Source organism: Lepidothrix coronata, unplaced genomic scaffold (genome assembly GCF_001604755.1).
Source record: "Lepidothrix coronata isolate B3197 unplaced genomic scaffold, Lepidothrix_coronata-1.0 Scaffold21, whole genome shotgun sequence".
Taxonomy (NCBI): Eukaryota; Metazoa; Chordata; class Aves; order Passeriformes; family Pipridae; genus Lepidothrix; species Lepidothrix coronata.
The window spans coordinates 5,419,123-5,491,211 of NW_016690201.1; the positions used below are offsets into that span (position 1 = coordinate 5,419,123).

At 38.6% G+C, this 72,089-nt stretch overlaps 1 protein-coding gene and 2 long non-coding RNA genes across 4 annotated transcripts in view; all 3 read right to left on the reverse strand.

Annotated features, from left to right (window-relative positions):
• Positions 1-42,397: 42,397 nt before the first annotated feature.
• Positions 42,398-56,959, reverse strand: LOC108493990. The gene is made up of 5 exons (XR_001873695.1): positions 55,854-56,959; positions 45,709-45,828; positions 45,504-45,620; positions 44,726-44,889; positions 42,398-42,946 (listed from the first exon to the last, which is right to left on the reverse strand). It is a non-coding gene; the product is annotated as an uncharacterized LOC108493990 (long non-coding RNA).
• Positions 56,960-57,446: 487 nt separating this feature from the next.
• LOC108493989 lies at positions 57,447-59,266 on the reverse strand. 2 transcript variants are annotated; one of them, XM_017808043.1, is made up of 3 exons: positions 58,309-59,266; positions 57,998-58,197; positions 57,447-57,676 (listed from the first exon to the last, which is right to left on the reverse strand). In XM_017808043.1, the coding sequence occupies exons 1-2, from the start codon at positions 58,642-58,644 to the stop codon at positions 58,024-58,026; spliced, it is 510 nt and encodes a 169-aa protein (XP_017663532.1). In that variant the 5' UTR covers positions 58,645-59,266; the 3' UTR covers positions 57,447-57,676; positions 57,998-58,023. The 2 variants fall into 2 exon arrangements, with proteins under 2 accessions (XP_017663532.1, XP_017663531.1); XM_017808042.1 differs by having other exon boundaries at positions 57,998-59,266.
• A 9,237-nt stretch (positions 59,267-68,503) lies between these two features.
• LOC108493991 overlaps positions 68,504-72,089 on the reverse strand; it is a 112,568-nt gene continuing 108,982 nt past the window's right edge. Inside the window, exons 5-6 of the long non-coding RNA XR_001873696.1 lie at positions 69,845-69,951; positions 68,504-68,776 (exon numbers count right to left, since the gene is read on the reverse strand). This is a non-coding gene — a long non-coding RNA (uncharacterized LOC108493991). The remainder of the gene's footprint in view (positions 68,777-69,844; positions 69,952-72,089) is intronic.

The window sequence follows — 72,089 nt, forward strand, 5'->3', positions numbered from 1 at the left end:
TCTCAGTTGCCTTCAAGTATTTCCAAATTCATCAGCTAAGCTAATTAATGAAATAAAGCTCCAAATTCATTTAAATGAAGACAATGAGGGTATGTTCTAACACATAAACTACACACTGTCCACTACACTGAGATATACCTCTGTTAACATCAATATTCCCTGTTTTGGAATAAAAATCTGAATAAAGTCTGAGCATCGTGGAAGTAAGAATATATGTCATATTGTTATACTATCTCCAAATCTTGGATGTCTTCTAGTGTATCTTCTTTTAATGTTATACTGAAACTAACTTTGCTTGTCATCTAGTTTAAGCCATCTTGTCCACAGAAGAAAACAACATACAAAGCCTTTCTTCAGCAACAGAGTTGTATCAGCAGGAGGTTTTAAAGCTTTTTAACTAATAAAAAAAAAATCAGAGATTTTAAAAGCAATAACTTAGTAACTAATATATATATATATATATATATATGTATGTGTATATATGTATATATTTTCCAGATACCTGAAAGTGATTCTTCTGACTCAATACTGAAATACACCATGGAAGTTCAAGGAATGAGGGACAAAAACATTTTGCCTAAATACATTGTCCAACGCATTCAGAAAGAGACAAGAACAGTGCCTTTCTAAAGTATAATGAGTTGGATAAAAAGAAGTAGTGTATGTAGAACTCTTAACACCGACTGAAAAACAACCTGACCTACAATTAAAGGATATTAGAGAGTGCAGCTTGTGGAATCACAAAAGTAAGAGTGTTGAAAATAAGGAGTATTACACCAAGGTTAAAAAGTGGAGCGATAATTATATAAAATTATATTTCCTTTTTTGTTTGGTTTTTACTTTTTAAGTCTTTCCTGACAACTAAAACCTACAGCAGAAACAGGGGTTTTTTTCTTTAATCTATATCACAAAACCTAATGCAGTATTTTGGTGTGCTTGGGCTCACAGTTTTGGAAGACAAGGCACACTATCACACACCAAAATATACACAAGGCATCTACTGAGCAAGTTTCCCTCTGCTACTCCCCTTTGGCATAGCTTTGCTGGCTACCCTGGAATGAATCACTTGGCCAAGGCAGCACATAATTCACAGATATCTCTTTCCATTTTACCAGCCACATTTGGAGTTGTCACTGACATTTATAAAACATTCAGTGAATTAGAACTTACCACAGGCTGCAGGGGAATTTCCACTCTGGCTCATGGAGCACCTCTTCTCCCCCGTTCTTCTCCAATCCAACCTTGTGGTCTGCAGAGTGGTTTCTCTCACATATTTTCACTCCTCTTGCTGGCTGCTGTGCCACCAGAGTTTTCCCTCCTTCCTAAATCTGTTATTCCAGAGGTGCTACCACCACCTCTGATGGGCTCAGCTTTGGCCAGCAGCAGGTCCATCTTGGACACAGTGGAATTGGCTCTGTTGGACACAGGGGAAGCTTCTGGCAGCTTCTCACAGAAACCATCCCTGTAGCCCTGCCACCAACCAAACCTTTGCCTTGCAAACACATACAGTTGTTAGAACCATATAAATTTTGCACTCCTTGACAGCCGTGGCACATTTTGGTCACTTGGGCTCTGCATTTTAATAAAGTAACATTTAATTAATGTTGTCTGTAGTTAAAATACATGACAAGACCTTAGTCTCACAACCATGTTCTGAAATAAATATTTTTCCCTTGAGATTTATGATGGGAACAGTATTTTCATTTAATTGAAGGGAGAAGTGAAACATCCCAAAGGTATACACATTTTACTGGAGAAGGGAATTTTCTTTTTCTTTTCAGTGTGCATATGCTGTTTTCATCCCAATCATCTTCAAAACAGAGGAATGAGGCATTGACCATGAGAGGAGCAAACAAGTTAGTGAATTTTGTCTATTTTAGAAGTTTCATGAAATAAGGATTAATTAAAACTCCTCTGAAGAGCTATGTCTGCCAGAACATAAAAGGTATCTTGAAATTATGAATATTAAAAATTTTAAGTACTTTCAATCATATACTAAAAGCCAGAAGAATTCAAAAAACAAAGGCAAGTAGATGTGCTCCTCACTGCAGGAAAGTCCAGAGTAACTATAATGTAATAAAAATCATTTAACCCCCACTAGATGAATTTTATCGAGTACTGATGATTTTCCTCTCATTTTCACTTGAAGATAATTTACTGTATCAACTTGTAAGATGAAAAAGAAAATTGAAGTTGGCAACCGAAAATTTTCAGATTGTTATGAGAAAATTATTTTTGCACATACCACCCCTTATTTCAAAGAAATTTCTCTTTTTTTTTTTTTTTTACATCAGCAGAATTCAAACGTCTTACGGAAATTAAATGTCTCCAAAAATAACCATAAGTTATTTTCTGAGCAAGCATTTACCAAGCTTTAATATTTCGTTAGGTTAACAAGTACGGACTCACCACTTTGACAGCTCACTCACATATTTGCAGATATGTGTGTAAAAGATACAGAAGATGCTCAGAGTGTCTCAGAGTAAAAGCCAATACACAGCACTGAAAAAGAAACGTAAATAGCAAGGAGAAAATTAAAAGGACAAGTTTAGTCCCTTGCTGCTGCAAGTGAATAAAATAAACATTTGCATACACTTTCCAGCCATTCTTCGCACAGATTTTGCTGTTGTGTCATTCTACTTAGTTATCTACTGCTCAGAATATTAAAAAAAAAATCCCAAACCAACCAACCCACAGCCAAATTTCACACGTTCTGCGTTTTAATCAGAATTTTAGGATTCTTACATACATAACTGTAGACATGTCACGTTCTGAATTCAATGAGCTTTCTTACAAAGTATCGTTTTTCTAAACATATTTTGAGTCAAACGGTCAGAAGTCAAGCAAGGTCATTCCCAGCAAATCACATGGCGATTGATCCCCCCAAAAAATCCCACTTCAGTGAAAACTATTACATATGTATNTAAAAGACAGAAAAAATAAAAAAATTAAGAGTACAAATCAGAGGGAAATTTTAATCTTTTGGGAGAATGGTGGGTCTGTAACCTCCAAATGGATAATTTCTTCGGGTTTATTTTGTTGGTGGTTTTTGGTTTGTTTTTTTTTCAGAAGGTATAGTGTAAGTAATAAATATGGTGATAGCTCTAGAAATAGAATGTAGATAATAAAATGGTTTGAAGCCAGAATGCATTTAGGTGGCTAGCTAAAAGAAGAGAAATTCTCTGCTTCCAACATCCTGGCTGATATTGAATTGGTTTATTCGATTTTTTTATGTAACGCCATGGGGGAAAAAAAAAGTGTATGCAGTTTTTCTAGTTGATCATGGTAGACTAAAAACATCCATGTCTTAAAAGCTTCTGTCAGCAGCCTTTGATACAGTAATGCACTTAATATTTGTACTCTGACCCCTTAAATTTCAGAATAGGAATGCTATATGTTGTAGAAAAGAAACCATTATTGACCTTTTAATAAAAGCTTTTGATATTCATTTTTAGTATTTCACATTGAAAGTTCACCTTTCCGAAAGGCTATGAAAAGGTGAAGAACACAGCACAAGACTAATTCTCATTTAAAAATATTTTTTTTGTGTCTTTCTTCAACACTGATAAAGATAGTACTGGCATTAGTGTAGAGTAATTTTTGCAGATTGCTTAGCACTTATGTGCCATAAAAATAAGTTTACTGGATCACCCATCATGCCGTGACAAAATGGTTCTATTTGCATGGATAACATATCTCAGTGTATTTTTCATCTCACTTGAAATCTATGCCTAAGGAAGTTGATGATCACTGTACAAACTCCATTTTCAAACAGTTAGCTCTGGTAATAGAGTTCACTACTCAGTTGAATTACTGCTGATATGTGTGGAAGCTCCCTTTGATTCACACCACTGCTCCTGGCTGGTACTTTGCTGGACAGAATTCCTGGTAGTGCTCTATCATTGGTGGCACTGGTTCTCCAAGGCACATACTTAAGTGTAACTCTGGACAAAATTAATGTATGAACAAAGGAAAAGGCATTTTTCCAACTATTTTTATATTTAGAATCCAAATCAGTACCAGTCAAAGAATAACCACAGCACCAACTTATTTAAATACTATTCTCTGATAAATTTTGGAGGCCTAAAAGCAGCAGGCACAAGCCATGAAGCAGAAGCTGAAGCAAGCGAGAAAGTAAAGTACCTTCTTGGCATACTGAAAATACTGTAATAAGACATGCTGGAGCAGACAAAGGGATAACTCTTCCAATGTACATCAAAAGCTTCCAAATGTCATTTCTGGGGCCGACAACATAAGAAGAACGTGGCTCTGTTGGGGCAAGTCCAGAGGAAAGCCATGGAGTTGATCAGAGAGCTCCAACACCTCTCTCTGATGCCAGGCTGAGAGAGTTGGGTTTGTTCAGCTTGGAGAAGAGAAGGCTCTGGGAAGACCTTATAGCAGCCTTCCAGTATCTAAATAGGGCTTGCAAGAAAGCTGGGGAGGGACTTTTTACAAGGACATGTAGTGATAGGACAAGAGGAAATGGCTTTGAACTGAAAGAGGGTAGATTTAGATTAGGTACTAGGAAGAAATCCTTCACTGTGAGAGTGATGAGGCACTGGAACAGGTTTCCCAAACCAAACCATTCTGTCATTTTATGATTCTGCAGCCAACAGAACAGTAAATGTAACTCTATTTGCTATTTTCTTCATGAAAATCAAGATTAACTACATAAAATGATATTGAAAAATATTTAAGGAATAAGGTATATTTAGACAGAAGTTTAGCATAAGATAAGCTAAGGCTAATATTTTCTTCACAAACTTAAAAGTATATCAAATCAGATCAAAATCCAAAACAAAATCAAGATCTCTCTAAATAGTAGAAAACATTAATTACAAGGACAGGTTAAAATGAGAAAGAAAGTTAGGATGTACAGGGGGATGCAGGGTACCTTAAAGTCTTAAAAATATTAACTAATGTTAAAAATTAGCAAAAAAATATTCATTTTTATGAAAGCGTATAAACCATAACCTTCAGATTTCCATAACAAAAAGAAATTTGAATTAGTTTAAAATGGAAACCAACACATTCCAATGAAAGGTCAAAGGGAAATAAAAATTGCTTCATTTTACAAAGTCTTGTTTGTTGGTACAAGAGCCCCTGAAATAAATGACATGAGGAAGCTGTAAGGAAGAACACCTACATAAACACCACAAATAGGAAACTTTAATCCAGCACAGAGAGCTGTTAGTAGGGCCTGTTTGCTTCACCAAATAATTTTTAAAGCAGATTAAACTGTAGTATGAATGTGTGACAGACACATTTCCATTGCATTTATCTGCTGAAATCAGCCCAGTTGGAATCATTGGAAAAGGATGTGGGACTGCTGGTTAACGGCCACATGAATATGAGCCAGCAGCGTACCCAGGTGGCCAAGCAGGCCAGTGGCATCCTGGCCCGTGTCAGCAACAGTGTGGCCAGCAGGACCAGGACAGTGACTGTCTCCCTGTACTCAGCACTGGTGAGACCACACCTTGAATCCTGGGTTCAGTTTTGGGCCCCTCACGACATGAAAGACATTGAGGGGCTGGAGCAGGTCCAGAGAAGGGCAACAGAGCTGGGAAAGAGTCTGGAGCACAAGTCCTATGAGGAGCAGCTGAGGGAGCTGGGGATGTTTAGCCTGGCAAAAAGGAGGCTCAGGGGAGACCTCATCACTCTCTACAACTACCTGAAAGGAGGCTGTAGACAGGTGGGGGTCGGCCTCTTCTCCCAGGTAACCAGTACAAAGATGAGAGGAAATGGCCTGAAGTTACGCCAGGGAGGTTCAGATTGGATATCTGGAAAAATTTCTTCACCAAAATGGCTATCAAGCTTTGGAACAGGCTGCACAGCGAAGCGGTTGGATCATGATCCCTGGAAGCAATTAAAAGGCATGTGGACTTAAGGACACGGTTTAGAGGTGGACTTGGCAGTGATGGGTTAATGGTTGGACCCAATGGTCTTAAGGGTCTTTACCAACCTAAATGATTCCATGTTTCTATGATCCTATGATTCTAAGCCACAGCCTTTTGAGGATTCAACAAAATGGAAGCTAAACCCAAAAATCCACAAAATATGCTACGTATTCTCCATCCTCTTTACCTGCAAAAGTAACATCAGGCCCTTAAGACCTTATTACACACTCTTTTCACAGAGTGTTTGAAAGAGTGAGACAACAAAGTACCACCAAGATTTTCTACAAACAGACACATCTCACCCTCGCTAAAACAAACTAATTTCTAACACTGTCTGGTTCCTTTTGCACTTCAGCACTTTGATGAGGAACCAGACCTGATATAGAATCTGCTTTCCGCAGAGCATCACTAAATTCAGCCATAGGAGCACCTTCACAGTCCGATTTCTAGCCAAAGTGCTGGTAAGAGAGAAGGGACAGCGTGGAATGAATCCACCTTGCTTACCAGCTCACCCATTCCAAATTAGCTACGGACAGGCTAAGTACTACAAGGCTTCCCATCCTCCTTGTGTTAGTTTTTTCCCCAGGGAAAGAATGATTGCTGCTGCTACTGCAACTTTATAACCCTTGCAATTGCTATTATTATTTCTATGGCAGAAAATGACAAAACATTAGTTATTCCAGATACAAAGGGGATACACACCTTGAAGGTCAAAGGAAGTCTCTACTCTCAGTTTGAAGCCATTCCCCCTTGTCCTGTCACTCCAGGCCCTTGTAAATAGTCTCTCCCCATCTTTCCTGTAGGCTCCCTTCAGGTACTGGGAGGCCACAATTAGGTCACACTGAAGCCTTTTCTTTCCCAGGCTGAACAATCCCAATTCTCTCAGCCTTTCCTCACAGGAGAGGTGCTCCATCCCTCTGATCAAATCATTACCTTGTTCAGACAAAGTTTTCAATATAACACAAACTGCAGCTGAGACTCCTACCCAGAGCAGGAACCTCCCAGGAATTTGTATAAAGTTGTTCACTTCACCCACCAAAATTACTTTTTTAGTGCAGTAATTGTCAAAAGAGAATAATACAAGTTCACTACTGTGACTAATGGCAACAGACACCGGTAGAAATTCTCAAGATGTCACTTTAATCTATTTGAAAAAGAGTTGGTTGACCAGTGGGCTTCTCTAAATAGCTTCCTAACGTAGGGCAAAATATGGTCATCGCAGTACGTGTTGTAGTCCAGCTGCATGTTGTCATGTTCACTTTTGCTCAGGAACAGTGAATCTTTAAGTATTTTACATCAAGCCACCTCTACAGAAAAACAGAGATTCAAATCCACTATAGATACCCAAATGAAAACCTTTTAGGTAACCAACAGGAACAAAATGTGGATCTTTCATGACCAGGGCTACACGGTAACCACAAATAATTTAGGAAAATGCTCTGGTATGCACAGTAGGGAGTTCCTCCAGCATGTCAGTAATTTTCAGTATCAATCAAAACACACAAAGCAACATGCAGAAATGCTGGAACAGCTTTCATGTCAGGTAATCCTGGAATGCAAAAGCAGTATAGTGCCCTTGCTGCCCACCTCAGCTGTACTTTTCATCTCCCAGGAAAGCCAGCCGTGCACTCATTTGCAATACAACCTTCCATGCTCATTAGAAGATTTTCTTTAAGCTCATAATTTTGAATCGCTTTTTGCTCCTAGTCAGCTTTACAAAACATCCTTCAACTGATTTCATTATAAATATATATATATATATATAATAAATTAATATAAATGTGTGCATATACACACAATTTTTACTAAACAGGACTTTTGCTGCCTTGGATGACCTGCTAGGACATTTAGAGACATGCTGCCTGTGATTGATGTGTAAAACTGGAGCATATTTCTGAGATTAAATCAGCATGGAAGGTTAAAAGGTCATTTATCTTCTTCCACAAATTTATCATTGCTATTATGAAAACCTCATATTTGGATTTCATTATCCTTCAGTCCTATCTTGATTTTCTGCTATTCTTGCACCCTTAGAAACAGGTTTAGGTATTCCTCATGAATTGCTATAAGAGTTCCATCTGAGTAGAATTTTTTTTTTTCACTGAAAATGGAGTTACCAATAATCAGGGGAAAAAAACCCAAACTATTAGTGATACCACAGAATGCCATGTACTTAGGAATTCCTTCCTTTTTTCATTCTTGATTACTGTGTCCCCCTCCCTACCCTTATTATGCTTCTAAAACATAGATTAGATATTAAAAAAAATTATTCTCAGGTTCATTCTTAAATCTCTGTGTGAAATATGTGTGGATATATAGCTTCAGAATAAAACTAAAATATATTTGAAATTCTTCTGAGTACTATTTTTTGCTCAGTGTTCTGCATCCACATTGTATCTCCTATTTAGACATGGTCTCCAAAACAGAGATCAAGCATGATAATGCAGATACAGGAGAATTTCATTACCGGCTTGTTTAAAGAAATATTATAATAGGATTTGGACCATCATTTGCCAGTTGTTGACTCAAACCCATCTCAGAAGTTAATTTCAATCATTGCAAGCTCCCATTTTTCTGATCCAGGCACAAAAAAGTTGCTGCTGTCAGCCCAGCGTTTAGCGGGCAGGTGTCCACATCATAAAATTTACATTGTATAATATATTATAACTTAAACTAGTTATTGATGTACTCGAAGTGTTTATGTACATTGATGAGGCACAGTAGGAAGTGTACTTAAGTGATGCTCGTGCTGTACTCGGCTGACTAATTTTGATAACAGCTCCTCATAGCAACAGCTGGAAAAAGCACAGAGAGTAAGAAAGAGAAAAGGATGATGACAACTTCAGATTCAAGAGTCTATCAATGTAAGAATTTTCATAAATACCTGAACTGAAAAAATAATCCATAACCATTCTGACTATTGGAATATTTATTATAAATTCTTATACCTTGAGGCTCTAAGAACAGGAGTAGCACAATAAAAGGACTTTGACCGTCATATTTTGGAATAAGAAATGTGCTCTAGTCTGAAAGAAGAAAGAGCAAAAAATTTAAAGAGCTTGTTCCAGGTGGATAGAGGCAGGCTGGTGCTCCCATCCCTCATCCTCTCCCAAACACCATCCACTCTTCAGCACTAAACTTTTGGTAGTCAGCGCCTGACAAAATGCAAATGCAGATGTAGAGATGTAGAGAGTTGATAAACTTCAAATAAGAAAAAAAAAAAAAGAGAAAATTGAAGTGATCAAGACATCACAGTGGCTGCTGACCTTCCTCCTCATCTGTAAAACAGATGCACAGATGGAGGTTAAAATCATTTTCCAGACAGAACATTCTTCTAAATAAGAATTTATAAAATTTTAAATCAGTTACTAGAGTGAATACATAGGGAAGTATATCCATAAATCCTACAAAGAATAACATTTTTTTAAAAATCCAACATACAAAAAAGGCAAGCTAAATATTTAGTACAGAACTTGATGATTCATAAATTACAATGAGCTTGGAATGAAACCTTGAATTTTACTGTTTCCTCTCTTCCATCTAAATAATTACTTTGGAAAAATCACAGGAAGGTAGAAAAAACCTGTATTACAGACACGTTTATCCAGCTAGTCCTTCAAATTCATCTCATTTAGTTACTAATTAGTTGTAAACGTTATCCTTATTATCAGCATAAAACCTCACCTTGGGGAAGCTCAAGCCCTCTCTTTTTTCATCTTCAATAGCATAACACGATAAAACTGTGAGCTCCAGTAGCATGGCACTGTGCAGGAACCATACATAATGGGAATCCCCTGCCAAGAGCAAACCAGGAACTTTTTCAGACATCTCAGATGGTTTTCTTCCAGATGTACACCATGTTTTACAGTAACAATATTGGAACTACTACTCATAGAAATGAAATAATGATTTCTATTTCTCACTGCGCTATAACAACTTTTTTTTTCTGCTTTTCTGACAATGACTTTTTCTTGTTTAATTTACTGATGTGTGTAAAATTTGCCTTTTTTTTTCCTGATTATTCCCTTCATCTCCTCTACAGAGATAGCCACTTAAAAATCCTCACTATACTAGGTACTGACTCAAGTTTTCAATTCTTTATTAGTCACAAAGGATGCAGGTATGACTTTCTTTGGTTCTATGCCTTTTCAGTCTCCCTTTTGTGCAACAACAAAAAACTCTAGTAAAATATGGATTTCATCATTTTCAATACTGCCTGTGGACTTTCTCATTTGTCAGTCCTAAATCTCCCAGTTCACCTCTTCTTTTTTATTTTTTTTCCAAGCCAATTGCATTTTGCTTCATTAGTTATAGCTGTCCAGAATTCTTTGCTAACTACATTCTTTATTCATCATCTTTACACTTTTAAGCATTGGATAACAAATAACTTTTTAGGTTCAGATACAAGAATTTGTTTTGAATTTTAAAGAGCTATTAATTTTCTACTTTCAAAGAAAAGCACATTCATTTCTCCAGAAAGGTTATTCTTCTTTCCCAATAAAGCCAAGGAGTGCCATTAACAAGACCACAAAACTGCCCATTGAATAGAAGTTTGATTTGTTTCCTTGCTCACTCTCACTCTTCATATTTGATGATGCATGCTTTTGACTTCTCGACTGTATTTAATTCCTCCTCATTAATGACACACTTGTCTCTTATCCCTCTTTGCAAAGATCAATTACTGATCTGCATTAATGTAACTGATGTATCTCTCCCCCATCTATTAGCCATGTGTTTTCAAGCATGTAATTTAACTGAATTCTTTCCTCCTGTTACAGTTTCTCTGTCATCCATTTCTGACAAGCACTGTACTTGCTTTTATTCCTGTTCTTTGTGCTTCATTTTATCAAAAAACCCCAAACCAACCAAACTCTGTGCTCATTTTATAATAGTCATTGCTATTAACTGTAGTAATAATAACTTAATCACCACAGGTTTTTCTTGTTTTGTTCTGAGAAAAGGCAAACTATTACTCAAGAAACATATTAAACATTTACAAAAGTAATAGACTGGTAGGCTGGCACTGAACAGATCCAAACATGTAAAAAATTGTATTTATACACTAAGGTTCTACGGCTCTATACTTCACATGTGATGTCTGGGTAGCAAAGTATTTCTCATAGCATCCTCCTCAAAATCCAAGCTGTACTATTTCTAATAGAATCAACTGCTCTGCTCCAAGGGCCTGAATATTTAACACCGATATCCACATACCCTCTGAATCACACTGCAACTGAACAAACCTATAACTTGGCCCAGGTATCCTAAAGATCAAAATCCCGTTGTGAGCACCAGCAGGCCTTGCACAATCTCGCCCATGACCTGGAAGTCACTGCTCTCGCAGCAACTGAAAATAGTGAGGGATAAATATACCAGTCACATCCTCTTCCTGTCACCAAAAATATGCCTCTTCACCACCACATGGGCTATGAGAAGTTTCTTAAGGCAAGTACAGTTGCATTGTGACCCACTAGCTCATTGAATTTTTTAACCTGACTTTTGTACATCTTTGTCTAAAACACCTGGACAACTACGAAGATAGACATAACTTGCAGTTTCTTCTCTTGAAGTAGCTTGACCTTAATCATTAAATAGATATAAAACACTTTCATATAATTTCAGTATGTGACAAATCAGGCTATATTCCTAAGAAAGACTGCTAGTTATGAAACAAGAATGTGAAAGACTTACTGTACCTCTGAGTAATCTGTTCCAATGGTTGCTTGCCCTCACTTCCAGCAGTTTTCACTGTCTTTCCGGTTTGGACTTTGCTGACTTCAGCTTCCAGCTGCTGGATCTTGTTAGTCTTTGTTTGGCAGATTAGAGAGACCACTATTATCAACTAATAGCACCATACCCTCCACAGTCAATTCCTCCTTTGCAAGCAGTAATTCAACATAATTTTTATATGCAGATTAATAACTCAGCGAGAAAAGCAGACAGGAATACACTCAGTACATTCAAGTTGTGTCAATCCTTTTCACAATAATACTGAATTAATAGCTATGTTATTATTTAGATTATTAGCTCATAAATTGCAATCTATTCATATCCCACAGCTAAGCAGCATGTAAAAACTCCAGGTGGCAAAAATCTGTATTTTTTCCAATTAAAATACATAAATATGCCCAAGAGCTGTAAGAATACTAAAGTACAGGGCTCCCCTTTCAATGGCTCACTGATTAGTCAAATTATTCTCAGGTACTTTTTTATCTCTCTAGGAATCCTCATTTTATATGTTCCAGTGAACAAGTCTCAATTTTTACAGTACAGTTTCCCTGAATTTAGTCTATATTTTCTGTTCAGAAACTCTCCTTTTAGTAATCAGCATATGAAGGTGACCAGAGCCCAGTTACATAGTTACACAGCAAAGCAAGTTAAAATCCATTAGTACTTGTTGCTCTGCACCAAACTTTGGTGTTTACTCTAAATCACGTTTCAGTTCAGCAAAATGAATGAGTAGTACATGAACATATTGCCTTAGATGTTTAAAATTTAAATGGAGTCACCAGTTGTAATGAACACATTTGGAATATATTTACTTAGTTTTCTTTCAAAAATACATCATATTGGGGGTTGCCAAATCTGGTGAGCTTCACCCTTACCACAGTTGGGATGATACAAGGCTGCAGTGGTTCCAGGTTTCCAGAGCAAGTAGTGAGGCTGCCTAAGTGTTCCCAGACAGACAAACAGATACACACTATAAATATGCATTTACACCTGTATTTATATGCACACATGGCCAGCCACATGGAGCAGCATAGGCAGAACAGTGCCTTTACCAGTATCCATGAAAGGCACAGGGCTCTCACCAGCAGGAATAGCACAGATGCCCTAAGCCTTCATCGCTGTGGTGGATCCACCACTGGGACAGACACACATATATGTTGGCTGTTTTTCCATTACCTGGTTACAGACACTTGGTCTGGTCAGTCCGTGGCTCCCAGGCCATTGGTAGGTGCTCCTCCAGCAGCTGACACCTCAAGCCTCTGGAGTTGGTACTCACTGCAGTTGCTGGCACTCAGACTTCTTACCCTACTTGAGGATTGGTCTGACTTGCAGCTTGCTGGAATTAAACTACACCTAGAACAGAGGTTGTACAACCCACATGGAGGATGGTTAGAAACAGGATTTAAGAACAACACAGGATAAACTGTGATAGTCAAGGCCAGTCAGGTAAGTGTATTAACCAGCAACCTGTATAAACTCAACTAGCCTCTTTTACCCCACTCACATCTCTACTTCCCCCACACTTGTTCAAGACGGACCCACTGGTCCACTTTGATTCCTACTCACCTTCAGTCCATATTGAAGTTTCGCATTGCATGTTTTACACAATCCCTGAATTCTCTTCTGTTTGCAAGTTTTGTGCCCCTGAGAGACAGTTTTGCCTTTATAGCTTTTCGGGGGTTCTCCTCCTTGACTCACCTCCAAGCATTTCACATCAACTGCAATGGTCTAAATCATTTGCCCCTGAAAGTTTTATTGAGGAGCAATTTGAGCATGCTCCTTTCAGTTTTCACTGATTATTCTAAGGTATACCAACCTGTCACCACTCCTCTGATCTTTACTGGGGCTTTGTCCTTATTGTGATTAGCCAGAATACCTAACATAACATTTATGCTGATACCAGCTAATACAGAATCATGATGCTCAATTCCATGCAATTACATGATCACCATGACTGCATTTCAGTGGTATCATATAACGGTACTATTAGCTCTACATCAAATCAAGTTTTCTGTCACAAAAATAAACCCTTTTGATCAGTTTAAACAGACTTGATAAATCACTGGGAAATATAATGGTTTATTATTTGATTTGGGAGGGAAGATATAACCCAAAAAAATATTAGGCAATGAGTTACATCCTCCATGTATCTCTGTTCTGGGTGCGTTACAATTCCAGATGCCTACAATAATGCCTGATCACAGAAAACAGGCTTCATCTACATTGGAACAGTGGGAACTGTCAGGAGAAATCTGTCATTCCTGCTGGATCAAACAGCCTGAGAGAGGTGAGGCTGCTGCTGTTCCATGTTCCCAGTAGGTCCAGGCAGTAGTGAGGCCGGAGAAGCACTCCCAGCAGATACACATACAAAAGCACAAACATGCAATACACACACAGCTGCCTGCACAGGTCACAGATAGAGCACTTGCACAAACACAGCACCAGCACCCTCATTCTGCTCCCTGTGGCTGGACAGGATGGAGAATGACTAGTGAAAATGTCATTCCCATGTAGAAGGGGGATCCCTCCGGCAGCTGGACCCAGACACACAGTGTGCCCAGGGCTTGCCCCTGGGACCCAAGCTCTGCAGTTGTTGGCATCTGGACATACCTCAGACTAGGCTGGGTGGGGCTCTGAGCACCCTGGTCTACTGGAAGGTGGCCCTGCCCATCCACGGCAGAGGGCTTGGAACCAGATGATCTTTAAGGTCCCTCCCAACCCAGGCCATTCTATGATTCTAATCTCTGAGCCCCAGAAGCTGCAGCCCTACTCCAGTTGCTGGCATAGACTATCACCCACACATCGAGACGGGTCAGGATTTTCCAGGTCCCAGTTATCTAATGTCCCCCATGCTCTTGCCCCTAGAGGCACCCAGGTGCTCTCACACCCAAAGTCAGCCCTAGAGATCTGTTCACCATCTTGCTCCTGGGTCATTTCTGCTCACCAACCCACCTGATTTGATCTTCACACACATGCTCACAGACTTACACTCACTCCAGTCTCTGGCAGCATGGACACAGACCCTCTGCCCCATGGTCTGACTCCAGTTGCTGCACATAGATCCCCCTGCACACAAAAAGGGAAGTGCTGCCCTGGGAAGAGCTGGGAAGAAATTTAATAAGGAGGACAGAGAGGTGATCAGGTGCAGGGCAACATCTGGCAAGAGTACTGACCACACTATTTACAACATGCGATGGTCCCTTCTAATTCCTTATCCCTCCTTTGTTTTCTCACCCCTGTTCCTCTCCAAATCACCTGAACACCTCCCTTTTCCTACCACTGATTCCTGCCTAAACACTTTGTAAATCCTACGTGGTCTCAAATTGCTTTTCCCCTGCATTCTGCAATGTGTTCTACCCCTAAGAAGCAACTCCTCTCAGCTTGAAAGGTGATTTGCAAAGCTGCTCCCCATGACACATTGTGATGGGTTTCATGCCTTGACATGGAGGCTGAAGGATCAGCTGACATACACGGTTAGGGGTCTGGACAAGGTGGTTGTTCCTCAGAAGTCCTAGGTTTGGGTTTCCACCTGTCCTTGTGCATTCCTGTGCTCCTCTGGACTTGTGCAGACAGGTCATGGATGGGCTGGTGGTCCCTGAGATGGCCTGGGAGCAGCCCAGCCCATTACTTGGGCTTCAGCTCTTGCTGTTGTCTTTCTGAGCTCCTTTATGGATGTGGAGATGCACCTCATTACTTAATTGAACAGTAAATTGAGAAATAATGTGTCAGCACAAAAGGTATGGAGCAGCACCAGACAACCAGGCAGAGAGATAGGTGAGAAAAGAGAACACTGGGAGAGCAGCAGGAAAAAAATTTTAAAAAGCACAACTGCTTATGAACATGTTGGGAGTCGGCTGGAAGAACAGAATGCCCTATCAATGGTTATCCCAAGGAGTAACTTGAAAGACCAGGAATAACTGTGCATACAGAAGATGAGCCCTTGTGTCCAGCTGGATGTCAACAGGAGCAGATTAGCACTAAGGGTTTTGTTTCCCTTGCTGCCCCTCTGCCCCTCCCACGCCTGCTGCTCAGAGCCATCTCCGCAGTGATCACCACAGAACCAGCAGAAAACAAACCTGATGCACTTGCATTTGGACTCATCGCTGAGCTGACTTCTTACAGCAGCATCACTGAACTTCCAGACTGCTGTACTTGACCACAACGGTGAACCTCTGCAGAATTTATATTGTCTCAGTGCTTGGCTGCTGCTGAGGTGATAACATCACAGGCAGCCCACCTCTTCCTACATATATGAGGTACTTCTTTAGACATGTAGAAAAAAAATTCTTCATTAACAGGCCACTTAAGCTTATACTCTTGTCATTTTTTTTTCCAGGGGCACATCACAAAATGCACTAAGACAACTCACTGATTCAATCCTTAACCAAATACAATAACACCAACCCAGCCATAGACTAAGATCCCCCTGCAGAAGCAGACCCTGCTTCAGTAAAGAGTGATTATGCACAAAGTTCTCCCAATACCTGACTGTGCTGAGATTGATGTGAACACAATGTTTACAGGAAAATGAAGAAAAGATTTCCAGAATGTTCACATTCCAAAGCTTGCTTCACATGACAACTAGAGCTGTCAGATAGACTTTATAAAAACCCCTCATCATCTGCTCTAAAAGGAAGGTTTACTTTCTGATGGGTTAATTAATTAGTGGCAACAAGGAACCTTTCATGGATCACAGAAACATTATTAACAGTAATAAATTGCACCTTCCCCGAAGCAACACAAAATCAATGACTTTACAAGAAATTTTTAAAACAATGGTGATGCTTTAAGAAAAATGCCCATTTTAACTGTATGAAGGTTGTGATGTAAGGGCCATTATATTTTTATACTATTTATGATTTAGAGATATTTGATGTTACTGAGTTAGATCTATTTTCCCAATGTATTATTAGATATATGTGAGATATGTAATACGAAGAAACTTATTTTTGCTGAGAGGTGGGGGAAGGAAAGAGTTTTACACAAATTGTAAAATTTCTTCTTGCAGGAAAAAGTCCCCACAAACTATAATCGTAATCTGTTGGAAGAAAAATAGTTATACTGATCCTCCAAGGAAGGTGTACCTCAAATTTACTGAATTTTCATAGGAATTTCACTGATATAAGAAAGCATTTCAAGAGTAACCACTGTCATGACAAATTTTACCCTGCTTATTGATCTTCCACTATAATTTTAAGAAAGTACTTCTCTCTCATCCATACCAAGAGAACTTTCACACAGCCACCTAGAAAAATGTATCAAAACTGAGCCTCACTTCAGTATAAATTAACACTGACCTATATGAGATAACTATTTTTGTTACCCAGTTCACTAAGGATTTCACTGATTACTTTGAAAAAGGGAGAAATTTTAACTTGGGTTTGTGTGTTGGTTTTTCGGTTTGTGGTTGTTTTTTTTCCCCCCTCACTTTTTAAAAATTAAGAAATTCTTTTGAAAAATGTAGCCAGGTCACTACCTAAAGTTAACTCTTGCTCTTTATTCTTCCTGAGAATAAATAATAAAGAGTTAATTGTCCTTAGCTCTATCCTTCTGTTATTTCTTCCCACTAACTTATATTTCATTCTTGACAGTAACTATGGATAAATAAAATCTACTGCTGATAATTAAACATATGCATCCCTTTAAAGACTAAGCCAGAGGTCACAACAATTGTCAATAGTTACACAAACATGATTAGTATTAATTTAGCCTTAAGTGCTAAAGCATCACTTAACATGTAAACTGAAGCAGACTTTACAGATAAATTAACCGGTAGGAGGTTTACCCTTTGGTGTTGCATAAATAGAAAGAGGAAATTCCTGCCGTGGCACCCTCTAGAAAACTATTATTTTTGTAGAGAATTAGTGATAGAGCAGTCAAAGAATTTGTCTTTGATATTTAAAGATGATACAAATCATAAGAAATACAAATGAATCACAAACAAATGGAAACAGCACGCTATCTAAAAAAAAAAAAAAAGTATATGTCTAGAAAACAATTTACTAAGTTTAAATCAATAATTATAGTACTTTAGACACTGTCCTGGAAAGGAAAACAATAAAGCAGGATACCATAATGTGTGGATAACATAAAGTACCATCTTAAAACAACCAGGTCAGGACACATTAAAAGGTTATTCTCTGTCATTACTATGATCAATAAAAATACATTTCCCACACTGACCATTAGGTTAAATAGGAGTTAGATAAAATTCAATTAATTACTGTTATGTTTTAGAAGCAAGTATGGCTAGGCAGATTTCAATCTATCCCAGAAAAAATAAAATTTGATTAAGAAGAAATTAATAGAAAAATTTAATCCTTTACTAGGAGCAATAATAAATTTCCATAAAGGCAAAATTAATGATTTTTTTTTTCAGAATATCTTTTTGGCTTAATAAAACAAGGTGACTAACGAATGGTGTGGGATATCATCTTGGGTAATGTTTTCTCAAAAGAGTCCCCAAACATATCTTTTTCCCATTTATGCAATTTATGTAGCTACACTGAGAAAGTTTTTATTGAAGTAAGCATTCATCTACCTCATTTCCACACTGAGCCACCTCATAACTACATTATCAAAATTCCTGTCATCTAAAAAGCTCAACTCAATCCATATCTTATTACATAGATTAAATGTATCTGATCACAAAACCCACATAGAGTTCAATTCACAATTTTAACATATTACATAACTTTATCATCATACTACCCAATTAGCAAATACTTTTTGTTTTCTGAAGTGTATAATATACAACTGTACCACTGCCATTTTTATTTCATTGACAAATTATTATAATACTGCCCTACAATTTTTTTTGTTCTCAGAGATTGCATTCCTTTCTGCTTACTTAACTCCAAATGCTTACCATGGATTGCTAAACCTCAAAATTTTCATCTTGCCAAACTACTCAAGGTGTACTGTCTGCCAATTCTAGTTTTCAGTTTGGGGTTTTTTGTGCTGACTAAAACTCACTGTATGCAAATGTACTTTTTTGTTTGATCATTTGTCCTAACTGGAGGTCTTGGCCAAAGGCGTAAGACAAAATTTTTTCTAACATCTTGTGTTCATTACAAAGCAGTGACTTGGTGAGGATGATGGATTGGAAGGTCAACATGAGCCGGCAGTGTGTGGTCATAGTCCAGAAAACCACCTGTGTCCTGGCTGCATCCAAAGCAGTGTGGGCAGCAGGGGAGGGAGGGAATTCTGCCCCTCTGCTCTGCTCTGGTGACATCCTGCCTGGAGTCCAGCAACCAGCTCTGGGGTCCCCAACATAAGAAGGATATGGACCTGCTGGAGCAAGCCCAGAAGAGGGCATGAAAATTATCAGAGGGATGGAGCACGTCTCACATGAGCACAGGATGAGGGAGATAGGACTCTTCAGCCCAGAGGAGAGAAGGCTCCAGGGAGAGTCACAGAATCACAGAACATCCTGAGTTGGAAGGGACCCAAAAAGATTATGAAATCCAACTCCTGGCCCTGCACAGGACACCTCAAGAGTCACACCACGTGCCTAAGAGCATTGTCCAAACACTTCTTGAACTCTACCAGGCTTGGTGCTGTGACCACTTCCCTGGGGAGTCTGTTCCAGCACTCAATCACCCTCTGAGTAAAGAAACTTCTTCTAATATCCAACCTAAACCTCCCCTGACACAATCTCAGGCCATTCCCTTGGGTCTTGTCACTGGTAACAGTGCCTGTCCCTCCTCTTCCCCTCCCAAGAAAGTTGTAACTGCAGTGAGTGTCTCCCCTCAGTCTACTCTTCTCCAGGCTGAACAGACCAAGTGACCTCAGCTGCTCCTCATACGGCTTCCCCTCAAGGTCCTTTACCATCTTTGTTGCCCTCCTTTGGACACTTTCTAACAGCTTCATATTGTGGCGCCCAAAACTGCACACAATATTCCAGGTGAGGCTGCACCAGTGCAGAGCAGAGCGGGACAATCCTCTCCCTTGCCTGGTTGGTGATGCTTTGCCTGATACCCCCCAGGACACAGTTGGCCCTCCTGGCTGCCAGGGCACTGCTGACTCAGATTCAACTTGTTATCAACCAGGACCCCCAGATACAAGGGGAGACCTTATAGCAGCCTCCCAGTACCCAAGAGGGGCTACAAAAGAGCTAAAGGGAGACTTTTTTCCAAGGGCATCTAGTAATAGAATAAAGGAGAATGGCTTCAAAGTCAAGAGAGTAGGTTTAGATTAGATATGAGGAAGAAACTCTTTACTGTGAGGGTGGTGAGGCACTGGAACAGGCTGCACAGAGAAGTGTTGGATGCCCCATCCCTGGAAGAGTTCAAGGCCAAACTGGACAGGGCTTTGAGCAACCTGGTCTAGTGGAAGGTGCCCCAGTCCATGGCAGAGGGGTTGGAACTAGATGATCTCTAAGGCTGTTTTCAACACAAACCATTCTATGATTCTATAATGTGACAGAAGTAGTCATAAAACACGGACATCATCGTTCTTATCTTTATGTATATGTTTTGTGTGGACCGAATTAGAATTCAAGATCTGGATGTTGCTCAGTGTTAACCTTTTACATGCCAACTTTATAGGAACTAATCCCATCTCTCTGGCAGCAGCAAAGGCCCAAGAGCAAAAAGGAAAGGGGTCCATAAATAAACCAATACATAGATAAATAAGTAAAACTAAACTAAGTCGGGATCTGAATAAGAATCTATCTAAATCCATTTTAAAATATTTAGATTATAGCCTAGAGCTTTATATGTGAGTAGAATCATTCTGGCCAAAGTTTTCCCCCACAGGAGCTGGAAATTACGTCTATGATAGCCATAATTTTGGGGGTGGGGGAAAGGTGAGGCGAAGGAGAGTGGATTTGAGCAGAAAGCACAGCAACAGTGAACTGATTCCAGTAAAGCACTGTAACACACCTAAACCAGTAGTCACTGTCAGTGTGTTGCCTCCCCTATGCCAAAATCTGTGTGTTACCTGTTTCCAAACCCTGGCTACCCATCAAAAACAAATCTCAAAATTACCTTGCCAATTATGCACAGCAGTGTTTTTGCTATTGCTGGTCCATTTGCACAAATCATTATATTAACCAGTTGCAGCTGACTTTAAAATGTGTCTAAAGATGCTAAACTCAAGTATGCTCAAGAACAAGACCTTCTCTCCTTCCTAGTGTTACTTTTATCATATCCAAGCTTTTTCTTATTATTAGCTAAGCTGTATTTTTCCAGATTTCATTTCATACAAGTGGAAAACCTAAGTCTTTGAACCAGTTGGAATTCACGGCCTTTTCCCATGTCAGCATGGACCACTGGATTCTCAGACTCTTGTCCTTCTGTAAGAGATCAAATTTGTAAACAAACTCTTTTAGCTACTGTTAACAAACAGGAAAATATTTTCCGTAAAAAACTTTTTAACTACTCAGGCCCATTTTGGCAAAGCTTATTTTGTAAGAGGTTTGGCTTCTCTGAAACTCTCTGTATAAACTCAAGTGGGTTTTAATCAATTTGACATGGGATATGAAAACTCTTTTACAACATTTATAAACTCATCAGTATGTAATTAACAAAACCATATCCATTTATTTTAAAACAAAGCCTGTATGTGAACTAATATCTAACACCACAGTGCTATAGCAAAGGAAGAGTCCTCTTAGCCACATGAATGCAAAACTAAAATTCAATACAAATAATCATCTTTTCCTCTTCTTCCTAGCTGGTTGCCAAAAAGCTTGTCCCATCTCAGCAGAGACCTTGGCATGGATCCTGTATAAAATCATAGCATTCAATTTCCCATGCCTAGCTCAAAAAGCTTTTCTTTGTGTTGCATTATTCAGCAGGTAATTGATTTGAGCTTATTTACATTTTCTGTTCTGGAGTGAGACTGGTGAACTCTCTGTGTTAGTATTTTCACAGATGAAAACTAAAGACAACTGTCCATCCATTCTCAAATTATACATGAACACATCTGAGCTTTAAAAATTGGTTTAGTGTTCAAATATATATGATGAAAGATCTGTTTAAACAGAAAAGATAGAGAAGAAATTGTATGTTACAAGACATATATCACACCACTCAAAGCAAAGGTGGTTTTGAGGGCAGCCATTTCATTTCTCTGCAAGAGAAAATGAGAATTGTTCCCTCATGTGACTTTCTCATGTGGGTGGCAGACAGCACTAGTGCCAAGCAAGGGAGGGCTTTATTGAGTTTGTGGCATTCCCTTGAGCAAGCCAAGAAACTGCTCATGAGAATAGGTTCACCACATCCTGAACCTGTAAATCTCAGCTAAAATATAGAAAGTGCTAGGAAACATAAGAGCTTATGCAGTGCTTCAACTAATTTTGTATTATACCATGCTTGCCTAATTTTTAAAGATAAGTTAAAAATATGCATATGGTCTCATTGCAGAATATCCTGGTTACTGGGAGATATCCTAAACATCCAGGGACAGAGCAGTCTGCTTCTATATGCACCTCATGAGGAGTGAAGCCCTTATGCATGGCATGTGCATGAGCACACGCAGATGAAGCCAAGAGTCTGTGAGCATGACATACTGCCACATTTTAGGATAACATCACAAGTTACTGAGGTTCATAATGAAGTTATGCAAAACTACCAGAGGACTAACAGAAATGCTTTTAAAGCAAAGCTGGCGCAGAAGGGAAAATAAACAAAAAAAATCCAGAATCTCCAAAATATTGCATGGCTTGCTAAAAACAGCAAAATAAGACAAGCACTCAGAAAGCCTTGACGTAGTTCTCCTTTCTAGTAACTCTTGATACCCCATACCTTCATGTCACTTTTTATCTTACTGCCTCTGCATAACATATTTTCTCATCTTCTTCCTTCCCTGCCACCATCCTGGGATTCCATGACCACCTGCTCTGAGTACACAAAATCTTCCCCTCCTTTTATTCCTGACATTGCTTGCCTTCCTTTTAAGGTATCTGCTAGGAGAAGAGAGCTCCCACCTGATAATGCTCCTAGGAACAAAGACCAATGATGGTGTCTTTGCACAGTATTTCATTGAGTCCCCATATCCTTTCCTTACTGTGTGACTCAATCATGCCTTTGTCTTTTGCCTTTGTCATATTCTGCTAACTAAACATGTTCCCCATTCAATAAGGCAGTTTAACATATGCATGACTTCAAAATAGTCTTGAAAACACCATGACTGACCCAATCTTTCCAATGCTTCTCCCTACAGTGTTCCTACAGAAAATTGTCTAGCAATTGGTTTAAAAGATGTGCAAATGTATACATATATATATATACATAAGTATATGTATATAGAGAGAGCATCTTTAGAATGAGGGTTTTTTTTCTTACATTCTTAAACAAAAAATCCTAACCCTATAAAACAGCACAGCATCAATTCAAATTCCCCTGTTGTGCTGCTGGAGTTCAGACAAAGCAGTATGATTGCACTGTGAGAAGCTGACACATCTTGCTATCAGATCTGAGAGTTCTTCTATCCATAAAGAGACTTACTGTTGTAAAGTTTTCTTTGGGAGGAGGTGGAGCACTAGACACAGATATGGATGGAGTTTGGTTTTGTTTGTATTCACAAGGCTGAAAAGTTATATCCTTTTGGTTAATCTCTTCTCCCTTCCCTGCCCATGCCACAGCCCCTGCCCAGTAATAGGGGTTTTATGTTAGTTTCATGCTGAAAAATAATGTTCTATACTCACCCTTTCAACAAAATACAAACACACCTCACACACCGTATTTTTGGGGAACAATCTCTTCCCCTGGGAAGTGGAAAAAATCCATAAGTCTCCCTAGGATATTTAAAAACGGAGAAGTAACAAGCAGAGGGTGGGGTGGAAAGAGTGTGAAACATAAGTCCTAATGAATTAAACATCAGATGATAGTATCCCACACTGAGACATGGCATATGTAGTAATAGTCCCTGTAGTACAGAAATTCACTAAGAAAAACATTTGGAAAGTGGAAAAACAGTGGGAAATCAGGATGAAACAATGAAGATGCCAGTCTAGCACATCAAGTTCGGTATAATATTACTCAGATGAATAATTTTCATTAAAGATGCATATCCTTTTGTTCACAGTCTGTTCAGACAGACAGATAAACAGGCTTAAGTGACTTTAATATCACAATCACATATTTGTAAATCAAAAAATAAAAAATACAGACTAAATAGCATTGCTCTACCATTGTTTTATATGAATGTGCAAGAAACATATTATTTTCATCTACAAAGAGAGATAAAAAGGGACTCCTCACACAAATAAGATGGCAGCAATTGCACTTTGACTTCAAATACTTATTGGCATAAGAAGAGGAAACCTATTAGAAGTTTATTACTCTTAGAGATTTCTGATTTTCCCTAATCGTTGTGTTTAATAATGCAACAACTACCTAGCAAGATACAGACATTATTTTACGTAGCATAGTTCCAATAATTAATCTGTAAAAGTTTCTGTCCTTCTAATGGGATGGGATTCATAAATTCTATTGAGATTGCTAGAGGACCAGCACCTAACAAACAATAAAATAATCAACCTGCCTTTCAGGAAAATACTGATCTTATTATTGCATTAGTATGATTTTTCCTTGAACTGAAACCACTTTGGGGAAGGACACAGCTCTGGTAGGAGATAAGTGGAACAAAAGTATGCAGAGACGATACCAAGATGCTCCAGGAGTTCTGACAGACAGATTCCAATTGATTTCAACTGTCTTTAAACATTTAAGCAGTCATTTAACACATTACAGCTCCCACTTGTCTCGACATTCCATCCGAGGTGGTTACTGCTAACATTGCCACTGCAAACAAATCCTCTTATTTCTCAAACTAACACCAAAGTTTACTGGCCAGGGAAAATGTGTTTCTACTCCTAGTCTAGACTGTGAGCTGGGGCATCTCTTGCTTTCTGTCTCCTTTCCTACAGGTCTGAAAAATCCTAGACAAGGATGATCCAGGTACCTTAAATCTTGATAGGATGTCACTCTAACTAGGCCAACAGTAATGTGGAAGTCCCGAATATTACTTGCCAGCATGTAGTTACAACTTATGCTTGCCCATTTCCTCAATCCCTCAATCCCTTTGCCTTGGTAGCTAAAGGGATATCATTGCTGCCTTGCACTACTTTCTACACTGTTGAATATATTTCTTAAGAAGAGACTAAACCAGTTTGTGCATCTCCTACTCCCAATTTTCCTCAATGCAACAAAATGGACTGTACACAGGTTCAATCATGTCTTTCCACTCTACACCGTTCTGCCACCATAAAACCAGAATGCCACAATAATGTCTTTGGTTATGAGCGAGACAATAAGAGAGGGACAAAATTCACATATTCAGCCTTTGCAGATTTGTCATAAAACAACTTCATGTTGCTAAAGTGAACCTCTGTACTGTCCAATTTATATTTTACAGAACAGACAAAATCCAAAACAATTAACAATATTTATCTTAAAAAAAAAGTGTAGAAATAGAATCCTACAGCTTAGAGCAATGCATTTTGGTGTGTTTACAATTTGGCCAGTGGTATTTAGTCCTTTTTCTTTTTAAGTGCATCTAAAATGAAAAAGATTGTATAATAGACTGTACTGCATAATTTCATTTTATTTTCCATATGGACAAATTACAATAGCTTAGCTACAGCAAAACACATAGTAGTTAGGGAGTTCTTTAAATTAATTTCTTGTACTTGCATACTTATAGCTTCTCAGTTTGTTTAGATTAAATAATTTTAATGCTGAGCTTAGCACATAGAGAATGCTATTAACCATGGGAATAAATATTTGGAAGATGAGGATTTAAAACTTGCATCAGCTTTATTATTCTACTTAATAATAGCTTTTTCATTGTAATTTAAAAGGCAGTTTATCTTGCAGTTAAAGTAATAAAATGTAACTGTATAAAATAAATAGCTTTTTTACAAAACACTGATTTAATTAAATTTAGAGATCATTGGGAACTAGCTTTATGATTCTATTTTTGCACTGTATTTTTATTTTTTTAAATCCAAATGCTTATTTATAAATAGGCATGCAGATTATAACTATAGATGCAGACAGATGTGTGTGTGTATTTTGATAGCTTTTTCAGGTTGCACTGCCATGCTGTATAGGTTGCAGTTTTCAGCATGCTGGATTTCAACTGCTAGAAATAGTTTGTAAGAGTTCTAAATTCCCAAATCTCTACAGAAACAGGTTAGGTAGTAGTAATGCAGTTCTACTGTAACCAGGGAACATAACATTAAAAAACCCCTCACCTATAAAGCAAATGAATTTGCCAAATGATTTTCCAGACTTTCTCTTCTAAGCCAAAACTTTGCTTCAGTTTGGAATACAGGGCATCTGGACACACACACGAGCTTTCTACCACCCTCTGCTTCCAACATATGGTCAAACGCAGTGGGAGCCTCATGGCTGAAAACCAAAGGGAGAGCAAGGAAAAAAAAAAAGGGAAAATCTCTTACCTTCCCATTCACACATTTGAAAACACAACAGATGAAAAATAATGTCCACACTAGGATAGAAATTATCAGCCCAGCCTAGTCTGACAGCAAAGTTTGCCTCATCACAGCACGAGGGAACACTGGCAACGCTCCTTTGCTCTCTGTCCTGTTGATCACCACCTTCCATTCTCCAAGGCTTGTTTAGCAGCTTTTCTTCCAAGTCACTGTTTTAAATCATTGTAACTACCCTGCCCAGTTTCAGCAGAGGTAAGTTTATAAACTCCTCTATACCTGTAGAAGTCAGATTGATTTCATAGAGAATTCTTCAAAAATTTCAAAACTTAAATGATCACAAATGCCAGCTGATTCCTCTGGGTGTCTTGAGGCCAGTTCTCTCCTATGAGGCTCAAAACGTTCAAATCCTGCTTTCTCTTTGACAGGAATGAAGTTTTGTATCCCATACTGTTTTATGAGAATTCATATCGCAACAATAACATATTTCAGGATGAGATAAATTAACTGTGCTGAGAACCAAATACTGTCCCCATCAACACTGTCCTGAAGTGAATTCAAGGTCAGGTTGGATGGAGCTCTGAGCAACCTGGTCTAGTGAAAGGTGCTCCTGCCCAAGGCAGAGGGTTTAGAAGTAGGTGATTGTCAGGGTCCCTTCCAATCCAGGCCATTCTATGGTTCTATGATTCTATGATGAGCTCTTGAACCTGAAGCACTGATGGCCTACAAAGCCGAAATATTTTTCTTTAACTATAGAAAGAGTTTGACACTTCCCCATCCACCACTTGTCCTTGTCTCCATTAGGAATTCCTCAGTCCTTACAGGGGTGCTCACAGAACGGCTTCCAGTTAAAAATAAAAACAAAAACTTAAAAAATGCATTTCACTACCTCAGGTTACCCTGAAACCTTACAGCCATATGTCTGCAGCTATATGTCAGCAATACTAAGTTTGGTCACTGGACATATTTTCTGGTAGATGCAAGAACCTACACCCTCAGGTTACAGCCAGCCCACTCATTTAGAGGTAATTGTCAGGAGCGGACTGAGGGTGAGTATAGTGTAGCTGTATTTTAAGATGTGGAAAACATGAGAACCACTAAAAATGGCCTTTAATTCTTCTCAGCTGTTTCCAGTTTTGCAAGGTTTATCCCTCGCAAAAAAGGTTTCTTCTGCATAAAATAAAATGCTCCAAGGAAAGCACTGCAAAGTCAAACTTCAAACGAAAGAATATGCACTATCTTAAGAAAAAGAGTTGATTTCAGCAACGTTAAACCTCAAACTCTGTTGAGTATCACACTGATTCCATTTATTCAGCAAAATTTTGTTTCAATTTATTTCTTCCTTACCCCACTTGGTTGTCAAGAGTATACTTAATAATTTTAAATCAAATGAGAATTTGTATTTGGTAAAATTAAGGAACATCAGGAAGTTTTTAAATAGCAAAACATTGGATCTTGCTGGCAAAAAAAAAAATAAATCAAGAACATTACATTTTATTTGTAAAGACTATGTTAATATGTCTATACAATTTATTAGCCTTTGAGAAACTGCAGCAAACTGGCACTAACTCACCAAGGGTTTACAACACACCCCTCTAAGCTGTTCATAGGTTTAACAAACAGGAGGAGTCTGGCTGGAAAGAGGTGAGATGATACTATTTGAATGACTGTCATTGACCCTGAATTACCTTTAACTCACATCTTACTGTCAGTACAGCAGTTTATCCTGCAGACTAAGGAGTACTGAAACATCCAAAATTTGACAGCAGGCAACTTCTTTCTACTGAGCAAAAGAGAAGTAAAGTCTCTGAGATGGCTAAGAGCACTTTCAGACCAACAATTTAAAATGCAGTCAATCATTTTCCAGTCCTATACTTCAATTCCAGAAACATATAAAAGCCTTTCACATTGTAACCAACTGATATCCCAGAACTCTTCCCTGCTATATTTTATGAACAAAGATCTCACACAGATGAGCACCACAATTTGAAACACAAGGTTGAGCCATTTTTGAAAGTTGAACTACTCAGTTTAATAATATTACGCCCATTAATGTTCCTGGAATGGGTCTGAGTGACTGTGTTTTGTAACCTTTTCAGACCTTATTTTTATCTAAGGGAAAAGCTACATATGCTGTTTCAAACTGAACCTGGAATGAAAAAGGAGAGCTCCAAAAGGAGAGGTATTATCATTTTGCCAACACTGGCATCTGGCAAATTTCGCTGCTGTTCAGATCCCTTCTGTTTGGCTTACATCAAAACCCCAGAATTTTAGACAGGTAAAACCAGACAGTGCTGACCACTGCCTTAGAGTCTCAAGACTGAATCACACAGAAAGCTTAACAAGACTTCCATAGTTTTGATAACTTGAATGATAACTCAATTATTTTACACTGCTATTGAAGAAAAAAGTTTCAGAAAAACATCCTACTACCTGTAAAATGGCTTCTACTAAGCCTGTAAAATGTATAGTAACCATGATGGATGCATATGGCATAATAGGAGCTGGTGTGCTTGAAAATATTTGGGGATTTTTCCGGAATGTGAACGGACTACTCCTCAAGAAAGGATCTATATGTATACCTTTTACACTGCATTTCACTTAAACAGTAGCCATTTCTCCACAATCTATTTGTTTTTCTAGTTATTAAGGATGAAATGCAAGGCTATACAAGACTCCTAATTTCTTAATCTGACTGTGAGTCTTAAATAAAGAAGCTATTAAGTCTGCAGCACAGACTGACGCATTTCCTTACAAAGACGAAAAAAAACCAAAAACCCACACGCAAAAATCCCACCAAAAAGCACTCGTCTCCAACAACACACACACACAAAAACCAAACACAAACAAACAAAAAAAAAAACTGAAAAGAACTCCAAACAAACAAAAAACCCCAAAACAAACAAACAAAAAAAAACCTGGAAAAAACAAAAGCACAAAACAAACAAGAAAAAAAACAACCAAAAGCATTGCTCCTGAAAAAATGAAGAATCAAGACTTACACACTAGGATATCCTGAAGTTTCCTACAGATATAGTTTTCATAATCCTTTCCAGAAATAAATTATGTAGGAATTTAAAATATATAGAAAAAAATTGTGCTACACATAGAAACTTTGAAAAGACCCATAGATAGTAATATATAGCGAGATCATTCTCCAAATACCATTCAAGCATCTCTAGTTTACTTCATTTTGAGATTCATGCTTAGACAGAAAATAATCCTTCAAGCATTTTCATATCCTTTTCCTTACACATTGAATATTTAGAGGCAGAGACTTTCTTTTGCAAAATCCTGCACAGAAGAGTTGGGTGTGTAGCTTAAGAGAAAGAAAAAAACCAGAAGATGGACTATTTTTCTGAGCCTGTCCTGGAAGATGACTTTCTCTCATTACTCACTAGACAATGAATATTGGTTGATGAAAAACAGAAAGTAGGAACCATTTTAGCTGCATAAACCTGCCATCCTGGATTTATATTTCAATAGCCTGTGTTAGTGCTCAAAATGTTATGGAATTTTCTGGAGCTTTTTGGTGTAGGTTTTTTTTGTGGGGGGTGTTTTGTTTTGTTGATTTTTTTTTTTTTAGATTACTAGTTTACTAACAACTAGTTAACTATTACTTCTAATAATTTCTTTTTTTCCCTGCAACTTGTTAGGAGTTAAAGGATGTGTAGATGTTAGGTGATTAAGAATAATTGCCTGGCTTTTCCAATGTTGTACAGCATCCTTAAAAGGTGATTTGGATGTAAAATCAACAGAGATCAATTTAAGACCATAACGACCTGGACTGTATTGAGAGAATATATTTGGGTTTTTTTTAAAGTAATTTGGCATAATATTAAAAGAATGGAAATGAGTTAGTAATGAGTATGTTATGCTTTCTAAAGGCATCATCTCCAATCTCTGTATTCAATTGTCATAAAAGCTTTTTAAAGCATAACCATATCTCATCATTGTAAAATGTTGAGAGTACAGAAACACCTCTAAAAATATTTAATACACCTCTTCCCTACTAGCAAGGAACATACAGGAAAAATTGTTCTTCCTTTTATGGAGACATTGAGTTGGAAAGATTATCAGATAAAAAATGTAAAACAACTGATGTAGAACTAATCCTGATTCCAAATACAAAAAACATTCTCAAGAGTCTGTAGGACATTGTGAAGTATGTAAAATATTTTCTTCTTACAGAGTAAGATAAAGACTTCAAAAAAAAAAAAAGAAAGTGATAGGAAAGGGCATTTGCTGAATTGTGTCTTTCTTACATGCGATAACCATCCACCATCTGTAAGAGGTGGTCAGAAGTGGCTCAAGAACCCTTTCAGAAAGGTATTCCTAAAAGCAAATTCCAGAAAGTAGTTAACTGGAATCACTGTAGTCCCTGATGCAATAGAGAACTAAATCTGTCACAATTCACTGCAGTAACACATGCATCAAGAAAACCATATTTTGTCTCCCTTTCTCTTGCAAATTCTGAACACTTATTATTCAAAAAAAAATTAAAATAATCATTCATAAGACTGTAGGTAAGGTGAAGAAATGAGAAAGGTATCACTCAGAACTTGAGCATTCAAAAGAGATGCAGTTTGTGTCAGCACAGGAAAATCTACCCAGTAGTCAAGCAAGTGGCATCTTACACAAAGAGCAAACTTAAAAGTTTAAAATTCATACTTAAGGTTTGAAAACAAGTTTTCTCACCTTTCTCACCTCACAGTATCTTTGCATAAAACCTGTCTCCAAGATCCTAACATCACTGTTAGATACTTAGGCTTTAACTGCAGTGGCATCATCTTCCTTTATGTTTTGATGGATTTACTGTTCCCTCTGATCCAATCCATGCAAATACCAGGTGGAACACTTTCTGATACAGGAGAAATGAAAGACATTTTACTTCAATAATTTCCTATGTTTTTGATAAAACATGCAATGTGTTTTAACAGTGAAAAAGCAGCATATGGCACCGAACAAGGAGGAAAGTCTTTGTTCATGCTAACTTTAATATATTACTAGTATGGAGGTTTTGATAGGTTTTCACATAATCACTTACCACATTTCACCCTTCCTTTTTCTTTTCCCCTTTGGATTTCCTGTTAGATAATAAAGTAAACCTTTACAGAGGACAGAATGAATTGTTCCTTTTATCTCAAGGCAACAACACCTAAAATGGAGAACTACAGTACAACATAATTTGCTGTAAAAAAAAAAAAAAACAAAACCCAAACAATTTCACAGTTTAAAAGAGGGTATGGGGAGTAACTGCCTATTTAGAATAGTGAATAACTCCCCCTTCAAGCTCTCCCAGATGAAATATATTATACAGAGAAAGGTTACAACTTCTTGGTCACACTGGCTTCTGTCAAAAAGTGCCCAAGCATCCACAGTCACTCTGTCACAACAGACCACAGTCTGCCATTTCTGCAGGAAAGAGATGGATCCTCAACTGTATCTTGTCTCTGCTGTCAAAAAAGAGTAGGAAGATCCCAGTTCCTTTCAGTATAGGATTCATTTTTGTTCCAGCACTTCTGAAACTGAAGATCACTTCTGTCCTCTGCAGAGATTTCACAAAAAAGCTGGAACACTGACTCTTTTAAGTATCACATTTCTGTTCCCTTTCCTCACTAGGACTTAAAATATCCTTTCTGCTGAAGTAGAATTCTTAAATATTCATCTCAGATGCTTCATTTGGGAGGAAAGTGGAGTTAAGTAAAGGAAAAAAAAATAGAAAACACCTCACCTCATCCATTTTCTCCCTAAAAACGAGTCACTCACTCCACAGTACAGAAGTCTTTATTCTGTAACACTTCTGCTCTTATCACTCCATATTATTAAGTAACATTTGAAGTAATATCTAAGAGCATTTGCATGGCAACAGTAAAGAAGAATGGAGCACTTTGCTCCTTAGAAGGGTTCTGAGACCCGCATTAAGAGTTCAGCATTTCCTCATAAGATCCACTTCAACAGAGCTTCCTACACCCTGATTAACTAGAGCTGTTAAGCTCTCTTAATGCAAGATCTCACACCTTGAGAAGTGCAGCACATGCCTTTCCCAGGAAAAAGACAGATGTCTTATCAGTGTTGACCAGACCAAAAGGGAAACTTTCTTGTCTGAATAATAAAAGTGGAAGTGTGGCTATGAGATAAATCTGACCAGAGCAGTGGACAAGATACAAATGAAAGAGAAGCATGAGAAAAAGCTGGATGTAGTGCTGTACCTAATGTCCAAAGTACTGCAAAAGAGCATGATCAAAAAAACAAAATAAAAAACTAAGTACTAAGGGGAAGTCTGAAGACTGAAAGCCCATAACACACCACAAATGTAACTGCACAGTTAGAAACCAAACCAGGGCCTGAAGCCACAGGAATAACCTCAGTAACTCAAGAGCAAGGGAAAAGGTGAGACTAAATCCTCCACGTTTGGTAGATGATAAAAGGGAAGGAGATCTAGAAAAAGCAGCCTCGAAATGGCAGAGAATGTGTTCACACTTTCAGGAAAGAAGATGGAGAGCATCCATTTATCTGCAGAGGTTAAGTACTGCAGCAAAGATTTTGTGTCATGGTGATTTGCTACTGGCACTAAGGCAATAGTATGGTAGAGAATAAACATACTGTAAAGTGTATTAAATTCTCTCCCAAACTTCACACAATGTAGCATATTCAGAGCACAGCACCAACATCTAAATGCATTTTCCATGTGCTGTAAACACAATCAGTAATATTTTTTAAAATAATAATAAAGGAGTAGCTTACCTAAATTCCCACATATAATAAACTGAAAGATATATCTAATTTGTTTTCTTGAGAGTATTTATCTTTCTAATATTATTATGAATTTACAAAGGAAAGTAATATAATTTCCAGCCTTAGGGACAAAAAGGAAGACATAAAATGGAGAAAAAAGCACTTACATTAAAAATACTCTTCATCATATTCTGTTTTGAAAAAGAAAGCTTATGCATTAATTAGCCTAATAATTAGACTATGATATTTGGTTTACTTCCACCAGACTTTACAACATAATCTGAAGCACTGGAACAAAGTTGAGTAAATAAATGCATTTTAGAAGTTGCATCATGGAAAAACAATAATATTTGATTCGTCAGGAAAAGAAAATAGACTATGATAATTGAAGAGACAATATGTACTCATAAATCACTTTAATAGTATTTGAATATTGAAATCCACTATATCTAAAATATTCTAAATTGTACCAAAGATTGCATTTTAGAGACACTCAGAGCAGTCAGACTATTTTCCTAAATTTGATTTTAAAAATTGTTTTCAAATACCTAAAAAGGCACCACTTTTTAAATGTTTTCTTACATTTAAGATGAGCAACTATCAAGTAGAGTACTGCTGCTAATACCCTATCTTGAAAATTTGCACCAGCATGGAAGATAGACTTCTCAAGTTAACGGTGTGCATCGTGTACAGCCATTTAACCCAAGAAACCTTTCTTTTCCAGTGAATGCACTTAAAAGAAAAATATTATTGCCAGTCAGTTTCAGCAATCATGCAGGGAGTACAGATCAACTTTTACTGTTTGACAAAATCATTTAGGGTCAAGGGTGACAATAAGATGATGATCAAGTTCACTCATCTTATGGTTTTTTGAGGGATGTATCTACTTCCTCCTAATATACTACGCTTTATAGTACTTGTCATTAGACTTAACTGTCTGTATCAAAATCAGCATGACTGAGGGAAAGTATTACTTCTTTCACGCTTGCTGACTGACAAACATCTGTTTTCTGGAGAGGTTAACATCGATTAAAGTTCATTTTGTTACTGAACATAAGTTACATGCTGCTTCTGTTCAAAGAAGCAAAATTCACACATGCCAAGGTTTGCATGTAAGGTGCGCCTGAAATACCTTTCCAGGCAAATCAGTGGTAATTATTTGGGTATCATAAACCCACAATACAAATCCAGATACTGCTTTAACACCTGAAGAATCGAGGTCACAGGAGGAAGAAAAAAAAAAAAAAGAGCTGAATTTGGGATGTTTTTACAGTTTTCCAGTTGTGATTATTGCAGAAGTTGAGATGTTTTCTGCCTTACATCAGAAGAAGGTCAGCATAGGGTCTACAGCCCAATCTGCTCTTCACTGGTTTGCCATCCATCCCTGGGAGAGTTCTATGTGTTCCTGCCATTCACACACAGGGCAGCTTCCTTCCTCACCTCTCTTGTGTTCTTCCTTAAAATCACAAATCCTTCCATCACAGTGCACCGGCTACATGACTGAGTGTTAATAAATGTCCAGTGAAACACGACAGATTTTGATAGGCCCTTGCAAGTGCTGTTGTGCTGAATGAAGAAAAAAGATAAAGCACACCAGAGATACCACAGATTGCCATAATGGTACTTTGTGAAAGGCAACAAAGCACTACTTTCACAATTAAGTCCTCCTCTCAATCTGTTGTCATTCTGAAGTCTCAAGCTTAGGCATTCTTTTCTCATTTGAACATACACTCTACTATCTAAACTTCTGTAGATGAATGACACACAAAAAAATTGAAAAACTATGTTCAGGAGCTCACTCTCTCCTCAAAAAGTTAAAATTTTCTGCCCATAGAAATCTGTGGCTCTCAACCATGGAATTACCAACTGAAAAGTCTAATGCACCACCAAAATAACTATCAAAATTAATAAAAATAATTTTATTTTAAAATTTCAAATAATATCTTGGCAAAGCTTTTCCCACTAATTAAAATATTCCATATTCATTATGTAACATAAATTATTTATCTTTTTGATTTAAAAAAAAAAAGCAAGGAACAAAAAAATCAGACCCTCCTATTTCCAGAGAATTTTCTTTGATGCATGGTGTATTTGTAGCTAATTTCTAGTTCCCAAAAACTTGTAATGAAAATGTTTATTTTTTTTTCTATGACACTTCTGTAAGTTAATTCCCTGAAATGAGATGAGAGGTGAAAGAAAAATGAAGTTAAATCAAAAATCACCAACCTGTCTACTGACTACTGCACATATCATGTGGTCAACATTGTATTTAACTGTAACCTACCATTAAAAAAAAAATTAAATAATCTTGGGAGATTAAAATATGACAGGTTAGACCTTCTAAATTAATGCACTTGGTGTTTTTGTATTGTAAATTTTACATGCAAAAATGTGGCCTTTAAAATATAATTAAATACCTTAAAACATTTTAATGTTATCTTAAATTGGATTATTCTCAAAAATATTAGAAAGGATCAACTTAATATAGCTAATAATTTTACTTCTTTAGGGAGTTCAGTAGGTTACCCTGAATACATTCCTTTAAAAGTGATGTTTACTGAAGTTATTGTTTAGCAGACTAGTTACTTACAAGGAAAAACTTGAGCGTGCAAGAAAAAAACATATAAAATTATTCAATGACCTGCTTTAAGAAAAAAACCCTGAGCAGCCAGGATTCTCTCTGCTCCAATGACCTCTTCTCACTGCTGTAACTCTAATGAAAACACTCAGGTTAAAACAGAAGCCCAGATTCTCTGCTTTTCCACCACATTTCAGGGTACAGACATACACTCTTGCTTCCTCTTCCCTTGCCCTCCCCTTTAAAAATCAAAGTGGGTGGAAATGCAACAGCACAGCAAGAAAACCTCAAAGAGTTCAGCAATCAATTAACTGCATACAGAGCTTCATAGCCAGCTGTGTCCCAGTAGAAAATCAGCTCCCTGCAGTGCAGTGATGAGGAGACAGGACCCTGGGCCAAAGGTTTCCTTTTAATTTTATCCCAACCTCTCACCCTAAACTAGCCTGAATTAAAAATCTCTTCTTGCTGCTGTCAGTGGCAGGATTTATACACATAGAACTTCTGCAGATGTTGTTAAAGCAGTTTTTTCTATATCAACTCACATGTTTCCAATGCATAGGCAAACAAGCAAACTGTCCAGAGACACACCCCCATTTCCAACTTCCTAGGCAGGAGCTATTTACCTCTGTACCAAATATCCTTAGCTTTAAAACAAATGTTCTTCCCATAACAAAGGATTTTTCCTTCTAGAAAGAGCTAAAACATGTGAGTGTTATTCTACAGTGGTACCTGCGAGCTTTCTGAGCACTCCACACTTCCCAAGTTCTCCTTCTGAGAAAAGTTTGAGATTTAGGCAAGGAGGTGCAGATGAAAGAAGTCTGCCACATCTCACTACCACTCCAGCAACAAGTTGGGGAATACAGGTTCATATCCAGCTCAGGATTTGACAACACATCATCTTACCTTCCATTAATTGATCTTATCCCCAATCACATCAAGATCCTGTTATGACAAACAGGGAAAAAAAAAAATCTTTACTTTTGAAACATAAATATCTTGGTAGTCTATTTAAAATCTTAATACACTAACTGCAGTACAAAAGCAGTTATCATTAGGTCAGCTACAGTAATACTGCCCAGGACAGAACACCTTAACAGATAAAACCATCTTTAATATTATTACAGTAGAAAACTTACTAATATCTTTTTCTGTGGTGTTCCACTTGCCCTCATGATATCAATCTGCATCCTAAGGCTGCCACTTTCATCTTGGATAGCTAATCATACATGTGTATCTATATATTGATATATCATTGTGTATACATGGTTATACATATGTATATTTTATTAGGCTACATTTATACATAGAATTAGCCTAAACTACCAGGTGAGGCTACATATATATATGTATATTTGTGTGCATATGTGTGTGTCTATACATAAACACAAAGACATTGACATTTTCTTACCTTGTGAACTTAACACCCTGAAACACTGATAAAGGCAAACGCAGTTGTGTTTACAAAAACTCTCATTTTTTAAGGAAGTGTTGAGGCAACACACCAGAGATCTTTTATACCAGAAATAACTGCTTCAAGGCATTTGTAAAGCAACAGCCAACCCAGAATGTCCTCTGCCCCAAGAAATTACTTGGATAAAAACCTCAGGTAAAATTCCCTCCTCAAGAACACGTTCATCTCAGTTTTGAGAATTAAATACACTGCTTTATGTTTTCTGTCAGTTCAGCAGAAAATCAAGGAGTGGCTTAATTAAGCTATGACACTAAACAATGAGGAACAGTTGAGTTCAATTCAGCCATTTACCAATAAATTCTGCACCTTTTTAGTTTCACAGATTTCTGATGGACACCAAGGGGTTTAGGGTGAGTTTGAATTTTTACCACTTTATGAATTGAAGAAGGGCATTGAACCAAACAAGAAATCTTGCTTTGATGGAAATTCCTCAACATAAGGAAGGAGAGGACAAAGAGAGGCTGAAATCATACAACTGCGTGAACCACTACTGACTTCACCACTGACATGACCACTAAGAGCCAAATTATTAATTTCTTGTGCTTCTAACCTGAGAAATCCATGCCACTGTCTCACTTTTAAACCTAGGAATTAAAACACCTTATCCTCCAATATTTTGCATAATTAATTTTGCAACAATTACATACAGGAATCAAGGAAGTTAACATTTTTTGGTTACAGGATTTTGATTAATGCTTGCATTGCTTCAAGTTAATAACTATCAAACATAATTAATCTTCAAAACCCAGAGAGTTTAAGTACAGAGCTTAAGTTATAATGACGAAAAACCCTCAATCCTTCATCACCTCTGTCATATTTATGATTGAATATCTTTTGTGCAGTTTGAAGGCTCTCATTGCAAGTACAAATTGCTTGGGGTTGAAATCTGCCATGCAAGGCTGGTGGTCGAAATGAGTCCTTAAGCATTCACAAGTAACAAGCCCTCTGCTCTCACCACACCAGTTGCGGGTGTTCAAACACATATTTCCCTGAGCTGCTGAAAAACACGACTCTCTGAGCAGTTAAATGTTCTTAAGTCTGACAACGTTAATAAATTAGTGCTGGAATTCATGCTGTAGGACATAATCATCTTTGGCACGATGACTGGTTGTGCTAGACTGTGCCATATGTCAAAGAATTACAAGAGCATCAAAATTCTCTCAACTCCAACCGAGCACAATCACAGTCTTCCATTTGAGTAAGAAGAGAGCTTAATCTTAAAGCTTGGATTAAACTAGACTTCCCTTGTCTGACTGAAAGAAGCTTAAAAAATGCCACCTCTCACCTTTTTGCTGCAGGGCTTTTTCTTTGTCTTTGTTTAGAATGTTGCTAAACATTCTAATGGCGCTTTTTATTGTTGTTTAATACATGCATACATACATATATATATTTATATACGTGTAAAACAATCCAAAGATTTTGGCCAATCAGACACAGGCCAATAGTCAGGAAGTTTCTCACCAGGTACTTCTTGAATTTTCAGCACTAATATTTTCAGCCCAGTTATAGTTCTTACTACAACATTTGGATAATGTTTTCTATGATAAAATAATACAAGATAAAACAGCACTAGACGAAAACACATGAAAATTTAGTTCAGAAAGTAATAGCCCTCTTTAGAAATGGCTGTTCTCTGACCTTATTTTGCCAGCCACCAACAAAGGTTAGTCTTAATTTTTTTCCACATAAGAGTTTTAAGGCAACTTATGGTTCACTTCAGGCAAAAAAACCCTCAAAATCACACAATTCCATCTGTCTGAGAGCAATGTGTAGGATGTGCCATGCTGGATGGTTACTGATGCAACTGGAGGTGGTTTCTCCTGTTGCACTCCCTGAATCTCCAACACATCACTTAGACAGCTTTGCCTGTCCTGGTCTCTCCATGTTTAGAAGGAAGAGGTACTCCAGCCTGATCTCTGTATCACTGAACTAAAAAACTAAGTTTTTGTCACTTTTGACAGTGCACTGCTAAGATTTCAGGCAGTTCTTGAGATATTTAAACTCTGCTTGTCATCATATCTCAGCAAGTAAATGAACTAACAGATGATCAACTTAAATATGCTCTGCCTATTCACAAAACGAAAATGGACACCATTTGGGAGGAAGAAAACAAACAGAAGTGGCACTGCAGTTTATTGGTCTGCTTTTGTCTAAGGCAAGAAATAATTACTCTCATTTAATAGGGTTAATTTAATTAATTTAAATCACCTCAGCGTTTTGAAGACCACTATCTGCAGTGTCATGAAAAGAGAGGGAAACAGTTTTGTCTATTTGCGTATTCTATAAATCAACCCAATTCAATTCTGTCATTATAGACAGAATCCTACCTACTTTTTCCTTCTGAAATTAGACTAGAACAAGGGACCTCCTCATTTTAGGACAGCAATGAAGATAACAAGCCAAGAACAGAGTAAGATTTGAAAGTAGCAATTTCATACTTATGTCTTTGGGAGCATAATTGATAAGGAAAATAAATTTAGGTAGTGCTCAGTAACCATGTTTTGCGGTCACAGTCTTTCACATATGTTGTCTTACATAATGAGGTTTCCTAAATAGTTACTGGGGAAAGAATCAGGCAAAGTTCTCAATTCTTAATTTGAAATAGATTAGTTTGTGACAAGATGAAGTTTGGAAACAAAACATTCGACCCAAATGCATAAACTTTCATTTCAATATTCACAAGACAAAAAAAAAAAATATCTCTGAATATACCATTCCTTTCTTTTTTCTATATATATGAAATGTATTTTGCATAAATAGGATATTCATTGCACATTACTTTTCTTTTTCCTCCAAGTAGAGAAAATGGAATCACTTTCACACAGAACAGGCAAAACCCTCTTTTGCTGTCATCATGCATCAAATTATTTTGGTTATGTTATTTTTAGTTGTTTCAAACAAAACATCCAAACTTCACTTCTGTAAACTGTTAAAGAAGTTTGAAGTCCATGTAACTTGAGTTAATAACCTAAGTATAAATAAATATATTCTTCCATATTTGTGTAAAATAGGTCTACAGGTCTTTTTCTTTCTACTATAATTACTTATTTGTTTAAACTAGAATTTAAGATATCCTGATTTCCTATATTTTTATGGTAATAACTGCTTTGATAATACCAAGCACATTATTTATAAGCCTAGTGAATCTGAACGTGAAAGCATTCGGTTCTTCACAAGACACAGTCATTATCACTAATCAACACTGGCACTGGGAAAACTTCAAAATGCACAAAAATACTTCTCTGACATTTTAAGCCTATCAAAGGAACACCGTAGCTTCATGATTTTTAGATAAAACTTCCTTCCTGTGATTTTTATTTAGGAATTTTCTATTGAAGGATTGTATCAAATTGCTTCCAAAAAAAGGCAATTAATGCAGTATCAACTCTTTCTCTCCAGTGTGAAATAAAACATGCAGCTTTAGAGAAGAAAGAATAATGCTAGCATTAATATTTCTCTCACTCCTGAAGGTTTCTCATTAGTTCCTTTGTGCTCAATTTTATATCATAGATTCATAGAATCACAGAATAATTTAGGTTGGAAAAGACCCTTAAAGATCATTAGGTTTGACTGTTAAACCAGCACTGCCAAGTCCACCACTAAACCATGTCCCCAAGTGCAACATCTACATGCCATTTAAATACCTCCAGAGATGGTGACTCCAGCACTTCCACAGGCAGCCTGTTCCAATGCTTTTGGTGAAGAAATGTTTCCTAATATCTGATCTAAATCTCCTGTGGTGCAACTTGAACACATTTTCTCTCATCCTGGTGCTACTAACCTGGGAGAGGAGACCGTGCCCCATCTGGCTACAATCTCCTCCAGCTGCTGTCAACCAGCAGCCCCAGGTCCTTTTCCCTTGGGCAGCTTTCCAGCCACTCTGCCCCCAGCCTGTAGCACTGCAGGGGGTGGTTGTGACCCCGGTGCAAGACACAGCACTTGGCCTGGTTGAGTCTCACACAATTGCCCTCAGCCCATGGATCCAGCCTGCCCAGATCCCTCTGCAGAGCCTTCCTGCCCTGCAGCAGATCGACACTCCAGCCCAACTTTGTGTCACCTGCAAAATGACTGGGGGTGCACTCGATCCTCTTATCTATGTCAACAATGAACATATTAAAGAGGGCTGTCCCCAGTACTGACCCTGGGAACACCACTTGTGACCAAACATCAACCGGATTTAGCTCCATTCACCACCACTCTCTGGGCCCAGCCTTCCAGCCAGATTTTTTACCCAGTGAAGAGTGCACTTGTCCAAGCCATGATCAGCCAGTTTCCCCAGGAGAATGCTGTGGGAGACAGTGTCAAAGGCTTTACTACCATCCAGGTAATTCAACATCTCATTGTTTCCTTCATTTACTAATGAAGTAATCTCCTCATAGGAGGAGATGAGGTTAGTCAAGCAGGACCTGCCTTTCATAAGACCATGCTAATTGGATCTTTTCCCCTGGTTGTCCTGCATGTGCCACATGATAGCACATAAGATGACCTGCACCATGACCTTACCCAGCACCAAGGTCAGGTTGACAGCCCTGTAGTTCCTCATAACTACCTTCCAGCTCTTCTTGTAGATGGGTGACACATTTACTAACCCCCAGAGTCCTGGGACCTTCCCAGTTGGCCAGGACTGCTGGTAAGTGATTGAAAGCAGCTCAGTGAGCACTATTCCCAGCTCCCTCAGTAGCCTTGGGTGGATCCCATTTGACCCTACAGAACTGTGTCTAAGTGGTGTAGCAGGTCACTGACCATTTTCTCTTGGATTATGGGGGCTTCATTCTGCTCCACATTCCTGTCTTCCAGCTCAGGGGGTTGCATACCTAGGGAACAACTGGTCTTACTATTAAAGACTGAGGCAAAGAAATCTTTAACCACCTCAACATTTTTCCCATCTTTTATCACTACGTTTCCCCTGTGTCCAATAAGAGATGGAAGTTCTCCTTACCCCTCTGTTACACTCTGGTCCAGAAGCTTCAAACTCTTACCTGGTGTGCACCTTGGATTTCAAAAGATTTCATCCACATGAACTCTTGCAAATTCTTTGATTCTTTGATACCTCGAGTTCACATCTGGAGAAAAAAATACACATTTTTTCTCTAGGAGATTTCTTTTAATTTGGTGAGAAAACAGGTGTTTTGGCAAAAAGGGTTTTACAGAAATAACACGCAACTTCCCAAAAGCATTACTACAGATTACTGAGACTAGCAAGACATAGCAATAAGGGAACCTCTGTTACACCCAGCAAACACAAACTCCATGCATCTTAAGCGAGATACTTGCAACTTAGGTGAAATACAGAAAATAGGTGTTTAAATTGCCCACAGGAGTAAAGGAAGAGAGATTAAGAGAAAAAAAAAACAGAGGCAGAAAGAAAGGAGAGAGGTATATTTCCCACTCTGGAGGTCACACATTGACAGGTAGGAGGGCAGAGGCCAAGGGGAGATAGAGACCAAATATCTTTGTGTATAGAGTCTGGCCGCTCCCCCTAGGCGGGACCTTGGGCTCCCTGCCACTCACTGTCCCCCCAGGCAAAGTGAGCAGTGCCACAGCCACCCAGAGGCTCTGGGGGAGTGCTGTGGGCAGGCCCCCAGGCGGCCTTATTGACTGACAGCCGAGCCCCATGGCTTTCCCTGCCATGTGCTCTGCATGGGCACAGCCGGGGTGGCTCCAAACCTAAGCCTGGCCCTTCTTCCCCCCACCCAGCACACACAGGCAACATGGTTTATTCAACCCACCAGTCAAACAATCTGTTGAGATATGAATCCCATCTCTGACACACTCCTTTTGTGCCTAATGTATTTATAAAAGCATTTGGTTTTGTCGTTTATGGCAGTAGCCAGATTAGGTTTTCCTTGGGCTTTGGCCCTTCTGATTTTCTCCGTGCATACTCTCACAACATCCTTGCAGTCCTCCTGAGTTGCCTGCCCCTTCTTCCAAAGGTCATTATTTATTTTTTTTTTATCCTTGAGTTCCATCTGAAGTACTCTGTGTAGCCAGGCCAGTCTTCCATTTGAGGCAAGAATAGAGCTTAATCCTAGAGCTTGGATTAAACTGGACTTCCCTTGTCTGACTGAAATAAGCTTACATTTTGGCGCATGGGCATGGCCTTTTTCTGAGTCTGTGAGACTTCCTTCCTGAAAAATATCATAATACTCATCATAATACTTACGAGGTGATGGTAGGAACACAAAGCATTTAAGAGACAGACACCATTACCTCTTATTTCAAATTATTGCATTTTGATTCTGAAGGGAAAATTAGGATGTGTTATTAAAAACATGGATTTCTTTTACCTATAACTCTCTGTCTCCTAGCATGCTTCCTATGGCAGATAAAGCATTGATAGTCAAATATTAAATGGATATACGTTGCACCTGAAGTTCATACATCTGAGTTATTAAGTTAGGAGGAAATAAAAGCAGTTAACAAAAATAACATTTGAAATAATAGGTTGATTCAGAATCTCTGCCTCCATTTGTGAAGGGGATAAATAGGTACTGGTTTTACTTGTAAAGTTGTGTATCCAGGTCTGGGAAGTCATTTTTACTTAAGTCAGTCATACCAACCTCCATTTGTGTTCAAAGGGACTCAACTCAGTAGATTCCTTCAAGGGATAAAGTTCTTGGAATATTAAGATATAAGCACATTCACAAAAAAATCTTTCTTATTCCTTTATCAGGTACAATTTGGCATTTTTAAGTACTTGCTTGCACAGTACCAAAGAGGGCAATTTTCAGTTACTATCTCAGGCTATAAGTGTATAGAGATAAGCTATTTTTTCTGCCTTTCAATTTGTGGGCTTGCTCAGAGATTTGAAAGAGCTGCAACAGGTAGATAATTTCTACCTGTTTTACATAGTAAACTAAAATAATGGAGAGTCTTCTGTAGCTGATTAGTTCAGGAAAGAAAAGCAGGAATTTTTCAAAAAACAGAAAAATTTGACTTGTATTATATTTTTTAAAGGAAGATAGAAGAAAATAACAATATTGCAATGGCAGCATTGTTCCAAGAGGGAAAACAAAAAACAACCCTTGGATAGAAGTGGGGGCTCTATTCTTTTGGATTCACAGAAATAAAAATGCATGTTCTTCTCTAACTAGTAAAATGAAAAACGTATAAAAATATTTTTATTGAAACTCATCTGTTTGCTTTAAGTTGTATGCAGGTGAGTGCTTTTTTGTGGTTTGTTTTTCTTTTTTTTTAAATAAATGTTTGCTTTCATCGAGCATTAAGGGCTTCTGTGGTTTAGAATTCCACCCATGTTACTATCACTTGTATCTAGTCAAGGCATATAGAATAAGCAATGCCTCATTATAACTCCATTTCTGAATGATGTATTAATGGCTGCCATAAATGTGACAGAAATACATTAAGGATAGTTTTGTTTAAATTTGAAAAGCTGGAATCAGAAACGCGCTTTAGAAACTGCTCACACCTTACAAATCAGAAGTATTTTCTGAAGCCTGACCCATGTGTTCCTAAGGCACTGGTTTCAAAGAAAGTTAAACTACTTTTCCCTTTAGGAATTAGTTTTAGAAACTTTGGGAAAACTACTGAGACTTAAATTTGAAAATTATATCCAGATTTTGTGAAGACAGGTCATTACTTAATTGTGCATCTCTAGATTTCATGTTATTCCCGCATATAATGATAAGCACAGACACAGTTCTAGAGTTTATAATTGATTCAAGCATTTAACCTTAAAGACCTTGGCCAGATTTGAATACATGTCCCAATTACATACACGATATTAAATTTAGGATTTCATTACATTATGCATGATACTATTTTACTGTATCATATAAAATGGAACATCTACATCAAATTTTGCTGAATTTAAAATGAGGCAGGTACATTGTATTGGTCATTATAACATTATTACATTAAAAAAAATAAAAAATCAAGATTCTGACCTGTTAATCTGTTAAAAGCCAAACATGTCTCTTCATACTCTTAGTTTTAACCCTCTTGGACATCTTGTCCTATAGTCTGTCTTCCTCGTTGCCTACAGTTTCTTTGCCTCTCCATTTATGAAGTTGATTTGCTGTCAGAATATTCACTTGATTCTCTTTCAGACCTTGTAACAACCAGGGAAATACCACCTCATTGCTAGTCAAACAACAAAACACTAGGAAAGAGCCACCCAACAGCTGCAATCCTAGAGATGGACTGCCCTCATATACACTGTGTATGCTCTTAACCCCACAGTCTCTCCTAGAGTAACATTAGCACACATGCATGAGGAATAAGTTGGATGCTAAGTATTTTTATCATTAAGAAATTCAAAGTCTGTTACATCCATTTGGTTGCAAGAATGTAATTTTCGCTAGGTTTTATGTCTAGTTATTTGTAAATATCAAATATCAGCATCCCCAAATTAAGTGTTTAAGAATAATCACTACCAGTCATATACTCCAGTTTAATGAGACCTCATAAAGCAATAACTACCTACATTCAAAACCAAAGACAGACAAGGATGTGTATATATATTCAATCTATTTCTGCACTTATTAGCAAGTAGAAATAAGCTCATGAATATATGACAAAGACAGCACTTTCCAGAGGTGTCCAAGTCCTTAAACAGAAAAGGGTATCCTTTCTTTAATGGTAAACTGTGTTAAAGCATTTAAATGACATGCACAATGCATAAGGAAATTCAGGTACCGAAAACACGTTGAGAACATTTCTTACCTTCGGTGTTTCCTTTTGCTTTCTTGGGCATCTAAAACACAACCCTCATCCTGATGTTGTAGTTTACCAGCACTTCTAATCCACTCCATATGTGAAGCTGCAACCAGGAGTCTATGTCTGTCCAAAATTCAGACGGATAAACAGACCTTTAGAGAATGGTTTATTTTAGAAGGCAGCCAAAGAACACATTAGTGTCACCTCTGACCTTTATATGAAGTAGCCTGAAGAAGCGAAAAGTTACTTCGCATGCTTTCCTTTCACCACCATCTCTCATGTTGACCTTTCAGCAGTCCTGTCACAGTAGGAAGATCCAGGGAAGGCTAAGCTGAAGACACAATCCATACTGTTTCTTTCAATAAGCAGCAAGAAGAAACTATTAACAAAATTAGATTGCAAGCACAATAAAGGAGAGCATACTATCACAGACTGGTAATAGATATTGTTTCCGGTTTGGCAGGATTATGTTCTATCTTTTGCCAAAGGCTGCTGAGGCAGGTGGAATTACAGATGCAGAAACTAAAGTCCTGCTCATCATGGGGTCTTCTTTCTTGATTTATCTGTTCTACAGGACCTCAGCTTCAATTTCAATCAAGGTTATAATTTAGGGCTTAGATTTGGGAGATATAAATAGAAGTTCTAAATCCTACACTCTTATTCCAATGCACCTGTTATAAATTAAACAGACAAAAGTCCTAAGCTTTAGCATAGTGACTTATCCTTGGAGAGACTCAAAACCCAGCTATGTCCTCAGCAGCCTTCTCTAGGTAATCATGCTTAGAGATGCTCCAGATTTCCCCTCCAAAATCAACCATTCTGTGAATTTACTTACCGCCTTCTTGTCAGAGCAAGCAAAAAGTTTCAGCAACCACAATAAAACCAGTGGACAATCAACCAGCCTGTCCTTTCTGCTTGCAAAGTAAATTCCAAGATAAGCTCAACCAATGACCATTGTCCTTCCCTGGCTCTGAACCTGTCTCTTGGACAGCATATTCAAGTTTGCTTCCCAGTACTGTGGTATCACTCACCCTGTGTGTGAAGGTCACAGCACAGAACACACATGCAGTATTTGCTGGGCTTCTAATTTATTTAAACATATTTATGAAGATAATCCTTTACATGTGATTGCTGAGTGTGCAGAAGGAATATAGGATGAAGAAAAATTCAGAAAGCAGTGTTCCCAAAAAAGGGGAAGAATGGCCTGATACTGCTAAGCATAAACACTGATAACATGCATTACCTATAACCAAGTGGCAATGCAGGAACAATTCTCCCTTCTTTCTTTCTTCCCATGCCTGAAGAGGATGTAACTGCTTTTTATATTTTATCATTTTTTCTGTGCTTCCATCAAAAATGTGGTATTTCACATATTTGTTATTTTCTTTGCTGTTCCCTAGAAACACTTTGGCACATCTTGAACTTACATTCTTTTAATGACCAGTAATTTACCATTTGTGGTTTAGGTTTGTACTCTTGGTGCTGCTGATATTGTCCTGAACTTGTGCTCTCAAGGCTTTTGCTATCATCCTGTGGCTGTGCTCTCATCAGACCTTGCTATAGCATGAATGAGAGGTGAACTCCTGATTTTCAGCCAATTTCTCCTCCTTACTTTATGACTTGGTTTAGTTGACAAGGCGCTGTTTGGTCAAAGGTTGGACTCAATGATCTTGCAGCTCTCTTCCAACCCTAATGATTCTATGACTGTGAGGCACATTTCCCAAAGCACCTGAGGAATGGCAGCTCACAGCTTCTTACAGTAAGAACACAGAGTAAGGGGGAGAACTCCACTTTCCTACAAAATCAACCCTTCTAATTTATGCTGTTGTACTTAGAGTTGAAATAGCAGTGTCAAGTACTAACTCACCCATAACTAGGAACTGTCCATTGCCTAATTGGTATTGGTAATAAAGATTAACTCAATTCACTAGAGATATCACAGTGATTGTGACAGACTCCAGAGCCAAGGTAATGGAAACCACAGTCTGGTTTTACAATATAAAAACTCTTAATGCTTCACAGGTCAGATATTACTTCTAATCCATCTTCCAAATGTTGTAAAAATGTTTATATTGATGGCCAAAACATGTTCCTCCCTAATACACATTTAATTGAGTTATGTAAGTCATACACCAATAACAGATGCTTTTATCCCATTTTGTAGAATCACAGAATGCCTTGGGTTAGAAGGGACCTTAAAAGTTATCTACTTTCAACTCCTCTGCTGTGGGCATGGACACCTTCCACTAGACCAGGTGGCTCAGAGCTCCATCCAACCTGGCCTTAAACACTTCCAGGGATGGGGCAGCCACAGTTTCTCTGGGCCATGTGTTCCAATGCCTCACCAGCCTCACAGTAAAGAATTTCTTCCTAATACCTAATCTAAACCCACTCAGTTTGAAGCCATTCCCACTTGTCCTGTCACTCCAGGCTCTTGTAAATAGTCTCTCTCCTTTTTTTCCTGTAGGCTCCCTCCAGGTACTAGAAGGCCTCAAATAGGTCACCCCAGAGCCTCCTCTTTTCCAGACTGAACAAACCCAATTCTCTTAGACTGTCTTTTTTTTTTTTCCCCTTTCATCTAAGAGCTACTCTCACAAGTTCAAGCCCCACACCACTAGCCAGCCTAGTTAGTAAATCCTAGTAGCACAGGCGCATGAAAATAATCGTTGATGGTCAGCTCTGCGGGCAGAGAGTGTTTGTGAACACACCAAACCAGAAGAGCTCACCTTGTACAGACCCCTGCACCACAAAGTGCCTTTAAATAAGAAAATGGTTGTGCCAATTACCTGCTGGGACCTCTACACACCCGAGTTCTGACTAAGCCCCAGTTTAAAAGTGTGCTGCTGTTAAAAGACTGGCCAGTAATATATTTGTAATGTCGAATAGCAAGTCTCATGTATTAAGAGACTTACAATCTCCTTACTGCACAATGTAGTAGTGTGATTCAGATTAAGATATCTTTAGCACATCATTACAAGAACTGTCTAGCAGTTCCTTTCTTCTCACAACAGCTACAACATAACATATAGTAGTCTAGTTTCCCAATATGATTTTTTAGCTTGTATTCTTTGCCTGTATATCTTTATGTAAAAAACCCTCACGTTTTCTTTGATTGCTCTGCTTTCGCTAAATTGGGATGCCTTGCAGAGAGTCTTGGGAAAAATAATGCTCCTTGATTAAATACTTTTAAGATTCATAAATAATTATTGTCACAATGAACACATTATAGATCAGAAATTACCATCATGTAATATCTCAGCCTATGCATTGTACTCCACACAGTATGGAACAGATCATGTCCTAAAAGTGAAATTATGTTATTAATGGGAGAAGATTAGAGACAGTGAAAAGACTGGGGCTTAACCCTGAAAATAACTTTTTCATCATTTCTCAGGAAGGAGATTCTACTCACTCTGAAATTAAAAATAGATTGACTTCAGCATTAAGAGGATCAAGCACTAATAAACAAATCAATATATCCACCTACCCTTTCAGTTCTCCCTTATTCTCAGCTTTAGAAAAAATCTGATCCAATTTGAACACAGAAGCACAAATCACTGCAATGTATCATGTACCTTTTGTTGCTCAGAAAGAGCACCACACACTCAATTTCCCATTTTTGAGATACAAGAACACACAAGTGTTGTTCTAAACAAACACATTCCTGTGCCAGATACTGTATAACACTATGAAACAAACCTGAACTCAGCTACCCAAACAGGTTTTACAGGTGAGATAGTCTGGATAGAATCAGGAATCAAAAGGAATTGAGACATAAGTGAATATAGGTTAAAGTAACAGAATAAATTAGTCAGAATAAAGCAGTGTGAAACTACTGATAGCAAAGAGAATATGAGCACCAGGGGTATCAAGGCTGAAATCTTGTGCAACTTGAATTGGCTTATGCTTGTTCAAAAATTCTGAATATCATCCTCAGTGTATTTATCAATAAACTGAACAGATTCAGATCTTGTTACCCGCGCTTAAGATACATATATTAAATTCTTGTGATATCTGTTTTAAGAATTATTTAATCCATTAAATACAACACAAAAAAGTTAGTTAAGTCTTAATATGGACTACATAAGCTTTTGATTGCCTCTTCAAACAAACTCTAACAGGATACTTTACAGTCGATGTATCCTCCTTGTTAGCACATAGCATTGATATGTACTACAGCATTATGCATGAAAATACTTAAGTATATTTAAAGTAGAAGTAGGTCGTTATGTTTTATTGGAAAAACACCTGTTTCTTCTCTTCTTCATGACCCACTTACTTTATAAAATTATTATCAAATACTCTGATTTTCTACTAAGATTCTAGATGCTCATAACTCACGTAGCTTGTGTACAATTTAAAAACTTTAATAACCTGTTCCATCATGAACATGAAATCTAAACATTTTACGTGTCCATACATCAGTGTAATCATTAGATAATAGTGCTTTAGTACTGTATTATTGATTGACAGAAAGCAATATAAGAAATGAGATAATAATAAAGGATAATTTGTTCCTGAATGCAGTTTACAATGTAGCAGAACCTTGCTTTGATTATTGTAAGAATAGCTTGCCTCTCCCTAGTAAGACGCAATGCAGTGATATCATTCCCACAAGGAACACAAAAGACATCCATGTTCTCCATATTGTCCTGGTTCACATGTGAACAAAAGACCAGAATGCTAGCTGCATTTATAGCACAACATGCAGAAAAGAGTAACAAGAAGTACACAACATTTTAAAAGTCACACACAGAAGCACCAAGGTGAGTTCAGGTACTCCGGGCTTTAGGCGAAATCCAGTAGAATTACTTCTATTACATACAGACACATGTATACACATACACACATATGCAGGTATGGATGTATGCATATGCACACTATGGGCATTCTAATCATCAGATCTGATCTTCCATCATCACAGACAGTCATTTATCGTGACTAGTCTGGAGTCTACGAGGAACCTCCGTAATCTGTATTTTTTTGTCCTCCCTAAAGTCTCTTTCTTAGGATTCTTTAGTATTTTTACTTAAGAAATGACAGCAATGAGGTTTCTGTCATTTACTCATGCTTTCTGATTCATAACCTTTTTAACTCTGAAGAAGGTGAGGTTAGTACAGAAGTTCTGACAGCTGTTAGTGGGTAGGGAGGTTTAGGGCTTGTGATATTGAGCAGATACTCTATATTACCTGTGACAGAGAAAGTATTCTGAGGGGGAAAAAAATAAACATCTATATCTTTTTGTTAATATCTATCTACTTTGAACATCTAGAAATTTTACACTGTAAGGACTTCATGTCAGAGTAGTTAAAGGCTTTCTTTGAGCCCCTGTGTTTACCACAGATTCACATGACAACTAAGGAAGATGGAAGTACTATGGACAAAAATAATCATTAGTTTATTACTAATAATTCATCATCTCTAGTTCTTTCTACTGTGTGCTGATAACTACACAGAGAAAATTTTCACCCTCACTGAAAGTGTTAAAATCTGTATCAGAAATACAGATGGTGCGGTGTAAGAAGGGTTATGACTATTAATGATAACATTCTTCAGTCCCTTATCTTAAGCTGGTTTTGGACAAAACCCATGGGTTACCACTTGTCCTGCTGATAGCTTTCAAAGTAAGTATTTTTATTCAACAGAAGGGTACCCACATGCAATATCCAAACCCATGCATTTCCTATTCAGTGAATGAACTGAGGCTGATATAATTAGGAGATGAACAGCAAATGTTTCTTTAGTTGTCCACCCCTCCTAGCCAAGATGTGGAATTTTCCTCACCCCACAAGCATAAATCAGCTGCTGCCTCTGTTCAACAGAATATTCTTACAGGGGGATGCTGGAAACAATTTAAGCTGTAACAGAATAGAGAAAATTAAGGAGTGGGGGAGGGAGGGGGCAGGGTGCATTTTGGAAGATTGAAAATATAGTTCATTGTTCGACTCTGCACACAAAATAAACCAAATTTCATTCACTCATAAATATCCCCGTTGTGAAACACAATTACCATCCCATCTTGCCTCTTTAACCTCTCATTGTGAGCCAGTTCTTTGAAACTGTCTTGGTATAATGGCAGGTTTTCTTTTTGGTGTGATTGCAAACGTACTGAATGGAGTTTCTGTCAAGTGATAGAAAGAATGACTCAACTTTAGTCTTGAACTACATGGGAATTGGTTTCAGAAGAAAAACTGAAATGGTGGGGGAAGGGATCATTATACAGAGAATCAGAGAAACCAGGTTAAAAGGTATAGCCCAGATGCTCCTAGGTATTTGGAAAAGCCAGCATAGAGTGTCTCCCTTACCTCCTAAGCAGGCAGTTAGAAAAATAATGAAATTGCTAGGGCTAATTTTCTATTTAATAAAGAACATAACAAATTTTCAGGTTTTTCTCCACTCCCCATATCACACTAGAAATTCTTTCCATATATCATAAGAAATTAAGGGCATTTTTTCCTATCCAATGAATGTGTACAACATGAGGTTCAAAAATATCTAGGCTCACCTATGCGCTTGTTTGTTAAAATTTCTTAGGTATTCAAAACCCCTTGTCTTCTCTGTTCTAGTCTTTATTCTAACTACTGATTTTTCTTTTGTTTTAAACTCTTTTAAACTAGTTTAAAAAGCACACAGCTCACCTTTTTCAAATTTACAACCACTACATTTGACGTGATATACACAGTGCTAAAATAGTTTTACTTTTCATAACTTTATCTTTCTTAGTCTCTCCATTTGTCTACAAGGTGCTTGCAACAAAGCAGAATGAAAGTTTTCTGAAATGTTAAGCTTGCAACTGAAGTAGACAATACCTCTGATTTTATTTTCATCCAGGCATAAAATTTAAAACAAGTAGAACATGTAAATGAAGAAGAAACTGCCAATTGTTACTCTTTGTTCAATACTCAGACTTCAGATTTGCACTTGGAATAACCCACAGTATAGTATCATTCAGTGTACCATAACTTGAAAGTCAGCGTGGTACAACAGGAATGTGATTCTGTATATTTGCCAAATTTCATTATCCTGAAATAGTTCATAAAACATGTTCGCTTTCATATACATTTTATACAGAAACTCTTTAAAATTTATACTCTTTGAAAAAAGATTGTCTTATTTTGGAAAATACTCCAAGCCTGGTGACATTTTTTTACAGGAATGTTGCTGCTATTGCAGGGAGAGGAAAGCATTGCAAACTTTCTGAAATGGTGCAGAACACAGAAGTACTCCATTACCCTCCTAGAAGGTATTCCATGATCAGCTCAGGCCAGCGAGAGGCACTTTCACTGCTTCTGGTTTCTGGAGTACCAGCTTCCAAATTGGCTCATAAATCATCTCCTGGGGACACTGTTAGGATTGTTCAGACAAGGTGCTGAAGAGGGAGGCAGTCATTAAAATGGAATCAATTTCCCCCAGAACTGGTATATAGAGAACCAAGCACCGTTCAGAGTTTTCTGTTATCGTGAAATCACTCAACCTACAATAAAGTAAAAGCTCAAGGTTTTGTTTACAGTATCCAGAAAGAGAAAACTGACACATGTTTATCTAAACCACGGCTGAAAAAGCAAAAAGACTGTGAATAACAGATTTACTCTACATTTAACACCAAGTGGCTAAGCCTGCACGTACTTGACTTGTTGTAGAAGGATTTCCTGACACAGTCATAAACTGTTCTGCGAAAAAAAATCCACATTTATACATCATCAACAGTGTTTACTCTGTGAATACACCAGCTTTTACAGTTAATTTCCTTTTAGTATTCTGCACAGGGTTTAAAGTGACTTAATCTTTCCCTTGCTCCAAATACAATAAAATGTAAAAAGTCAAACTTACTGAGGAAATATTTTTCTCTTTCTCTAACATACAAATTAAACAAATTCCTTGGTGGTGCAAATGTTTATCAGATCAAGTGTCATCCCCTCTACCCAACTGTACTCCAACAGCTGCTTACAAGAACACAGTCCCAGTCTCTCATCATTCCCTATATTCCCTGTCTCCAGTGGGGGCTATATTTCATGTTTGTATTTTAACAAACATACTGGTAAAAACTTGTCAGAGGTTAAAGGTATCTAGTTCAAGCTCCTGAGATGAAATATTAACCACTTCAAAATAACAGAGGTTTGGGGGTAACCACACACATTCACTATCAAGAGATACTGCAACAGATATTTTGAAGTCAGTCACTTGAAAATACCAAAGATTTCAAAAGAAAAGTCGTTCAGCTAACTAAGACTGGAACATTTATTTTAGAAAGGTCAATAATGTTCAGGTTTTGCCCCCCATGACTCAAAAAATTCCATAAAAGAAAACATTTTCCAATTTTCCCTGGATTCTGGAAGAAATTTTCACTCTATTTTGATTTGCACTGATGTAATATTCCTCCTGGAAATGTGAAACCTCATTTTCTTTTCAGATATGAGAAGTATAAACAAATACCATCTGTAGTCATTGAAAAGGAGATACATTCATATACATATGAATTCATACACATTCACATTATGCAGAAGGGGATAAACATAGTTAAAAAGTGGAGAAAATTTTGAGTTTCCCTAATTATATTTAGTTCCTGTTCATCTGTGCTGGACAGATTTGTTCACATCCAGGATCATAGCATCATCACAGAATGGTTTGGATTGGAGAGGACATTAAAGTCCATCACGTTCCAACCCCCTGCCATGCACAGGGACACCTTTTACTAGACCAGTCCAGCCTTGAACACTTCCAGGGATGGGGCACCCACAGCTTCTCTGGGAAACCTGTGCCAGTGCCTCACTACCTTCATAGGGAAGATGTCTTCTTAATATCTAATCTAAACCTACTCTCTTTCAGTTTGAAGCCATTCCCCCTTGTCCTGTCACTACAGGCCCTCATAAAAGTCTCTCTCCATCTTTCCTGCAGGCTCCCTTCAAGTGCTGGAAGGCCACATTTAGGTCACCTCAGAGCCTTCTCTTTTCCAGACTGAACAACCCCCATTCTCTCAGCCTTTCCTCATAGCAGAGGTGCTCCATTCCTTTGATCATCTTCATGGCCTCCTCTGGACTCACTCCAACAGGTCCATGTCATTCCTGTGCTGGGGACCCCAGAGCTGGAGGCAGCACTGCTGGTGGGGTCTCACCAGAGCAGAGGGGCAGAATCCCCTCCCTTGACCTTGGAAGAACCAAGGAAGCAAAAGTCGTGGTGAGAAGACAATACTATTTATTCTCTGTGGACAAGACATTAATGTTTCCAAAGATGTCTTATAGATGATGGTACAATGTCCAAAGCAACTTTTTCATTGCTTTGTGTTATGCTGATGCCATAGGAACAATGAATTAGGGGGGTTATTTCTGCTCACAAAAAAGGCTTAATTACTGTTATTGCAGATTTTCAGTGCGGATGTACTCTTGCATTGCAACACCAACACATTGCCTCAACAAAAAGAAAAAAGTAACTGTAGGTATGAGAAATTACATCTAAGTGAAAGTACTGTATACAATCTTTTCTTCCAGAATTAAGAATTCCTTCATCTATACCAAAGGAACATTGCAATAATGGTACAAAACCCAACAAATAACCCATTTTGTTCCACAAATGTAAAACCTTTCCTATTTAGCAAATCTTGCAAGATAGGTTGTGTGCCACTTTGTGGCTTTTGTCATCTAGTGACCACCACTGCCAACAGGTCTGGATTTTTATATCTTTTAACATGATATGGGCACTTTGAGGACATGTTTACTGCATTTCAAAGCACTGAGTGAATTATCTCGGTTCACATTTATGTATTTATTATCTGACATGAAAATTATGTTGCTATGAAACAAATCAATCCTAAATTAGCTTTTCAATAAATTTAGGTGTATGTGAAGCTACTGGGAGAGCAAAACTGTGCTTGTTACCCATATGAAGTATTGGAATGTTAATAAATAGTTTTTCACATAACAGTAAAATATTACACACTAGATTATATGTATAAATGTATTAAATTATATAAACTATGTATTTAATGGTATAAATATAAAAATATAATATATATTGGTATATAATTATATTATATATAATTATATTTAATTATACGTAATTATATATTTTATAAATATATAAAATTCTGTGGTTTTTTAATAATAGATCTCACAATTAAAAGTTACAGATGAGTTTTCATCATCTGTTCTGAAAATGTGTTTGAATTATATCTTAGCAAAAGATTTTAGAGAGTTTTACTCTAGAAAATAGCATTTCATAGTGAATTTTAAGTCATTATGGTCATTTACTGATATAGTAGAAAACAAGTATCAGACAAAAGCCATCATTTTAAATAGTTACAATACTGCATGATACCACAGACTAGCAGGAACCAGAGCAGATCGTTCCTAGGTTACCTACCTGCCATTCTGATTGATGAAGACCCATCCTGCATAGGATATAAAATGAGGTCAGAAATAAAATCTAATGGCCTCCTTCAAGAAAGCTGCTGTCCCTGCTCCCCGGCTGCTTTGGGCAGGGGCTGCCCAGCGAGCTACGTGCCGGGCACAGGGATGTTCGAGGAACTGGGATGCCATAGTCGATCAGGAAAAGACCACGCGACAACTGATGAAGTTCAAGGACAGTGGTAGCTTCAATCAGCTATCACCATTTATTAAGGGTGGTTCACTCTATTTATGTTAGGTAGGGAAGGATCTAGAAAGAGGGGAGGAGCATGGGACTGACAGAGGTCATAACCAATCAGGGAAGGAAGGAGGGAACATGGGGCTAACAGGGACCAAGAAGGGAAACACCTGCGTTGCAGCAAATCTCGACCAATGAGAAAACAGGGGATAAACGTGAGGGGGAAAATGGTGTAAAACTCGGTAACACCAGGGGTACAATACATTCAGTGCATGCATTAACAGTTTCTATAACAGTCTCCTTCGGTTAACAGTCTCTGTTCTGATATGGTCGCAATGTAACACTTCACAGCATGTTCTCATCTGCTGTTGCCTCGGCCAGTGTCCTTCGTAGCTGCTCTTTCCAAACAAGAAATTTCTCCTCTTCACCACAGGTGCCTTCTACACCGGGGGATTTGGCGGACACTTGCCCAGAAGGGTCTGAGCTCGGGGACCTCTGGGGACACAGGCTCGTTGTGGAGTTCCATTGGCACCCCTGGGAGCCCGGCCCCTGCACTCGACAGCCGGGGATCCCACAGCCCTGTACCTCCCAGCACGGCATTCCCCAGGGACTCTCTGTAGCACCCACAGCTCCCACACCCTGCACCCACCTCCAGGCACCCTGCCCCCATGGGGCCCATGGCACCCCGGCACCGGCACCCTCACAGAAAAGACCCCACTCCCTCCCCACCACAGCCTGCACTGCCCCCTCCACACATCCCAAAGAGAGGAGGACATGGCCCAGTGCCCACTGCCAGCAGCAGGAACCTGGGCAAGGGAAAGATTGTTTTGCTTGGCTTTAGTCTCTTGAAGGGCACAGCGTAGTGCCATGAGGATGGGAAGCAAAGCCCAGAGCACTTGGAGGTTCAAAGCCTTAAACATCAGCCTCTCCAACTCCAAAAGCTTCTCCTCAGATCCTGACTGTAGCACTTCCCAAGACTGTCATGGCCTTCAGGAAATCAACTGGAGTTTTGCATCCCTGTGGCCTGATCCCGGCTCTTGCCCCAGGAGTCCCCTTGGCTCTAGCAGGTAGGGGAGCAGCAGTTTTCCTGGTGGCACCACTGCAGGGACCGGTCATGTCAGACCTCCCTCTCTGCTGGTGACAGCTTTGCTCCTGGGGACACTGCTCTGCAGCAGCCCATGAACACCAGGAGTGCCCAGTGTGGGACATCTGCAAGTGGGACCCCTCTGTGCACAGGTCCCCCCAGACAAAGCCGGGGGGGGCCATTCCAGCACCCCCAGACACCTCCAGCCCCGGGAACCCGGAGCAAGTGGAAACCAGAACTCTGCAAAAGCTGCGAGTGCCCAAAGCAAACACGAAGAGAGCTGGGGTGTGAAAAACAAAGACTATTTATTGACAGAAGAGCAGCAAAACCAATGAACTACAGAACGTATTTACATTATAAGAATCTTTATAGAAACAACAACCTACAAAACATATTTACAATTCAACTTATCTAATAGCAGAAAGTCTATCCAACATATTTACAGGAGGAAAATGAAACAACAGCAACTAAAACATATGTACAGGGGTCAATTTCCTCTCCGGCATGTCCGTCAGTCCTGGAAGAAAAGCAAGGGAACAGTCATTCCAGTCAGGCCCTGCAGGGTGTTCCATGTGCCACCAGCCTGGGAGCTGCTGGGCAGAGCGGGCCTCTGCTGCCAGGACTGAGCCTGGCTGGGCATGGGAGCCGGGCCCCAGGCGGTGGGACAGGGGTCATGTGGCCCAAAGCAGGCACAGGGCAGGGCAGGGGTGGTGGCTGTGCCACCAGAATCCAGGTTTGTGGCATTGTGTCCCTGAGGGAGGTCACCCAGCGCAGCCTTGCCCCAGCCTGGCAGCAAGAGACCCACTCTCCCTGTGGGCAGGGAATGGGGCAAACATGCCTGTCCTGCTGCTGGAGGGTCTGTCCTCATCCCAAAATCATCTCCTCCTCCTCATCGTGCTGATCGACATCCATCTCCTCCAGATCCTCTTCCAAATCGATCTCCATCTCCTCCACAACATCTTCTAAGTCGACCTCCATCATCTCTTCTATAGCCACTACCATGTCAACTTCCATCTCCTCTTCCGTGTCTCTCTCAACCTGCATCAGGTGGCACAACCTCAGAGAGGGGTCCCTGTCCCACACCATCCCCACAGTTCTCCATCTCACTCGGGCAGGTGTGGGGGCCAGCTCCATGGAATGGCAGTGTACCTTCTTTGGGATGATGGTGCCCATCCTGCAGGAGTGGATGCCAAGCTCCAGACAGCAGGTGGAATTTAGGACTGGCGGGCGTAGCAGGGGCAGCTGACAAGGGCGCACTGGCACAGCCAAAGGCAGCACTGGCAGCAGGCGAGTGGCTGTGCTGTGCTCATCGCCGGGCACTCGCAGTTCCTGCTGGAACACAGGCTCTGGCAGCTGGGATGTCACAGAAGGCCCGGGGCCACTCCAGTGTGGGTGATGGGGACCACAGAATGATGGAATCGTGGGATGGCTGGGCTTGGAAGGGACCCTAAAAATCATCTCCTTCCAACCTGACCAGCCTTCCATCAGACCAGGTTGCTCCAGGCCCCGTCCAACTGAGCCTTGAATGTTGCCTGGGATGGGGCATCCACAGCCTTTCTGGACAACCTGTGCCACTGCCTCACCACCCCCCAATAAAGACTATTTTCCTAACATCCAGTCTAACCCTACCCTCTTTCAGTCTGAACCCATCCCCCTTTGTCCTGTGACTACAGTTCCTGATGAAGAGTCCCCCTCTGGCTTCCTTGGAGGCTCCTTCACAGACTGGAAGGTTGCTCTGAGGCCTCCATACCATCCACTCCAGGCTTGGGAAGAGCCCCAGCTTTCTCAGCCTGTCTCCATGGGGGAGTTGCTCTAGTCCCCTTTGCAACTTTGTGGTCTCCTTTGGATTTGCTCCAACAGTTCCATGGACTTCTTATGTTGAGGACCCCACTGCTGGGGGCAGCACTGCAGGCAGGGTCTCCTGAGAGCGGAACAGAGCAGCAGAGTCCCCTCCCTGCCCTGCTGCCCACAGTGTTGGGGATGAGCCCTGGACACAGGGGGTCGCTGGGCCATGAGTGCACATGGCCGGGGCACGTTGAAATGGAGGTCTGAGGCTGGTGTTCCGCTGTTGTTCTCTGTGGGCTGCACACAAGCATCACACACCCATCTCCTCACCAGCCATTGATGATTTTCTGCGTTCATAACGCAGGTCACAAACCAACTCCAGCCCTGCTGCTTCTTTTGGAGCCTCACAGTTAGATCAGAAACCCGCTGGGAAAATTCTCAAGTTCCTGATGAAGAGTCCCTCTCTGGCTTCCCTGGAGGCCCCATCACAGACTGGAAGGTTGCTCTGAGGTCTCCACACAACCTTCTCTTCTCCAGGCTGAACAGCCCCAGCTTTCTCATCCTGTCTTCATAGGGGAGGTACTCAGTCCCCTTTGCAACTCTGTGGCCTCTTCTGGACTTGCTTCAGTAGTTCCATGGACTTCTTATTTTAGTGACCCCAGCCATTCTGAACTTGTGACATTTATGTGCTTAAAGTCTATAGCACTGTCAGTGAAGGAAGCTACCTAAAGAAGAAAAGAGCAGCATTATCAGCAAAACTTATGATACTCATTAAGTCTTTTGATTAGCATAGGTGAATTTAATTGCTCTTTAGAGCCTGGAAGATAAATCGTAAAACCTGAATACAAAATTAACAAGATCACCTCAAGAAACTGCTGGCTCCTTATTGACATCCCTGAAAATAAAATGGGGATTCATCAGTTTTGAATAACGAATTTACCATCTGTGCTTATCCTAAACTACTTCTGATAGAATGTCTGAACTTCATAAATATTCCTGGGTAAGCAACTCTCATGTTTTCCCACATAAGAGAACAGATAAATATTAACAACTCCATTTTTCTAATACAGAAGTAGTTAAAGTAGTCAGCTAGACTAAAAGCATATTTCAGATCATGAAACCTTGCTTAGATTCATAGAAAAGATCTCCAGTTTGCTGTATGAAATCAAAGGGGATACCATTTGCTTCTTAATCTGCTTAGATAAAGTATTATTCAGACCCTATCTCTGTTTTTTATCCATTTCTGAGGTGCACATTCTTTGTCTGACATCCTCCCTTGTATCTACAGCTCCAGTCATCTGAATGGCTGAACCCTTTAACACCTCTAAAGAGAAAGCAATAGCCAGTGCAAAGGATGCAAGAGTTTAACAATGAACTTATTAAAACCTTTTCTTTTGGTATAAAAACAAGGAGGCTAGTAAAAAAAACCCCAAAATGTTATAATGATTCACCCTGGTTTTTAACTTTCCATGAAGGCCAGGTTGGATGGAGCTCTGAGCAACCCAGTCTAGTGAAAGGTGTCCCTATCCATTGTAGGGGAGTTGGAACTAGATAATATTTGAAGTCCCTTCCAAATGAAACCATTCTTTTCTTCTATGATTCTTTGATTCTGGAGCTTTTATCCTATCTCGTCAGAAGGTCAGAGCACCTCCTTAGTGTTCTCCAACTCTGAAAAAGGCATTTCACTTGAGAAACATCATCTCTTAAATCTGTTGGTGGCCATTTACATCCAGCTTTAAATACTAGGCTTTTTTTTCCATCATAAGAAGCTTTAATGAATGTGCTGGCACATAATGTAACTGTTCTGCTGGTAAACCTCAGTGCCCCCCAAGGTGAGATTACTCAGATGTGATAGGAAGGACATCAGTCTGTTGAGGTGAGTCCAAATGAGGCTACAAAGGTGATTAGTGAGATGGAGCACCTCTGCTACGACGAAAGACTGAGAGAATTGGGATTGTTCAGCCTGAGAAAGAGAAGGCTTTGGGGTGACCTAATTGCAACCTTCCAGTACCTCAAGGGAGCCTACAAGAAAGATGAAGAAAGACTATTTACAAGGGCCTGTAGCAACAAGACAAGGAGGAATGGCTTCAAACTGAAAGAGAGTATGGGTAGATTAGATATTAGAATGAAATTCTTCCCTGTGAGGGTAGTGAGGCACTGGCACACACTGGCTTCTCTTTCCCAGAGAAGCTGTGCTTGCCCCATCCCTGGAAGGGTTCAAGGCCAGGATGGATGGGGCTCTGAGCAACTTGGTCTAGTGAAAGTGTCCCTGCCCATGGCAGTGGATTGGAACAAGATGGTCTTTAAGTCTCTTCCAACCCAAACCATTGTATGATAACTTCTGATGGCTTTCTTAAGGATTCATCCGTAAGCCCAAGTTTTTGCCAGAAGAGCAAGACACGTTCCCTGAACTACAGGTTGCATTGCTAAAAAAAGTGATTGAGGTGTTCATTATTTCTGAAAGGAGATACAAAAGTTTCAATTAAATATGAAGACAACATTGCAAGTTCCTTCTGCTTTGAACAATGTTGCTTGGAATGCAATTCACTGTTCTTTGACAAATGCAAAGCCCACATTTTCAACACAGCCAAAAAAAAAGCTACTCTACAGGGGTGCTGTATTGCAGAAAAAGATGGTCTGGGATCTTCTCAGATGACAAAGGGAACTGGCCAAGTATTTACAATCACAACAGTACCCTGGAGAAAGAAAAGAAATAATTACTAACTAAAGCTTGAAACAGCAGAGGAGTGCATTATCACTCTTCAATTCCTCTCTTCCAGAGTATAACCTACTCCTGGCTCCATCCAGATAGAAGGAATAAGACACATATAGAACAGAGGAAGTCATCTTGTACAAATAAGCCTGTAGAAAAATAAATGGCATTGTTACGCTGTCAATACATAATGGCATTGCTGTATCAGCTCTCGACAAATCTGTTTTAGCACCAATATTCAATGAAAGCACAATGTAAATAGTAAACCCATCCAAGCAAGCCTCTAGTAGTTTTATATTTTGAAGAGAGAAATGTTCTTACTCTAAGCTAGTTAGATCTGTAAACTGAGTACAGAATTAATTTTATGCCAGCAAATTACTGGTTTTAACAGGTTATACAAGGCACAGAGCCATATAATTGCTTTCCACTTGAAATATGCTCTCATTCAAATTGAGGGAATGAAGTTAACTGAAGGTGCAGCTGGGGGCGGGGGGACCACATCTTATCTGTGCAATGACTTGTTCTTTACAGGTGGTTGGTTCAAAAATTAGCAGCTATTTTTTTCTGCAGTAATAAATTCTAATATTTGAAGAGAGCAAGAACAGATGGATTGCCAGTTCATTGCCACTTGCCACAGCACAATGAAGATTTAATCTTTATGATGAGCAATTCACTCTTTACATAACCACTACACTAGAATTCCAGTATTAAGTCTCATCATCCCATATTAAAGCAGACTGATTTCCTACACTTTATTTAATACAGAGTTTGGTTTTATTTTTCTTGATATTATATACAAGTTGCTCTAAGACATTTTTGCCTTACTTAAACTATATGTCAAATAAGTGCTAGAATACAGCAATAATGTTATAGTGATTTGAAATGCATGCTTAGCTGCAGAGATCTTAATCAAAGAAACTAAAAGCTCCTTATCTTTTTAGGTGCAATTCACTCATTTTTATTTTGCAGAAATAAAAAATATAATGATCTATATTTTCAACCATAATTTCTGTTGGTTTAATGAGAAAGGTTTCGTACTCTGACTTGAGGATCTTCTCCTGATAAAATGTCCTTGTAGATAGGTGAACACATCCATCTGTGGCTAGAGCAAAGTAATATTTTATCACTCCCTATAATACCTTCCAATGGGTGACACCTTACTCTAAAATGGGCCAGAAACATGCAAAGGGGAAAATTCCATAGATCCGTGGCATTCCAAACCCTGAATCTCAGTCAGCTGCCTTCTGAATTCCTAAAATCTTTGCAGTCTGACTTTCTATAATCTTTGTAGTCTGATTTTCTAAAAATCTTTGCAGCAGTACATTTTGTATATGCCAATGTTTTTCTCAGAGTCAATTTAGCAAATATTTTTGCACTCTAGTTAGGGCTTCATTCGGAGCATTGGTATTCCATTATCAGCCTTTTCAGACACAGCACAACAAAGGCTATGTGGATTTTCTCAGGTAAAAAATAAAAACTATATTGTTTAAAAATATACAAAGTACAGCATAAGAATCTTCTCAGTGGAAAATGTGAGATGGAACAGCTTTTATTTTGTCACCTGGCTTTTCTAGAGCTTCCCTGAACTTCCCTGTGCTTGATTTCCTAGGAATAGTGTTACCAAAAGCACCAGGTGCCCTGCAGCTCTTACCTTAGTCCCATCACCTTTTGTTTTGATGTGGAGCTCAGCCTTCTTGCATTTGCAGCATAACTCTGATTCCTAACCTTATACAGCAGTATTACTGATCTAGAGAGAACTACGTTTTTTGCCTTAACAGGTCCTGGCTTAACATGCAGGGGCAAGTGCTTGGTAAAACTATACAGTATAGAAAAAAAAAAAGCATTCTTTTTTGTTCCTTTTCTTCTTATTTGCTTGCTCAAGGTTTCCTTCAGGAATGCCGTATTTGTGTAAATAATTACAAAACCAGTAGAGGGTGCTTAAGAATATCCAGCATAGTTTTAGTTTCTGTAAGAGCAATAAAATGTAACCCTGTTTTTACACTGCAAATAGCAGCTTCTCTTTAGCCTGCACATTGATTCTTACAAATTCGACTCATTGGATAAAAGCAATCAACCTATTTGCACGTCTGCGGTTTTGCTCAACTCCCAGTTTTCTCCTGCTCAACTTAGAAAGCCTTTAAGATATTCACACTAACCTGAGAGTGCCTGGACCACCTCCTTTCCAGCATGTGAAACAGGCTGGAAAGAAGCACAAAATGAAAACCTTTTACATTTCTTCAAGGTCAGACTATGTGATGAGTCATCCTCTGGTACACTGTTCTCAGTCAAGGCACTGTTCAATCATCCTCTGGGCATTTAGGAGGAAGAAAGAAGCACAGATTTATGTACTTTTACAAATGTGCTTTTGGTTCTTTTCAGCCCATATCAATCCATAGATATTAGAAGAATATGAGAAAATGAAATAATTTCTTGCTTTAATAAGTTCAAAGAGAACTAGAGGGACACATCCCATTTTCAGACTACTAGAATAAGCTATTTTTCAGTACAGTAAAAGCTTTATATATTGGGGGTTTTGTCTGAAATCACAATTATTTTCAATGGAAAAATAAGTAATAGAAAGAATTATCATAATCTTATTAGCTAGAACCACCAAAAATGCTGTGATATGTTGACTGTGCATAGGAAAATGGTGTTCATTTTAAAAAAATAAATTTAGTCCCTTTTGATAAAAGAAAATCTTTGTTCTCTGTGACTACTTCTGGTGTGGTCCCATAAATTAATAGAGGAATATAATGTCTCTGCAACTCTCCTCAGCTTGAAAAAAATACAGAAAAAAAAATTGAGGCAAATCTGCTTTTACATGCAAGAGGAACAAACTTACCAAGGCGACTTTTGAGGTATGCAATGGTTTTTTTACATGCAAATTTAAAGTGTCATTCTGACTGTGCATCCTGGAATAAAGACAGGGCTCAAAACTGTCTTTTTTAACTGATCAGATCTTTGACGAAAACCTTTGAAAAATAAGAACTTATTTGACTCCTTCTTAAAGTGCTCATTAGCCTGGTTTAGAAATACCAGCAACTAATGACGTCTGGGGAAAATATGTGCCTGTAACTCTACAAAAACATCAGCTTTTGCTGCTCAGTGACATTTTCTGCTATGAATTTTTGTTATTACTGAGTGGCATGCAATATTCAGAAGTTCATTTGATTCCCATTTCAAAGGGCTCTTTTCAGACCCAGTTGCAGAATTCTCTTTGATTTGGCAGCTCAGTAACTGTTGAACTTTGACATTTGTACAGGCAGCATTTGTATGGAGGTAAAAATACCTTTTTTTCCCTTACAGAAAAGCCCGAAAAAACCCCCCATCTTAAATGTCTCTTGTATATCAAGATCAACTATGCAAAACATTAAACATCAAAATTTTAAAAACCTGTGGAAAATGAAACAGAAAAGGCATATGGCTAGAGTAGAACTAATCTCTTTTTCAAGTGTCCAGAAGAGGATCTTCTGAAGAAAATATCGCCAATGACTTGAATTAACTCTGGGGTTGTAATATTCAAAAAGTAGCAAATCATCCAAATACTCAAGTCTTGGTGTGTTAACACATTGAAAAAACAACAAGACTCTCTGCTTTCGTAAGGGCAGTGTATCAGATGGGAGGATGACTGATACAGGACTCAAAATGTGACCTTTCAGGTTTTACTCCCTTTGAATAATTTCCTCTTGTAATCAATATATACAAGATTATGTCACAAAGTCTGTGGACTATCAACAGTACAAAGGACAGAGAAGAGAGAAATCGGAAATTACAAATATGCAGCTGCAAGAGGAACCCAAAAGAGGCAAAAAGGTGAGAAAATGGTATCTGAAAAAGATGAAGGTACCTAAATACTCTTTTTGCAATTCAAACCAATAATTATATTCAATAAAAATATAATCATTGGCATGACACTTCAGGATCTGTGTTGATTGTAATGACTGGAATGAAATCTATCACTTTGCTAAAGTTCACTCAGCATGTACCAATAACAAACTCATTGTACAGTTCATTTTTAAATGAAATCATAAGAGCTGCTGTGCTCGACAGTCAACATCACCTATTGCATCAATGGTAACATCCACTCATTTTTCTTCGATTCAGATTTGTGTAAATATTTGAACTGCTCCATGCATTGTTTTTCTCTGAAATTCCTAAGCATTAGTGCTGAGGAATTTTTTAAATTGTGAATTTCCTGTCATTCTTATACCACATGGAACAAATCTTAGTACTGAGTCTACTGCTACTTTCCGTGGCTATTGGCAGTACCAGCAAATCAGTAGCCTTATCATTTTTTTACACCTTGTCCCTTTGTACATAACATTGTTCTCATTTTCTTGAGGCAGAAGTTGTGAATCAGCGACAAAGCCAACAAGTGTATAGTAGTGGACATACCTTGTGAGTTTTCATCAACATATTCATTTTCTCTCATATTTGAAAGTAATTTCATACTTGGAGAAGTAGCTATTAGATCTCAATGCTTCTTAATAGAAAAAATAAAGAGGATACTTATCAGCTATTGTGTACCTTTCATAAAGTGGAGATACATTTAGCAAATAATAGTCCTATGTAAACTATTTTTCAGTTTTCATCTTAAAAAGAACAATAGAAGACATAAAATGATTTTGCTCTGAAATCGAGAATGAAGAAATGTGTGGGGAGACCTGACCTTTCACATTCTTTTTTCACCAACCGCTAAGTGACTTCATCTATATAATCTCTCTTGTCATCAAATAGAGATTTCACTTTTTTTTTTCTGGAAGATATCATGGTCAGAAGGATGAGAGGATGAGGACAGTAAACTTATGGGTAGTCAGACCAAATGATCTTAACAGACTCTTGCCACTTAACAACTAATGACACCTAATTTAAATGTTTGTTTTTTTTTAATTAGCACATTAGCATTTGAATCAGGATCCACCCTTTACCTTCATCTTTTGAGCAACTAAATTTAAGGGACTGACATTTTGGTTAAGTTTTCTGCATGTGATATATTGTTTTTCAAACAAACAGAAAACAAAGTTGCTTCCCTCAAATTTTCTAAATATGTGCAACAACTCAACAAAAAACTTTATTCTCTAGCAGATGTAAGATATAATCTAAGGTATCTGAGGTATGAAAAATTATGCAAAGCAAGAAAAAGCAATTATGGTTCCCAATTTGCTAATCAAAAGCAAAATGCTCAGAGTGCATATATTTAACCATGCAGCTGTCTGTAAAGCACCTGCCTCAGGTACAGCAATTCACCAACTTTGAATCTTCAAAATCCAGAAAAACAAAACTTTAAAAACAAATCATTATATCATTCTAAAAATACTATGTTTTTAAGAAGTATTTTGGCACCAGTCTTCTTTCACTGTGTTTTTTTGAGCATTTATTTGAAGCAGGGCAAGATTTTTACTTTATCATTCATTTGAGAAGCTGGATTTTTAAAAAATCATGAAGGATGATGCTGATGTCTGAACTCTGGATACTGACATGTAAAGCCCCACATCTGAGGTAGCTATTATGCATTTTGCTAGAAGTTCTTTATGCAGTCAACAGAAAGAAACCGGCATTGTGAGTGTGCCAGACACTCAAACTACCCTCAACTCACAAAGCACATATTTTCCGCTCGATGCTGTCAAAGGGAAAATAATGGCAGCTCAAATGTAAGTATTTTAAAATAAATTAGATGAATCTCAGTTCATGCGCCACAATAGTGTTATCACTCACCTTTCAGTACTGTAAGAACTGTAAACCCTAGAGAAGGAGTCTAAGTTTCTTACTCTCTACATGGTTTTATTCTGCTTGGTTCTGTACCATTTCCATAAGCACAATATGCTTTTTTTTACAGTAAGTAGGAATATTTTTCCCCCATCATCTTTCTTCACATCAGTCCACTGCATTTTTTTTTGAGGTCTGTTAAAAACAGAAATTCAAGATAGAGTCACTCTGTCTCAAATTAAAACTGAAACAGAAATTCATAGAAACAACTAGTAAAAGATACACAATATTTGACAAACAGAAGGAATTAGACATTCATGCATTGTTGCAGAGCTGTAATGTAATGGGATTATTATGGAGCCATAGGAGAACTGTTCACAGGAATGGAGCACTGCAATGGATGGGCACAGACTTTCCAGGAAAGATGAAAGAGGGAGATAATGTGCTCTATGCAGATGACTCTCCACCATAGTCATCTGTAGTCAAGAGGAAAAAAGTTGGCTGAAAGGATAGGCTGAGTGTGTAAGGACGTCCAAAAAGAATGGACATGCCAGTGGATTGCTCCTACAGGAAACTCAGTCAGGAAGAGAAAGGGAAAAAATAAGCTTCTTTAAGGCACAGTTACAGACCTTGGTTCTCATGGAGGAATTTAACACCTCAGCATCATCTGGAAAGGCAATGAAGCATAATACCAATAATCCAAATTTCTAGGGTGTGTTGGGGACAATTTTTTGCTGCAGCTACTAGAGAGGCTGCTCTGCAGGATCTGCTACTCATAAATAAGCAAGCAGTCAATGATAGTCAATGTCAGTCTTGCCTGTAATGAGATAGTAAAGTTTAAAAACATAAAAGTAAGACAAGTAGCAAAATAAAGAGTCTGTTTTTGCAGATGTCAGACTTTGGCTTGTTCAGTTGTCTGCTTCAGAGGGATGTATTGTAGGGCAAGTGGGCCAGCAATAAAGTTTAAAAGCACATGAATAGTTCCTCTGATGTGCAAAAGAGTAAGCAGACATGGCTTGGCTAAATGAGAAACTCCTATCCAAGCTCAAATGTAAACAAAAACCAAAAAACAAAACAAAACCCCCAACCAAAACAAACAAAAAAACCCAACAAAACAAAAAAAAAAGGTCTCCAGATGGTGAAAATGGGAACAGGCTCCTTGAGAGGACCACAGAAGCATCACCCAGGCATGACACAACAAATGGAACACAGCCAGTCAAATGGAAGCTCAAGTTAAAACTAGTGAGGGGCATGAAAGAGAATAAGAGCTTCTATAAAGAAATCAGCACAAAAATTAAGATGATGTGTATCTGCTGCTGAATGAAGCAGGTATGGAAAAGGCTGGAAAAGTATCTCAGTCATTTCTAACAGGGTTTGTTCTCAGGTCTCCCAGGTCCCTGGTGATGGCAAAAACTGTGGAAGAGAAGTATTACCCATTGCAGAAAAGAATCAAGGACTCCTTAAGTAAACTTATCATACACAAGTCTGGAGATCCAGAGAGAATATATCTGAAAGTGCTGAGCTGCCATCAACTTTGAGACAATTGTGTATTCTCTGATAAATTGTGATGACTGTGGGCGGTTCACAATGACCAGAAATAGACAAAGGCTACACTCTAAGTTAAGAAGGATTATCAAGTCCAGCTTCCCAGTCCTGGGAAGACTATGGAGCAGATCATCATGGAAGCCACAGGCTTCCATACATATGAGCAAGAGAGGATTTCTGAATCCTCTTTCCTAAAGAACGTGACCATTTCTAAGGGCAACCAGAATTTTGAGCTTCATTCTCAACACAACCCTAGACTTGCAAGTTAACTAAACCACTTCTCAGTTGTTCAGTTGCCTTTTCTGCATGAGTATCAAATTATCCAGCACCCACTGGTGTTTTGAACTAACCTGACTAGCACTGATAATATGATCCAGCTCTTCAAGAAAGGATCTCAAAACACTCTCTACAGTGTCATTATCTGAAGGTATATGTCCTTCAGATACCTTTTGTCTATCACATTAAATAATGACCTTTATAGAGGAAGGAGCTCTGTAATTTGTGGACTTCAGTTGGTTTAGCACATCTCTTGCTGAAATGTCATATTTAAATTAGTATGCACACTGCAAGAGCAGCCTCAAATCATTTAAAAATTAATATTCAAAATAATTTCAAAGCTGATAGGAGCCGATACCCTCGGTTTATTATTCTCTAGTCCAGCAGAATGTACGTTGGCATTATAAAAACAGACCATTTTGAATTTGTGTGGGTCATTTCAGATCCAGGAGCTTTCCTAGGCACCCAACATTTTTACACTGGCTAGTTATTCAAGATCTGTCACTTGACTTTGAAGCACTACAGTCATCCACAAGCTTTTCCCCTTAGGCACTTGAGAAGGGTGGGTAGTCCTCGGAAATATCTGGTTCATGTCTGCTTTCACCATGAACAGGTTTAACATGTGTTTTGTCCTTTCTGACAAGACCTATGTTTATGTACCTGTGAGATGCAGTTCCACATCAGCTCCTCCTCTCCAAAAGAAAAGATTCTGCTTTTTCAGAACCAGCTGTTCATAGTCAGATGGTTTGAATCTTGATTGGTCCTGCCTAGAAAGAAACAGTACTGTAATCTCAATTTATTCCCTGCTTCCCAGGAGGACTGTACTGTCCAAGACCTGCTATTACTTCTTCCTTCATGGTGAAGAAATTGCTAATGACACCAATTATGTGACACAAATGTCGCCTCTACATTTTTCTTCCATTCCAGGTCAGCAAAATTGCAACTCGAAAACAAAGATATAGCAACTTGAAAAGAATTTAAGGAGGCTGTTGTTTGGTTATTTTTCTCCCCCAAATGGAAATGCTGCATAAAATTCAAGTCCAGATAATCAGACAGTGCCCAGCTCAGTGAATGAGCTGAGAAAGGGCATTCATGAGTGCTATGCTGTATTTTTCTGGTGGGAGTCTGCTCAGACAGTGCTGTGAAATGAAATTGCATTTTACCCATTGCATTCAGTACTAACAATTGCTAGACACAACAAAGTAAACTAGAAAGAGTGGCAGCTGTCAATTGATTCTGATTTATTTTCAATTATTTTAATTTGCATACATAATTAGTTTTATAATTCCCTTAATATGCATGAAAATTACATTTCTCTTTTCAACCATCCTTAAATAAAAGCTGAATCTTTTTTCTATTGAAAGCTACACTCCCTTATTTCTAGTGGATGAGAAGCAAATTTGGCTTTCATGACACACTCCTCCGCTTTCCTTGGCAATAAATGTGCTTGTTTAGTCACACAACCAAGAACCTGTATTTCATTTTTATAACATAGGTAGACAACTGTCCTAAATTTCTTGCTTTCCTAGTATGACTTTACCTTGTGCATATGAATTATTAGTCTTTGCAAACATATTTCATCTCCTAGCATTCTCCTCCCAAGTTTGAATGCTATTTGATCATCCTCTTTAGTCTAGCGTCAACTGAAATTTGTTGAGGAAAGATTAGTCAGTCGTTAAGAACCAACTGCAGAATAAACTATGAGTTATTTTGTACTGGGCCTTGTATATGTGTTGTTTACAGGGTGAAAAATTACCAATATAGCAAAATACAGACTATAATTAAATACATATAAACATATGCAGCAAGTCCAGAGGAGGGCCACCAAATTGATTAGAGGGATGAAGCACCTCTCCTGTGAGGAAAGGCTGAGAGAACTGGGATTGTTATGCCTGGAGAGAAGGCGGCTTCAGGGTAACCTAATTGTGGCCTTCCGGTACCTGAAGGGAGACCACAGGAAAGATGTAGAGGGACTATTTACATGTAGCAAAAGGAGAAGGGGAAATGGCTTCAAATTGAGAGAGAGTAGGTTTAGAAATTCTGAATAAATTCTTTACTGTGAGGGTGGTGAGATGCTAGAACAGGTTGCCCAGTGAAATTATGGATGCTCCATCCCAGGAAGTTTTCAAGCCAGGTTGGATGTAGTTCTGAGCAACTTGTTTTAGTGAAAGGTGTCCTTATCCATGGTAGGTGGAATGGAATGAGACGATCTTTCAGGTCCCTTCCAACTGAAACCATTCTATTGTGAAATAACAATGTGAGTTTAAAATTTGATTTAAGCTAATGCCCTTTATTCATAATATTCTTTATGAGACAGTGACAAGAAAGCACAAGAACCGGTAGGATGGTCAGATACACTCAGCAGCTATGTGTGTATACTCATCATATCATTTATTTATTGCCAGAAAGGGGTTTTCCCCTTTCCACTCATCCCAGGTTTTCAGTGCTGAATAAAAAGTTGTCCAACTATACCCTGTAATTTGACTTCAGTTGATGATTCATTTCATTGTTTTTTAAGGGGGAGATGACCTCCTGCTGAGAAAACAGGCAGACTAAACACATACATCACCCTTGGTTCTGAGTACATGACATCTGCTGTTAGGGATATGCACAATTTACTGGTCAGTGGTACTGGGGCCTGTTCCTTCATGCTCTGTATTTATTCACATTAAGAGGATCTCTTTGAGCCTTATCTAGACTAAGCAGTCCCAGATCTCTCAGCCTTTCCCCATATGAAAGATTCTTCAGTCCCTTAATCTTGTTAACAGCCCCTTTATGGACTGTCTCCAGCACATCCATCCCTTCCTTGCAGTGAAGAGCTCAGAAGTGAACACAGTACTTCAGGTGGGAAGTACTATAAGCTTAAAGAACAAATCTTCACGTTCTTTAATGTTGAAAAGTTGGA

Bases quoted from the DNA above. Each gene is read 5' to 3' on its own strand.
- LOC108493989 (XM_017808042.1), bottom strand. From the start codon at position 58,644: ATGGAAGGCTGGTCAGGTTGGAAGGAGATGATTTTTAGGGTCCCTTCC.